Consider the following 72,089-nt stretch of genomic DNA (forward strand, 5'->3'; position numbering starts at 1 on the left):
TATAATAATCTTTGATCCAAATTTTGCATATTATTTAAAAATGAAGATTACAGGGTTTATAAAATCACTGAGGATGGTGACTACAGTCATGAAATGAAAAGATGCTTGTTCTTTGGAAGAAAAGCTATGACAAACCTAGACAGCATATTATAAAGCATGGACATCACATTATCAACAAAGGTCCACATAGTCAAACTGTGATTTTTCCAGTAGTCATGTGTGGATGTGAGAGTTGGACCATAAAGGCTGAGTACTGAAGAATTGTGCTTTTGGATTGTGGTGGTGGACAAGACTTATGAGAGTCCCTTGGACTGCAAGGAGATCAAGCCAGTCGATCCTACAGGAAATCAACTTTGAATATTTATTGGAAGGACTGATGCTGAAGTTCCAGTACTCTGGCCACCTGATGCGAAGAGCAACTCGTTGACAAAGACCGTGATGCTGGGAAAGACTGATGGTGGGAGACATGGGGTGACAGAGGATGGGATGGTTGGATGGCATCACCAACTCAATGGACATGAGTTTGAGCAAACTCCAAGAGATAGTGAAGGACAGGGAAGCCAAGCTTACTACAGTCCATGGGGTCGCAAACAGTCGGATGTGGCCTAGTGACTGAACAACATCGGAGTTTACAGAAACTGCTGAGATCATGAAATTAGTCTATTCCTGTTCAGTAACCTCAGATCCAAGACCAAACGATAACTCTGGCATTCCCTGGTTTTCATCTGGTGGGACTTACTGTATCCCAGAGACCGTTGCGAGGTATAAACTTACAGAGGCTGTCACATGAAGTTCCCCTGTGAGGAGCTGAGGATGTTATACATATACAACAATTCTCTTTCTTCTCTTCCTTCTTCCCCCAGAAGATTTTGTTTGCTTTTGTTTTTAATTTTTCTGTTGGTTGACTTTGCAATTTATGCAATCATGACTATATTTTTAAATAATGAGTATGTTTTCCTGGGTATATACCAGTGTTTGTGTGCCTGTCTATGTATGTATATATAAGGGGGTCTCAACCTTATGAAAATTGGAAGCAGACTTCCAAGGTGTTTTATATCCTCAGATGTTAGGAAATGAAGTAATTTATAGGGAGTTGTAAACATCAGCAATGTCAAGCAGCAGAATATCTGACTGGAAAGAGAAGGCAGCTTTGAAACCTTTTCTGGTGGGAAGAAGTTGAATACACACAGCTCATTCTGTTGTGCAATATAAGTTGAGTCCATAATGCCTTTTCTTGTTTTTCTAGTAAGACTGAAGGCAGCTTTTCCATATATGAAGAGCAAGAAAATGGACAGTGTGAAGAAGGCACCTTTAGCACTCTCACGCTAGTAAGAGGCGGACAGGGGAAGACAATTAAGGTTTTCACCCTAGCGATAATCTGTACATTAAGGGTTTACCACCATGTTTCCCAGAATCATCAGATTTTACCCTACAATATGATAGTAACAGAGAAGGCAATGGCACCCCACTGCAGTACTCTTGCCTGGAAAATCCCATGGATGGAGGAGCCTGGTAGGCTGCAGTCCATGGGGTCGCTAGGAGTCGGACACGACTGAGCGACTTCACTTTCACTTTTCACTTTCATGCACTGGAGAAGGAAATGGTAACCCACTCCAGTGATCTTGCCTGGTGAATCCCAGGGACAGGGGAGCCTGGTGGGCTGCCTTCTATGGGGTCACACAGAGTCGGACACGACTGAAGCAGCTTGGCGGCAGCAGCAGCATGATGATACTAGAATGCTATATATTAAATTTGTAACTATTTGGAAAAAATAATCTTCTTATTGAGTAAAAACCATTTATTTGACAAATTTAACTTTTCCACAATTTGAGGTGTAAATATTTCAAAGAGGATAAAAATGAATTAGGTTAAAAAATTAAAAGTAACACTTTAGATCAGACTCTGAAAAAAAGTCCATATTATCAAACTGGAATAACCCTTGAGTGCCACCACCTCTGACCAAGAATTAACTCAATGTTATGTGGCTTACCTACAGAAGAGATGCATCTCATCAATGGAATGAGACATCAATCCATTATGCGGTATAAATAAAACCCAGAATATACGCTTTACATAAGCCCAATGTCCATAAATATGCCTTCATTTTTCCAGATGAAAAATCTATGGGAAAATGGTAGCTCTGTCAAATTAGCAAGCGAACAAGACCATTACATCAAAATAGATTTTGCTCATTTACTCTGACAAGTGTAGCAATATAAATTATTTATAGTTCTATTCTGAATGGTTTTACAAATGCCCTGTAGCGCATTTTGTAAATTCAGTGGAGTCTTAGTAACTTCTTTATTAATTACATTTATAAATTACAATCCTTGAGAAAGCCCTGAGACTCATAATTGATACATTAAATATTTACCAACTCAGTAGATACTGCATTTTATATATAAATAAATTTAACTAAAAATATAGATTCTTCCTTTTGGTGAAAGAGTAATAATATATTATTAGGAAAGGATTTATAAAAATAAAGTAATACCTTGAAAGTTCTCCCAATTGTGGTAAATGTTAGTTATACCTCCTAAGGCTTTCTCATCTTCCATCAGAAAAGATGGGATTACAGACACAGTGAACACAATGATCAATACTTTGTCAACTTCTGCAAATATCTACTTCTAATTATACTGAGAAATTATCTCACATTACTACATATCATTAGTGTAATAGTTAACATTCATGGAGACCCACACATCCATTCATGAAGAAGATAGGAAAAAATGTTGACATGGGTTATCATAAAGTAGGAATCCTAGCAATATATTAAAAAAAAAACAAAACTCAGTCTCTGCTTATACTTGAGTCCTAATTAACACAAAGAGGAAAAAAATTCTGACCAGCCGATGTTAATTTTTATCTTATTTAACCTCTACTTTTCTCAGTATCTTTCATGCCACATGCAGTTAAAAGAGTCTGACTCCCTGCACTGCACATAGACCTGAGATGGAAGGCAATGAATGGAAAGGGATCTGATGTGTTTGGGCATCAGATCTGCTGTACGCAGTGGAGAGGCAAGGTGAGTACTGGGATCAGTGTACTCTAGAGTGCTTAGCTTCTCAGAAATCACTCCCAGGTAAATAAAAATTGCAAACCATTGTTATTTTGTGAAATAATTTTGTTGCCTGTTCAGAGGGACAGACAATGAGAGTGGGAGATAATTCAGACCCACTTCAATAGAGTCAACAGCTAAAACACCAGCATTTTGACCAGGCTCTATATAGCAGATTTCACTTGAATGTGGGATTGGACGGAGAGATCATGCAGAACCAATGGAAGTGATCAAGAAATAACTGAAGTAGGTACATTGTGTAGGTTCTCAGTCACCAAGTTCAGATAAAGTGCTCCTAGTTTTAATTACTATTACTTTTAAATTCTACAACCTTCATGTCTTACTTTTAAAAATGTAAAGCATGACCATTATTTTAAAATAAGACTATACTTTTTGTTATGCTTCAACTATGCCCTATAAACTATTGTAAATGCTCTTAAACAGATCTCAAATAAAGAAAACGTCCAAGTGGAATAAGAGGCAGGACTATGTAATGAAAAGAGCAAGTGCTTTGGAGTCAGGCAGTCGTGGATTGAAATTCTGACCTGGTCTCTAATTCAAAGGGTGTTTTTGACAAGATATCTTTATATGGTATGAGTTTCAATTTCCATATCTATGAAATGGAAATAATAATATCTAGTTCATAGGGTTTCTTATTGTGGAGTTAAATAGGCTATAACAAAGAGAATACAATTAAGAGTTAATTAAATACCTGATATAAAAGCATATACTATATATAGTATGCTATAGAAATATACACATTATTTTCTTTGTCACTGCCTTTGATAACCTTTGGAGCTAGAGCTAAAATGTGAGCTTGTAAAAACAGGAGTTAGGCTTGGGGGGAATTTGATGGATGAAGGAGTTTTAAAAAGATAAACAGACTGTTTATGAGTTATCTACTTGCTAGTTTCTCCTTCATATGCTCAGTAGTCATGTTGCAGTAAGTGTAGAGACTGTTAGTGATTTCTTAGAGTTGTATTCATGATCTCTCACCTTGCAAGGTAAGGAAAGCTGAACAAGCACAGCCTACCTGTCCATACTTATAAAGTGACTAAATAGATGAAGACATTTAGAATCAGCCCATTTTGGGGGGCACAGAATGGTTTCATGACCTATTACAAAGGAGAGAGCTGTTTTCAGATAATAACTGCTTTAGAAATTATAGATCATTATTGACTGTAACTTTAAGCTGTAATAGTATTGATTTTCGGTTTACTTTACTCCTTCTTTCCTAAAACATAGTGAAGCATCTCCATCTGACCTGCATCTAGCCTGTGGATAGAGAAGGTGTTACAAATCTTTCCTGCCTTTGGCTATGAAAAGTTGTGAGTGCACTCAGCCGCTGCTATCCAAGAATGTTAATGTGACAAGATCTATACACCAATATCTCTTTCCATCTCACAATACCGTAATTCTTTCCATCTGACAGTCATTTGATGAAAAATAGAAATAAAACTTAGTGAGATCAGGAATTTATCCAATAGTGGGAAGGGGGAAATTTTGAAGAATAAATTTTTCCTCTCCAACAGATTCTCCAGATCATAAACCCTTACCCCAAATCACCTCCTCTGGTGCTAAAGCCCTGAGTTTATTTGCCTGTGCACATAGGCAGTGACAAGGGACGCGCCACAGGAGTGTAGAGAGTTACAGATATATTTCATGGAAAGATGAGAGATGAGACACTGACGGAGTGAAAATTCGTGCAGAATGTGGACTCAGAACTGGAGAGAGTATATGCTGTGGAAACGGAAGTAAATAAATCTCAAGACCAGCAGCTGGGATGACACCTAGAGTGTTGCTTTCCTCAACACTCCTGAGCCCCCAAAGAAAACTAGAACTAAGCCTATAAAAATAGAAACACACAGAATCTCTACTAAGCTTGGAGTTGTAACCTTGAAAAGGAAAAAAAAAAAATGATAACAACTTATAGCATTTCCCCTTGTCCAGAGCAAAGCGGCAGTAGGCTGTGGGCCCGTGTCAGAAAGAAATGGACTATTGATCCAGTTTTGTGAGCCCTCTAAGCGCGAGGATTAGATCACCACACCAATGATTGTGAAGATGGCTTTCCTGGAGACCCAACCTGTAGCACAAATATTGGGGACGGGATCCGTAAGATGAAGAAAATGATGACCGTGAACGGAAAATGAAAGGGAGGTAAAGAATGAATAATGTTCAGGATAGGCTATTAATGTATATCTTATGTGGAGCCGAAGGCCTGCTCTTTGTTAAACTGACTGTAAAAAGCATGCACGTTGGGAAGTTTTCTGACTTCAAGGTACAAACTATTGCATCAGCTTCCTGTGCCTGGCTCATACACACGATTTAACACACAGCAGAAGATTAATTTCTGGGGGCAATTCCGAATGAATTTCATTTCTTGGCAGAAAATGAACCCTAAGCCAGCAAGCACTAGAAGGCCGAGACTGGTGTCTGTTTATAGTCAGCTCCTGGGATTGGTATTGCCTAATGCACATTTTCAACCGAAGGCTGACTTATTTCCACCTCAACTGTTTACTTCTCAGGCGAGTTTCTGTACAACCACTCTGTGTTAGGAAAATCTTTATACTGTGAGTCATCAGTCATTCTGATTCCTGCCAAGTATCCCCATTACCCTAAAGTAAACAAAAATAATAGATTGCACATGGCAAATTCAGATTTGAACTAGCTCAAAGAGTTTCTGCCATTGTTCAGTTCACCTGTGGATATTTACGTCAAGTTTGCACTTTTCTTAAGTGAAGTATATAAACCACCCTATTTGAGATACAGATTCATTTACATCAAATAGACAGTAATTTTGCAAAAAATGATTATTTTTACTATTTAGATACTACAATGTTTTCCACTAATTTTAAGCATGATGGTCTTATCTATGTTATTTACAGGAAAAAAGAAAAGGAAATGATTATATTTGTTTCATTAAAGTCCCAATGAGGCAGATTCATTTACTTGAAAATCGAGTGTTTATAGTAAGTTAGTAACTATAGAATTGAACTAAGTAACTATAGTGTATACAAAGGAATTACACAATTCCTGCACCTTAATATGTTTACCATATATGAAGATCCTCACTTTTCATAATCAGCTTCTACTGAGCTCATGAAACTCTGGGAAACCTGGGTTTTGCAAATCATGCTTCCATGTAATTTCCTTTATAGAAAAACGCTAGTAAATTCACACAAAAAAAGATTATTGTTAAGCAGGTCAGAATACATATATTAGTTGCTCACTGTATTAGCATCCCAGGTAGGAAAAGCTGCTTGAAAATCACTTTAAAAATAAAAAAAACTTTTTTTTTTCACTTGGTGAGTGTGTTATGAGAGATGAATGATTCTACAGTGCATTGCAAGAAGGCATGGCTTCTTGGCCAGTCACCTTTCTCTAAAGGAATATACTCACCAGGACAAGAGGCAGATTAATATTTATCAATATGAAAAGTACCTTCCTGTAAAATGCATTAAAGACACCATGACAGTATTCTTTGTTTTCCCACTTATTCTAATTTTGGAGAGAGTGCTCCATTTTATGGCCTTTGTCCCTTTTTAGCATTTAACATTACTTCTCCTTTTTTTTCAAATTTCAATATTCTTTTATAACATGCCATATTTTCCCACAACATATTATGTTTTGCATTGATTATATTTCAGGATGACTGCTTCTCAATAGCATTTTGGAGAAGAGACAGGGCAACTGATTCATAAAAAAAAATTAAACGTGTTCTCACATGTCTTTCTGTTGGAAAGCATTCTGGCTAATATGATATAACTGTCATTGTAAACCATCAGTGGTGTCTGTTTACTGAACTTTGTTTCTTGCCTTTTTCTCTTTGCTTTTGCAAGTGCTTTCTTGCCTCTCTGCCTTAGCTCATTCCATTTTCTCTATCCTCGTCCCTCTTATTTAACTCATTTTAAAAAGTGAACTCAAGCACAGTATATTTATACAGCTTTACATATTTTGGAACTTGTATATTCTCGTTATCAAATATTTGGCCCCTAAAATGTTTTTTATTTGCTTTCCTTGTTTATGGACCTAGATGTGATTATAGTCACAGTCATAATTAATCCCTGATTTCTGATGCTCTGCTTCCGCTTAAGACATTTCAGCTGCACATCCATACAGCCTGTCACTGTGTGCTGGTGGTGCCCAGGGCCATAAACGCTCACTTCTGTCTCACCTGGATTGCCAGAAAGTGTGACGGGAGGAAGGCAGTGTTCTCACCTACATCTGCTCTTGTTGTTCAGTTGCTAAGCTATGTCTGACTCTTCACGACCCCGTGGACTGCAGCACGCCAGGCTTCCCTGTCCTTTACCACCTCACACAGCGTGCTCAAACTCATGTCTATTCAGTCAGGGATGCCATCCAGCCATCTCATCTTCTGTTGCCCCCTTCTCCTCCTGCCTTCAATCTTTCCCAGCATCAGGGTCTTTTCCAATGAGTCGGCGCTTTGCATCAGGTAGCCAAAGGATTTGAGCTTCAGCGTCAGTCCTTCCAATGAATATTGAGAGTTAATTTCCTTTAGGATCGACTGGCTGGATCTCCTTGCTCTCCAAGGGACTCCCAAGAGTCTTCTCCAGCACCACAATTTGAAAGCATCAGTTATTTGGCACTCAGCCTTCTTTATGGTCCAACACTCACATCCGTACATGACTATTAGAAAAAAACCATCACTTTGCCTATACAGACCTTTGTCAGCATAGTGATGGCTTTGCTTTTTAATATACTGTCTAGATTTGTCAGAGCTTTTCTTCCAAGGAGCAGGTGTCTTTTAATTCTGTGGTGCAGTCACCATCTGCAATGATTTTGGAGCCCAAGAAAATAAAATCTGTCCCTGTTTCCACTTTTTCCCTATCTATTTGCCATAAAGTGACGGGACTATATGCCTTGATCTTAGTTTTTAGAATGTTGAGTTTTAAGCTAGCTTTTTCACACTTCGTTCACTGTCATTAAGATGCTCTTAATTCTTTTTCACTTTCTACCATTAGAGTGGTATCATCTGCATATCTGCTCTTATTGATATTTCTCCTGGCAGGCTTTATTCCAGCTTGAGATTCATCCAGTCCAACATTTAGCATGATGTACTCTGCATAAAATTTAAATAAGCAGGGTGACAATGTACAACTTTGACATACTCCTTCCCCAGTTTTGAACCAGTCCATTCTTAACATGTCCTGTTCTAACTGTTGCTTCTTGACCTGCATACAGGTTTCTCAGGAGGCAGGTAAAGTTGCCTGGCATTCCTATCTCTTTCTGAATTTTCCATAGTATATTGTGACTCACACAGTCAAAGGCTTTACCATAGTTAACGAAGCAGACATATATGTTTTTATGAAATTCCTTAATTTTTCTATGATCCAACAGATGTTGGCAGTTTGATCCCTGCTTCTTATGTCTTTTCTATATCCAGTTTGTATATCTGGAAGTTCTCTGTTTACATATTGTTGAAACCTGAAATGAAATGAAGTTTCTCAGTTGTGTCCGACTCTTTGCGACCCCGTAGACTGTATAGCCTTCCAGGTGCCTCCATCCATGGGCTTTTCCAGGCAAGAGTACTGGAATGGGTTGCCATTTCCTTCTCAGAAGGGGATCTTCCCAACCCAGGGATTTAACCTGGGTCTCCCCCACTGCAGGCAGACTCTTTACTGTCCGAGCTACCAGGTTGAAGCCTAGCCTGAAGGATTTTGAGAATTACCTTGCTAGCATGTGAAATTAGTAACATTGTACAATAGGTTGAATGTTCTTTGGCATTGTCTTTCTTTGGGATTGGAATGAAAACTGACCTGTCCCAGTCCTGTGGCCACTGCTGAGTGGCCGAATGTGTTGGCATACTGAGTGCAGCACTTTCACAGCATCATCTTTCAGGATTGAAATTCCATCATTTTAGGATTGAATTCCATCGCTTCCACTAGCTTTGTCCATAGTAACGCTTCCTAAGCCCCACTTGAATTCACACTCCAGGATGTCTGGTTCTAGGTGAGTGATCACATCATTGTGGTTATCAAGGTCATTAAGAACTTTTTATATAGTTCTTCTGTGTATTCTTGCCACCTCTTCTTAAATCTTCTGCTTCTGTTAGGTCCATACCATTTCTGTCCTTTATTGTGCCCATCGTTGCATGAAATGTTACCTTGGTATCTCCATTTACTTGAAAAGATGTTTAGTCTTTCCAATTCTATTGTTTTTCTCTATTTCTTTACATGCTTCACTTAACAAGTGATTAGTGGACTTGATAAACTGGTCTGAAATCTATGTATGAAAGTTTCAGAATATACACAATTTGGAAGACAGATGATAAAATATGAATCATTGTTCTGAATTGTTAGAAACCTAACCAACCCTTTCAGATTAAGGATTTCAAGCTAAATTTCACAAAAAAAAAAAAGGACATTTCCCTGGATACATAGCCATGCATTTGCTTCCCACAAGGGGACTAATTTGTCTGGATTAGTTGGAAGCTGGAAGTCTTCATCTAAGGTTCATGTTTTGAAGTCCTGTGTGGTCTCAGGCAGTCATCAGAGGGTAATAACCGTGTCTGTACATATATATGTACTTTATCTCCTGAGAAGAGAATGCCTCTAATCAGAATATTTACACAGCTAAAGGTAAGAAGCCTTGTTTAGAGCTTCTGCCTATCCAACACAGTTCAGTTCAGTCCAGTCGCTCAGTCATATCTGACTCTTTGCGACTCCATGAATCGCAGCACACCAGGCCTCCCTGTCCATCAGCAACTCCCGGAGTTCACTCAGACTCACGTCCATCCAGTCGGTGATGCCATCCAGCCATCTCATCCTCTGTTGTCCCCTTCTCCTCCTGCCCCCAATCCCTCCCAGCATCAGAGTCTTTTCCAATGAGTCAACTCTTCGCATGAGGTGGCCAAAGTACTGCAGTTTCAGCTTTAGCATCATTCCTTCCAAAGAAATCCCAGGGCTGATCTCCTTCAGAATGGACTGGGTGGATCTCCTTGCAGTCCAAGGGATTCTCAAGAGTCTTCTCCAACACCACAGTTCAAAAGCATCAATTCTTTGGTGTTCAACCTTCTTCACAGTCCAACTCTCACATCCATGAATGACCACCAGAAAAACCATAGCCTTGACTAGATGGACCTTAGTCGGTAAAGTAATGTCTATGCTTTTGAATATGCTATCTAGGTTGGTCATAACTTTTCTTCCCAGGAGTAAGCGTCTTTTAATTTCATGGCTGCAATCACCATCTGCAGTGATTTTGGAGCCCCCAAAATAAAGTCTGACACTGTTTCCCCATCTATTTCCCATAAAGTGATGGGACCGGATGCCATGATCTTCGTTTTCTGAATGTTGAGCTTGAAGCCAACTTTTTCACTCTCCTCTTTCACTTTCATCAGGAGGCTTTTTAGTTCCTCTTCACTTTCTGCCATAAGGGTAGTGTCATCTGCATATCTGAGGTGATTGATATTTCTCCCGGCAATCTTGATTCCAGCTTGTGTATAAGATACTGCTAATAAGCTAACCTCAAATTGGGTCAGAAGAAGGCTCTTCAAGTCATTGCACAAATAGAACACTCACTCTGCACACACCAGTTGTAAAGCACACCTGCTTTGTTCAGGAGGAAGGCGACAGTGAGGTCAGGACTTTTACCTCAACACAATTCCTATCAGCATGAAAGCAGATGAGCCTCAAAAGGTTGGACCTAAGAGGAGACTCATACTAATGGAGCTTATTCTTGGAATCAAGAACGACCAGGGGGATATTTCAAATCATTGAAATCTTTAGACCTTTATGCTACGTCCATTTAGTTAATCCCATTTGACTCTTTCTTAATTCAAATGCCAACTTTGTCAGTGAGAATAGTCTTGATTACCTCATGTTTTCTACCAAGAAATAAGAGTTTGATACCCTCAGAATGGTAACCTAACAATGAGTCCTTGCATTCCCACTGGAATAAGGTCTGGGAGTTAATATAGCCCACCATACTTGGTAATGTGCCTTTATTTTGTTATAGCTTCCAGATCTCTAGAGATACTACAGAATCATGACCTTGTAATCAACAGAATATGGTCTATCTTGATGGTCAGCATCTGTAGCCCTTTTTCATGACTTGATAAGCACCTAACTCTGAATTAAGTCCTTTTCGTATGAAAGATTGGAAGTTGTTTTTGTTTTCTATTTCCTGAATTGAAACTTGACTGATGGAGGATTCTAAACTGAATCAACTTACCTGTGTATCTAACTGCTCCTTATGCAAAGATCCTCCAGGGCTGCCTACCTGAGCAGATGGCACTGCCATTCATTTAGCTGCACAACCTAGAAATCAAGGATCATTATCTACTCTTTTTTCAAACCATCTTCTTCTTCAAATGAGCCAAATACTAAGTCCGTATCATTGTCTTCTCTAATCTTTATGAGAAAACATTAAACTGTATGTAATGCTACTTCATTGGTCTAGGTCTTAATCATTGTGCTGGTGTTGATTCCATTCTGAGCACTTTTTTTTTTTTTTTCTTTATTTTTGTTGTTGCCACAAGATGGCTGTCAGGAGTTTCAGAAACTATAAACTTCTACAGTAAACTCCAGTAAGAAACACACACACACACACACACACACACACACACACACATGCACATTAAATAGATAAAGGCCCAGAATACAGTTTCCTTTATTTGACTGCTCTGACCTGGGCCATGTGCTTACTTATAAAATAATATAATTCAGGAGGATGGAATGTGATGCTTGGTTATAACTAGTCAGCCTTTAATCAAAGATGTGATCAATGCAAGCCAAAGTATAGAATCTGGGATACTTTTCAAAACAGTTAATGAGGGAAAAGTTTTCCAATGTAGATTTTTCATTTGGTTTCCTTAATATTATCCCAGTGATGTTTACAAGAAGAAAATAAGAACATGTCACTCCCTTTCTTAATTCTGTTAAGACCTGCACATTTCCCTAAGAATTATGTGCCAAATGGCAACCCACTCCAATATTCTTGCCTGAAAAATCCCATGGGCAGAGGAGCCTGGCAGATTCCAGTCCATGGGGTCACAAAGAGTAGGACACGACTGAGCGACTAACACTATTCTGGCAATAGCGTTATTCTGGCAATAGTCTGGCAGTGCTGGCCCCTGCCTACTTGTGGCTCACATATCTTTGTGACCCTATGGACTATACAGTCCATGGAATCCTCCAGGCCTGAATACTGGAGAGCATAGCCTTTCCCTTCTCCAGGGGATCTTCCCAACCCAGGGACTGAATCCAGGTTTCCACCATTGCAGGTAGATTCTTTACCAGCTGAGCCACAGGGAAGCCCAAGAATACTGGAGTGGGTAGCCTATTCCTTCTCCAGGGGATCTTCCCAACCAAAGAATTGAACCAGCGTCTTCTGTATTTCAGGCGGATTCTTTACCAGCTGAGCTATCAGGGTCGCCCCTATCAATTATCTAATAATGACTAATTATTAAATTAATGAAAATAGCTGCCACTTTATTGAGTTTATTACACCTGTCAGCAAGTAGGATGAATACTAGGCATGCATAGTCACATTTACCCTTCCCCACAGGGCTCCCCTGATAGCTCATTGTTGAAGAATCCACCTGCCGGTGTGGGAGACACGGGCTTGATCCCTGAAGATCCCACATATGCCTGGAGCAGCTAAGTCCACGTACCACAAGTACTGAGCCTGGGCCCTAGAGCTCGGGAGCTGCACCTACTGAGTCCAAGTGCTGCAACTACCAAAGTCCACGGGCCCTAGAACCTGTGCTCCACAGCAAGAGAAGCCCCCACGTTGAAAAGCCTGTACGCTGCAGCTAGTCACAGCTGGAGAAAGTCCCAAGCAGCAACGAAGACCCAGCACACCCCAAAATAATAAATAATAAATAAAATTTTAAAAAAGCCTTGCCCACAGAATTCATGTTCATTATTTGCAAATGGGGACCCCGACATTAAGAGACATGAGGCAGTTGGGTCAATATCACAGAGACAAATGGCACAGCCAACCCTGGCTGTCTCACTCTATTCATCTCGAAAGTTGCTTCCACCTAGCAGAGAATGGGGAAAAAAAAGGGGGGGGGAGTGGGCAGGGAAAGACCTTAGAAATAACCTATTTCTTTTTTTTTACAATTTTATATGAGAAAATTAGTTTAGAAATGTCATTTGGTCTAGAAAATAGCCTTATAATTTAGAGTGTGTAGAACATGATTATATCTTCATTGATGGTCTTAAACATGGAAACAAGTGTCCATAACTGAATTTTTTTGTAGCTAAAACAAAGTAGTGTACATAATTATTAAATGGTTAATGAAAACAAGAGACAGCAAACTAGAGTGCTCAGGACCATGCCAAACCTAGGAGATGTTTAATGAGTTACCGTAAGTATTACAGCTTGAATCAGACAAATGTAATTGTGTATCCCTGCTTGTTGCTGTTCAGTTGCTGTGCCATGTCTGACTCTTTGCTATTGCATGGACTGCAGCACACCAGACTTCTCTGTTGTCCACTATCTCCTGGAGTTTGTTCAAATTCATGTCCATTGAGTCAAGGATGCTACCTAACTATCTCATTCTTTGCCACCCTCTTCTTTTGCCTTTAATCTTTCCTAGCATCATGGACTTTTCCAACAAGTTGGTTCTTCATATCAGGTAGCCAAAGTATTGAAACATCAGCCACAGTCCTTCCAGTGAATATTTAGGGGTGATTTCCTTTAGAATTGACTAGTTCAGTCTCCTTGCAGTACCTTGTAGTCCAAGGTACTTTCAAGAGCCTTCTCTAGCACTTCAGTTTGAAAGTACCAATTCTTCAGTGCTCAGCCCTTTTTATGGTCCAACTCACATCTGTACATGACTACTGGAAAAACCATAGCTTTAACTACACAGACCTTGTTGGCAAAGCGAGGTCTCTGCTTTTTAATATGCTGTTTGGGATTGTCATAGCTTTCCTTCCAAGAAACAAGCATCTTTTAATTTCATGACTGCAGTCACCGTCTGCAATGATTTTGAGCCCAAGAAAACAAAATATGTTACTGCTTCCAATGTTACCCTTCCTATTTACCATTAAGTGATGGGACCAGATGCCATGATCTTCATTTTCTAGATGTTGAGTTTCAAACCAGCTTTTTCACTTTCCTAGTGAACACAGTCAACAAAAAATCTGAAAGGCAAAACATGGATGCAGTCTCAAAAATGACAAAATGATCTCCATTCATTTCCAAGGCAAACCATTCAACATCACTGTAATCCAAAGTCTATGCCCCAACCACTAATGCTGAAGAACCTGAAATTGAACAATACTATGAAGACCTATAAGAAGTTCTAGAACTAGCACCATAAAAATGTCCTTTTCATTACAGGGGACTGGAATGCAGAAGTAGGAAGTCAAGAGATACCTAGAATAACAGGCAAGTTTGGCCTTGGAGTACAGAATAAAGCAGGGCAAAGGCTAAACAGTTTTGCCAAAAGAATGCACTGGTATAAAGGAAACATACTTTTCCAATGATACAAGAGGCAGCTATACACATGGATATCACCAGATGGTCAGTACCGAAATCAAATTGATTATATTCTTTGCAGCCAAGGCTCTATACTGTCAGCAGAAACAAAACCTGGAGTTGAATGTGGCTCAGATTATCAGCTCCTTTTTGCAAGACTCTGGCTCAAATTGAAGAAAGTATGGAAAACCACTAGGCCATTCAGGTAGTGGAGGTGACAAATAGATTCAAGGGATGAGATCTGGTGGATAGAGTGCCTGAAGAACTATGGACAGAGGTTCTTAACATTGTAGATGGAGTTGTTCCAAAAGTATCCCCAAGAAAAGGAAATGCAGGAAGGCAGAGTGGTTGTCTGAGGAGGACTTACAAGTAGCTGAGCAAAGAAGAGAAGCAAAATGCAAAAGAGAATAGGAAAGTTATATCCAACTGAATGCAGAATTCCAGAATATAGCAAGGGGAAATAAGAAAGCTTTAAGTGAACAATGCAAAGAAATAGAGAAAAACAATAGAATGGGAAAGACTAGATATCATGTCAAAAAAATTGGAGACTGGGGAGCCCCTAACACTTTAAAAATGAACCTTGGAGATGTAATGTAAATATAAACTTGGAAAGCAACTAAAAAAAAAGAAAGAAAGAAAGAAAGAAAATTGGAGACACCAAAGGAACATTTCATGCAATGACGGGCACAATAAAGGACAGAAATGGTATGGACCTAACAGAAGAAGAAGAGATTAAGAAGAGGTGGCAAGAATACACAGAAAAATTATACAAAGAAGTTATTAATGATGCTGATAACCATGATGGTGTGGTCACTCACTGAGAGGGACATGCTGGAGTGTGAATTCAAGTGGGCCTTAGGAAGCATGACTACAAACAAAGCTAGTGAAGGTGATGGAATTCCAGCTGAGCTACTTCAAAGCCTCAAAGTTGATGCTGTTAAAGTGCTGCACTCAATGTGCCAGCAAATTTGGAAAACTCACCAATGTCCACAGCCCTGAAAAAGGTCACGTTTCATCCAATCCCAAAGAAAGACAATACCAGAGAATGTCCAAGTCACTTTACAGTTGCGCTCATTCCACATGCTAGCAAGATTATGTTCAAAATCCTTCCAACAGTATGTGAATCCTACAGCAGTAGTGAACTTAGAATCTAGATGTGGATTTAGAAAAGGCAGAGGCCAGAGATCAAATCGCCAACATCTGTTGGATCATCGAGAAAGCAAGGGAATTCCAGAAAAACGTCTACTTCTGCCTCATTGACTATGCTAAAGCCTTTGACTGTGTGGATCACAACAGACTGTGAAAAATTCTTAAAGAGATTGGAAAACCCAGCCACCTGACCTGCCTCTTGAGAAACCTGTATGCAGGACAGGAAGGGACAGTTAGTACTGGCTGTGGAACAATGGACTGGTTCCAAATTGGGAAAGGAGTCCATCAAGGCTGTATGTTGTCACCCTGCTTATCTGATTTATATGCAGAGTACAGCATGTGGATTGCCGGGCTGGATGCATCACAGTTTGGAATCAATATTGCCAGGAGAAATATTAAGAACCTCAGATATTCAGAAGATACCACTTTAATGGCAGAAAGTTAAGAGGAACTAAAGCGCCTCTAAATGAAGGTGAAAGAGGAGAGTGAAAAACCTAGCATAAAACTCAACATTCAAAACAAGATCATGGCATCTGGTCCCATCTCTTCATGGCATGTAAATAGGGAAAAATTGGAAATAGTGACACATTTCATATTCTTGGCCTTCAAAATCACTGCAGACAGTGGCTGCAGCCATGAAATTAAAATAAGTTTGCTTCTTGGAAGAAAAGCTATGACAAATCTAAACAGCAATTAAAAAGCAGAGCATATTAAAAAGTGATTAAAAATCACATTATCAACATGTTCTGTAGAGTCAAAGCTATGGCTTTTCCAGTAGTCATGTAGGGATGTGAGTGTTGGATCATAAGGAGGCTTAGTGTGGAAGAACTGATGCTTTTAAACCGTGGTGCTGGAGAAGACTTTTGAGAGTCCCTTGGACAGCAAGGAGATCAAACCAGTCAGTCCTAAAGGAGATCAACCCTGAATATTCATTGGAAGCACTGTCCTGAAGGTGAAGCTCTAATACTTTGGCCACCTGATGCAAAAAGGCAGTTCACTGGGAAAGACTCTCATGCTAGGAAAGACTGAGGGCAAGAGGAGAGGAGAGAGACAGAGAATGAGATGTTTGGATGGCGTCAGTGACTCAATGGACATGAGTCTGAGCAAATTCAGGGAGTTAGTGTAGGTCAGGAAACCCTGGAGTGCTGCAGCTCATGGGGTCACAGAAAGTCGGGCAGGGCTCGGTGACTGAACAACAAGTGCATTATTATATTCACAACCAAAATACTAATTCCACAGATGAAGACTTCCTAAGGTTTTATGTCCAATTACTTCTACTAAACACCTTTCTTGAACTGCGCGCGTGTGCGTGCTCAGTCACTCAGTCATATTCAACTCTTGGCAACCCCATGGACTGTAGCCTGCCTGGTTCCTAAGTCCATGGGGTTTTCCAGGCTAGAACACAGAAGTGACTTGCCATTTCCTCCTCCAGGGGATCTTTCCCACTCGGGGACTGAACCCGTGTCTTCTGTGTCTCCTGCCTTGGCAGGCAGGTTCTTTCCCACTGAACCACATCGGATGCCTCTTAAATCGCAGATAAATATACTGAAAAATTTAAATCAGGAGATCATCATGATTTACATGGATTTAGTAAAATGCATTCTTGTTAGTATTAAAATCTTACAGGAAGGAATATATTCTGTCTGAGTAATTCCTTGAATTCAGTTCAAATAAAATTTTGAGTTTCTCACAAAATGTTTTCTGATCATCTGGTAATGTGAAGATGTCTGGTTATTTCTCTTCTGGTTGTTTGGAGTTATATTTGAAGGCTATTTTCATGAAAGATGCTATTTTTCCTTACTTTCCTAAATAAGATGAAAAGAACAGACGTGGCTTTCCCCAGAGGTGTTTTTAATCATGAATTTCAATTCAGAATCTTGGGTAGTCCCAGAGCAGAAGGTTCTGTGGCAGGTGTCCAGCTTTGATTCTATGAAGCTAACTTCCCAAAATTATTGTGTTTTCTTGTTTGTAAAGCCATTAATCTCTTAAGGGGAGCAAACTTTCCCAGCAATAAGGAAGAAAATATACATATCACATTAAATTTCATTTCTTCAGTAACACTTTAAATATTGTTTACAAATATTCATTTTCTTTTTTGGCTCATATTGCATAGTCCAATGCCAATTTAGGATAAAAATGAGAAATCATAATTGTACTCTCTGGCATACTAAATAACTGTTTGAATATACTTAGGAGAATGGTATAAAAATAAAATTATAATTTATTGCAATTATGCCAGTACTTTTTTTAAGTGATAATAATCTATCCTGTTCCTTAACAAATTTAAAATCCTTTCAAAAGGGTTAACTACTACATATTTAAATCACTACACTTGCTGTAACATTAAGGAACTCTTGCAGAAATACATGTCTTATGTATGCTTATATAATTACAAGATTCAGGAACTAAGGTACATATAATAATTTGAATCAAATAGAATTTTAAAATTTCTTACATGAAAAGGATAATTCAAAAGTGATGGCCAAGTCTATGTCTCAGATCTTAAAATATTTTCTCCCTACACACAATATCATACAAAATAAAGCAAAAACAATGCTGTTACATAAATTACCCAAACTATATTGGAATGTCTTTTAGAGGATTTCTAATACAGGAATCATCCTTCGGAGATACAGGCAAATTCTCACTCTAGAGCAAAGGGAAAACTTGTCTACTGTCCATTATAAAAGCTTTGGTGGGAACTTCCTGTTGGTCCAGTGGTGGGGACTCTGCACTTTCATTGCCAGAGATGCAGGTGAAAAAATAAAATACAAGCTTTGAGATCTCTAAAGGCAGGTTTCCTCTCCTGCAGGAGTAAGTGCAGAGGTCCCTGGCTCTCTTTGAATTACCCTTGAGAACTAGGATTTGGGAAAATAATGAATTAGCATGTTATTATTCTGTCTACTGTTATTATCGCAAATAATGTAGTCCTTTCTCTTTGATCCTTGATGGTCTTCTACCAGAATCCATGAAATGTGGCAGGCTAACTCGTTAGCATGCAAAGAGAGTGATATTTCAGACTCATCACAGTTTTTGACAACTCGTATTAATAATTGTGTGCGTGTGTCTATATGTGTGGGTGTCAGTCACTTAGTCGTGTCTTACTTTTTCAGACCCTGTGGACTGTAGCCTGCCAGGCTCCACCGTCCATGGGATTTCCCCCTGGAGGGGGTTGCCATTTCCTCCTCCAGAGGATCTTCTCAACCGAGGGATCGAACTTGCATCTCCTATCAGTAGGTGGATTCTTTACCACTGAGTAGCTTTGGAAGCCCCATATGTATACACACACACACATATATACATACATATGAAATCCAGTGCAGCCATAGATTATGCTAATATTCTGGGGAAGGAAGGGTAAAAAAGGTAATGGGATCAAGGGAAATTATAAGTGAGGCTCTCCAGTAGTAGCTGTAATGCTTTATCTCTTTTAAAATGATCTGAATAAAATGGTTGGGGCATAGGCTTGGATCCTGGTGATATTGAATCGTTTGCCTTGAAAACGAACAGAGATCATCCTGTCGTTTTAGAGATTGCATCCAAGTACTGCATTTCGGACTCTTTCATTGACTATGATGGCTACTCCATTTCTTCTAAAGGATTCCTGCCCACAGTAGTAGATATAATGGTCATCTGAGTTAAATTCACCCATTCCAGTCCATTTTAGTTCGCTGATTCCTAGAATGTCGACGTTCACCCTTGCCATCTCCTGTTTGACCACTTCTAATTTGCCTTGATTCATGGACCTAACATTCCAGGTTCCTATGCAATATTGCTCTTTACAGCATCGGACCTTGCTTCTATCACCAGTCACATCCACAACTGGGTATTGTTTTTGCTTTGGCTCCATCCCTTCGTTCTTTCTGGAATTATTTCTCCACTGATCTCCAGTAGCATATTGGGCACCTACTGACCTGGGGAGTTCCTCTTTCAGTATGCTATCATATTGCATCAACGATTCGATGGACATGAGTCTGAGTGAACTCTGGGAGCTGGTGATGGACAGGGAGGCCTGGCGTGCTGCGATTCATGGGGTCGCAAAGAGTTGGGCACGATTGAGTGACTGAACTGAACTGAACTGAATAAAATGGTATATTCTTACATTGGGTAAGTGCTGCTTTGTTGTATTCTCTATCTTTTTGCATATATTTTAAATATATTTTCATAATGAAAACTAGGAAATGTGATGGAATCTCATATAACTATTGAATTCCATGATTGAGCGGAAGGATCTAGTTACCTAGTAATGCAGTTACTTGCTATTTTATTCTCTTTTTCTAAGATAGCCCTTCCAAGGGCCCATCAGACTTATAATTAAACAACTAGAATTACAAAAGCCTTTTTATTTTTCTGGGAAAATGCACTTTATCTTTAGGAAATAGTCATCACTGTTGGAAAGACCCTCTTTAATTTTACCCCAAATCTTGCATTTTCTGATAGGGGGCATCTGGAGTGTCACACACACATGCACAGAGACACATACACACATGTAGAATCTGGAATCAGATCTCAGTTCAGACTTAGAGCTTGCCACTTCGATCATTGTGTCCCAGTGCCAAAGGACCAGAACCCTTTGGCCTTTAATTCCTTCTCATATAGGGCTTTCCCTGATGGCTCAGTGGTCAAGAATCCGCCCGTCAGTGCCAGAGATGCGGGCTCAGTCCCTGGCTCAGGAAGATCCTCTGGAGAAGGAGATGGGAATCCATTCCAGCATTCTTGTCTGGGAAATCTCACGTACAGAAGAGCCTGGTGGGCTACAGTCCATGGGATTGCAGAGTCAGACGTGACGGAGCATGCGCACTTCACCTATAATACTGGAATGACAATATCTGTCCTTTCCTAACTCCTGCACTTGTTTTGAGGATTGACTTAGGGTATGTGAAGATTCTTTGTGAGTGTTGTGAAATACAGTGCTTTTAAAGATGGTAGTCATGCTCTCTTGCTTTTATCATCTTCTCAATTTTGTTTTATTCCAGGCAAACAAATTCCATTTCACTAACCATTCAGTGTAAAGGCTGCTTCAGTAACCTCCCACCATCTTGATCTTTCTCCCCTGAAGGTCCTGAGCACAGGACTGCCTCCTCCCTAAAACTACTTAAAATACAAACTTAAAATAATCCAAGGACAAAAAAGGCAATATAGTATGCATAACTACATTTAAATCTAAGATAATCAATCATAAGAGGACAAATGCATTTCCAGCTACTTTTCTAATTACAAAGAATACAATGTTGTTTTAAAACATATCAAAGTGGTTTTAGTCTTGAGGTAAAGCCAAAAATTTAAGAAATGTATTTTTAGGAGAAAGATAAGATGTAAAGCATGAACATAAATGTAAGTCAGCAAAAATAGAGTACAGCTGAGATTCATGGCTGTAAAATCAAATCTGGTTCAAATTCTGACTTAAGCTTTAACCAGTCTAAATCTTGCTTTTCTTCTATATGAGGAAATGTTATGAATATTACCATAGTCATACTGTAATAATTACAATATTGCAGTGTTTCAAATTATTAAGCCCAATGATTTCCATGTAAGCAGTCAAGAAATAATAATATTATTATAACCTAATTCACACGATGCAGTTATGTAGACATATTTCAACATTGTACAACATGTGGGTATCCTTACATCAATGGATTAATTCTCTATCTTGACATTGAAAAATTATGGAGAATTTTACAATTTATTCACAATTTCTGAGAATTAGGTTTTCAACACTTTCTCATTTTCCTTCCATTTTATTTTGAACAGTTGTAAAACTGTGCTTCAAAGTTTCTAGTGTTTAGAAGATTTAGTTTCTTCTTTCTATAGAAATTCTTTTCCTTCTTAATACCAAATAATCAGTTATCTGATGAACCCTCAGCCTCTAGGCTATAATTTAGCAGGCAATTTAATACTGAATTAGAGTTTTTAAAATGTGAGCAAAATTTCAGGTTTCAGTTTTGATAACATTTTCATGATGTTTTAGAGGTATTGAAGTCTGAGATATATACCATTTCTCTACATAATTTCCAGAAAGCCCCTTTCCATTAATATTCTGAAATATATTCTATGCGCTACACAGGTTTCAAACATAATAACTCCATCAGCGACAATCAGTCTTATAGTTCTGCACATTAATGAACACTGCATTTCTATCTCCTATCTTAGGTTAAAAGTAATCTAGGTTTAAAAATTCTTAAGTTCACTTCTTTAAAACATTTTTTTATCATGTTATCCATTTTCCCCTTCTTCCCTTTGAGATCAGGTAATTTTGAGTTCTTTTTGGAGAGCAGGCACAGGAGACCTATGCAATGATAAAAGTTCCTGCTCTCTAAAAATCTAAATTGTCTGATAGGGTTAGAAGGAAAACCCATTGAACATTATTCTCTATCATAAAACCTGGTAAGATGTTGATGCACATCAGTAAGTTTTCAGAGTAATTAGGCCTGGATCCTGATCTTGGGTAAGCTACATCTTTTTTCAAGGACTTTGATTTCCCCTGTGTGAAATAAAGATGTTGGACTATATCGGTGCTGCCCAAAAATGAGTTACTCATGTACTGCCCTTATAATTTTTGGACATCCACAGATATTTTGTTATCTTATTTAATTTAAATAATTCACTTGAATCACATATGTGCCTATAATATTCTATTATACCATAAGTGGAAACTGTAATATTCTGTCATCAATGAAAGCCTGTGCTACATTTTATTAATTGAAGGTAATCATAAAATTGTAATTAAAATAGAGCTGAATAGTCTTACCCAGGCAAAACTCATTCTGTTGTTTGATTTCTCTTTGGGGAAAAGGAAGATTAGCTCCTGTTAGAGCAATGTCAAAGACAACTTGACTCAAATTATCTCTTTCCCAAACATAATCCAAATACTCAAAAGGGAGTTAAAAGGGGAATAAACCTCTTTTGTGTTTATTTAATGCAGCATCTATCAGCTGTAAGTATCTCACCAGGCTCAATGATGTCTCATGTGTTCTCTCCTTAATGGCCAATGCTCCTATGATTTTTAATTGCAGAGAAAATTTAGGTGTACTAATTATAATGATGTTAGTACTGATAATTACTTAGCTAAATGTATTGAGCTCTTATTGCATGTCAGGTAATGATCAAAGGACCTCATATGTTTTTCCTGCTTACTCCTTACAACAACTCTCTGAGATCAGTGGCATTACAATCTGTATAATTACAGAAAGGAAGACAACCTAGGATCATATCCGTCACCAGTGAATGGGCGGGAGGTTTAATGGAAATGAAATTGAAGACAATAGAGTCTGAAAAATATAATGCGCTGAGAAAACTACACATGAATCTGGAATCAAAGAAATTTCTGATCATGTTTCTCAAATGACCTTGGAATTATTTTGTATTTTTTTTGAGGACATGAAAAGGCACAAACATCACAATATCACCAGTGCCTAGCATAACGCATGGCATCATTGGAAAGCGGGTAGGTAGAAAGGAAGGAGAGAATTAAGAAAGCAAAAACAGCAACAACAAGAAAACAGGACAAAGGGCTAAGTAGATCTGAAAAACTTTACAAGGAATATCAGGACATTTAGGGCCTGGAATTAATCCTGGTAACATCTGGACTATGCTAAATACGCTAAGGCCTTGGACAATCAGCTTCCCAAGACTTTTAAAATCTTTCCCCCAAGTGTTGGGTCTGCCAAGCCAAGGGGAGTTCTTTATATCAGTGATACGGGGGGAGAATTCTGGATGGTTCTGGAGAGGTACGCACAAACCTGTAGTCTACAAGAATATTTTATTTTAGATTACATGTCTACTATTATCCTTATATTGAGCCAAATAATACTTGAATTTATACACTGTAGGTGAATTGTTAACACGAGCATGAGATGAAATTGATTTAATTTGCCTGGAATAAGAATGCTATAACAACAATGGAAATAGGGTTTCTGGATCTTAGCCAGACAATAAAACAAACTGATGGAAATTTATTTTTCATTATGTTTTGGATTCATTTATATTGACATGACTATAGATATAGATCTCTGTGAATAGACGAACCACAATTTAGTGAAAGGCTATTTGGTTGAAATAAAAAACAAAAATTAAAATACAGATGAGCTCTGGAATCCTCAATTGCTTTCTATCTGAAGATTTTAGAACTCTTTTTTAGTTTTGCAACTAAAATATAGGATGGAATTGTTTGTAAAATTTTGTATGTTGAGTAAAAAAGGGAAACTATGAGGTTTCTTTCATTTCTAAACTATCAATCATTACATCCAGGAATAAAATGCACTTCTGTAATTTTAATTAACTTGGATTTCTTGCCAAGCTATGCTAATTATTATTGCTTTAAAACCAGTGAGACAGTTTTTCTAGATATCACTTATCTGTCATTAAATATCTGGAATTTAGACAAAAACCCAGAGATAAGAAACAAAGTTTCTCATGAACTAGAAAGGAAGTAGGAAATGAAATCACTAAAAGCCCTACATATTATTCACAAAACACTCTAAAGTTTCTCCTTATTTCAGTCTATTTTTTTTTCTTATTTTAGACATGAATCTAATGAGACTGTTGAATTGGTTTCTTAAGCCACAACAAAAACAGAAAATTAGAAGAAGGTAATTTTCTAAGAAGCTGGCAAACTGACAGTTCTAAGACTGGGCAGCTAAAAAATTAGAAGAGACATTTTAAGAAAAGAAATACTGCTCAGAGTAGGGAGAAGATGTTAGAACATGACTGTCCAGGTATTTATTGAACAGGTATTCTTGGGATCTTGCTAAAATCAAGAGAGGGTACAGATCCCAATTAATCACAGCAGAAGTCTATAACACCAAGAGCCAACGTGTTTCATATTCCCTATGCATTCCCAGGTAATTATAGTAACTAAATTGAAAGCAGTGCTTATCCTGAGGCAGTGACTGGTGAGATTGCTTTTGAAGAAAAATCTGAACAGATCTAGAACATTCGTTTTGGGGTAACAATTTGTGACAGACAGAAGGTCATTGCAGCCACAAAATTAAAAGACACTTGCTCCTTGGAAGAAAAGCTATGACAAACCTAGACAGCATATTAGAAAGAAGAGACATCACTTTGCTGACAAAGGTCCTTATAGTAAAAGCTATGATTTTCCAGTAGTTACGTACAGAGGTGGGAGCTGGACCATGAAGGAGGCTGAGCACTGAAGAACTGATGCTTTCTAATTGTGGTGCTAGAGAAGACTCTTGAGAATCCCTTGGACAGCAGAGAGATCCAACCAGTCCATCCTGAATGATCCAACCAGTCCTGAATGTTCATTGAAAGGACTGATGTTGAAACTGAAGTTCCACTACTTTGGCCACCTGATGCGAAGAGCTGACTCTTTGGAAAAGACTCTGATGCTGGGAAAGATTGAGGGCTGGAGAAGAACAGGGAGACAGAAGATGAGATGGTTGAATGGCATCAGTGACTCAATGCACATGAGTTTGAGCAAACTCCAGGACAGTGAAGGACAGGGAAGCCTGGTGTGCTACAGTCCATGGGGTCGCAAAGAGTCAGACACAACTTAGCAACTGAACAATCTCAAGAAGGTCACAACCAGAAGGCCACTTCAAAGGGGTAGAAGCCTATTCTTATGACTTTACCTGAGGCATATTCACAACAAATACTAATTTTATTACCTTATTTGAGGCATAGTCCGAGGGAAAGCGCCTTTAAGTAGTATCAATGGTACACCCAGTTGTCCAAGGATCAGGTTTGAATTGTTATAAACGGTATACATTGTTTTGGTAAAATCTTGCTATATAAATTGCAATCCTTGTATCAGGTGGTTCAACTTCAACTGAATGTTTGAAAAGCAGAATCCTAGTCCATAGCTCAAATTTCCTGAACCAGAATCATTTAGCAACATTTAACAAGCTCCCAGATGATTTACATCTGTGTTAGCATTAGAGAGGCACTGTCAAAAATAGTGGCATACTGATTTTGTGATAATTTGATTAAAAGTTACTGTTTATTTCAATAATTTCCTAAGAGGTTAATTGTATGGCACATCCTTGAAAACTTTAGGACTGCGGAGCAGAACTTTACAATGAATGTATGGAAGCAAAAGCTTGTCTTCATGATTTAAGGGATATCATTCTTTCACAGAGGCTATGTTGAGTAATGTGAGTAAATCTTAGTTAAATTATATTAACTGAATTTAACATGGTTTAAACGTTTATACTGAAATCAGTTCAGTTCAGTTCAGTCGCTCAGTCGTGTCCTACTCTTTGAGACCCCATGAATCGCAGCACGCCAGGCCTCCCTGTCCATCACCAACTCTTGGAGTTCACTCAGACTCACGTCCATCGAGTCAGTGTTCTATTTAAAATGGTTAAAATAATCATCTTTGTATCCATGTTGTATTTTACTTTGCTTTCTAACTTGCTAAATAATCAATGTGATACTCTGTGTCATGCAGGTTTTGAGCACCAAAAAGAAGAGATGTATTTTTTCATTCTCAAATACCTAGCAAGGTTCAGTTTAGTTGCTCAGTCATGTCTGACTCTTGGCGAGCCCATGGACTGCAGCACGTCAGGCTTCTGTGTCCATCTCCATCTCCCAGAGCTTGCTCAAAACCCATGTCCATCGAGTCGGTGATGCCATCCAACCATCTCATCCTCTGTTGTCCCCTTCTCCTCCCACCTTCAATCTTTCTCAGCATCAGGGTCTTTTCCAGTGAGTCAGTTCTTCCCATCAGATGGCCAAAGTATTGGAGTTTCAGCTTCAGCATCAGTCCTTCCGATGAACATTCAGGAGTGATTTCCTCTAGGATGGACTGGTTGGATCTCCTTGGAGTCCAAGAGACTCTCAAGAGTCTTCTCCAACACCACAGCTCAAAAGCACCAAATCTTCTGTGCTCAGCCTTCTTTATAGTCCAACTCTCACATCCATACATGACTACTGGAAAAACTATAGCTTTGAATAGACAGATATTTGTTGGCAAAATAACGTCTCTGCTTTTTAATATGTTGTCTAGATTTCTCATAGCTTTTCTTCCAAGAAGTACGTGTCTTTTAATTTCATGGCTGAAGTCACCATCTGCAGTGTTTTTGGAGCCCAAGAAAATAAAGTCTCTCACTGTTAAAGTTTACCCATCTCAAAACATTATTTATTTCTCCGGATATGACATGGACCATTAACTTTCTAAGTTGAAGATACACTGGAGAAAATAAAGCAAAGGGGAAGGAAGAGGGAGCCACTAGAATAGGGTTCTTGAGAAATCTATCACGTTCTCACGAATCTGGAAACTGAACCTTGACAGATCTACATTCATTCTTTTCCTGATTCTTGTAAATACCACAATTGGGTGTTTTAACACCAGAATAATGTGATGCATATATTTAAGTATCTATATTTTATGCATGTATCTGCATTCGTTTTAGTTGCTTAGTCATGTCCGACTCTTGCGACCCCATGGACTGCAGCCTGTCAGGCTCCTCTGTTCATGGGATTCTCTAGGCAAATAATACTGGAGTGGGTAGCCATTTCCTTCTCTAGGGGATTCTCCCTAACCAGTAACCAAACCCAAGTCTCCTGCATTGCAGGAAGATTCTTTGCTAACTGAGCTATAGGGAAGCTCATTTCTACATAGAATAATTATTTAATATTGTAGAAAGCTACTTCGAAGGATGCAGTCATAGCATTATCAGAGGATTATATATCAATGCTTTTTCATTTGATTTAAGACATGTGTGTTAGTTGCTCAGTCATATTCAATTCTTTGCAATCCCATAGACTGTAGCCCACCAGTTTCCTTTGTCCATGGAATTCTCCAGGCAAAAATACTAGATTGGGTTGCCATTCCCGTCTCCCAGAGATATTCCTCATTCAGGGATCAAACCTGGGTCTTTTGCATTGCAGGAGAATTACTGTCTGAGCCACCAGGGAAGCCCATGACTTTAAATATAGTAGTTTACATTTCTTTACCATATCTCTGAGGCTCTGTGAACATGCAGAATCAAATGATCAGCAAGTTATTTAACAGGTACTTAAATTACCTGTTAAACATCCAGCTAATATTCTGCTGTATACTAAACAACTTGGTAAAGTTTATAAGACATATATTTTGATTTTTATGTTCTTTCTTATTAGGTACTGTAGGACCTATTTTCAATTCTGAAAGCAGGGATAAGTTTATTTGCCAATAAAATGACATTAATGTTATACAAAGTAATAGATTAATGGAAGGTTAACTTGCAAAGGAACTAAATTTTTTTACTATATCATTAAGAACTTAATGATACTTCAATAAAATCCATTCACATCTTGGTAAGTACAAGATTAACAATGTACAAGAACAGAAGAAAGGAAAAGATGTATTTAGTCAGCAAAAGATTATTATATACAAGTAGTTTGCAAGTTTGTATACAGCTATTACATTTCAACTCACCATTAATCCTAATCTATTAAAATTTTTACCATAAATATCAACACTTAAGACCTCTAGTATGATACTATATACTATTTTAAGTTCTTTGGCTCTCAATTAGAAAGCATTTTTTTGCAATTAACTTCCACGAATGGTCAAATTGTAATTATTAAATGGCACTTCTCATTAAGAGTGTACTAATTTCCAAGGAGATGTAGTTTAGATTTGGTTTCACTTGATAAGATTTAATTCAAAAACACTGATTGGTAATTAAAGACATTGCTCTCTATATGGAGCGGAACACTGGAGCTGAAGCTCTTCTGTCTTCTTTCACTTTCTAATTTCCTTTCCCTCTCCTTAGAGGGAAGTATTCCTTTCCCTCTCCTTAGAGGGAAGTATTCCTTTCCCTCTCCTTAGAGGGAAGTATTCCTTTCCCTCTCCTTAGAGGGAAGTGTTGGGTTTTTTTTTTTTCCCCCCTCTATTTAAAACAGATCCACATAAAAATGCTTGTAGATATTGATGGAAACCAAATCATACTATATGGAAAACAAACGTGTTGGGCAATGTTTGCAACACATCTGAAATATACCTCTTTTTTTCGTGAATTAGTATTTGCTTTGGTCCTTATTGAAACACTATAATTTTGACCATGAAGTGCCCAGGTGTTTAAAAAACATTATTTGAATGAATATAAAAGAGTTAAAAAGCCTATTCCAGCACTGATTTGAACTTTATAACTTTTTCATTTTTGCAAAGGTAGTTGGGGAAAGGGAGTTAAAGTGGTTTTAGCTAGGCACTGGAGTCATTCACTGAATCATAGTTTACAATTTTCAAGAGCGTACTTAAATCCCTAAAGTAGCTCATGGCATGTACAGTCTAGAGAATGGCTCTGCATATTAAGTGATCATTATCTGAACAGCAAATAAATAGCTGGTGTACTTAAATGAAATCACAATATCATTGAAATATACATTCCCTAAATGTATTTACCAATTGTAGGAAAGTAGCATTATAAAAATTGAATTTAGGTAAAAATGGTGTTTTGGGAGCAAACCACATGTTTTCTCATATACATTTAATATGCAATATCTGACATTATATCTTGAAGAGAATGCTATTTTGTTTGCATATTTGAAACCTGTTTCAGATGTTAACTCAAAGATCACCTAGGTGGGAGCTGCTCTGATCATATTATTTAAAACTGCAGAGGACTGACATTACCAATGTGCTGGATAAGCCCTGGAGTCTTCCCTCCCTACAACATTCCCAACACATCAATTCAAAAGCAACACACAGATCAGTGCCCTCTGTGAGATATGCAGAAACTAGCCAAGGGGAGTACTCCAGAGGAATGTGTAAACAGCAACAATGAAAGGGCAGGCAACAGGGAGTCACTCACTCACCAAAAGCTGAACCCTGGCATGGTGCCGTGTGATTGGCAGGGAACCATCAGCCCCTAGCTTCCATCAACACCCCAACTGCATTCTTTATGAAAATAGAAAAAGCAATTCTGAAATTCATACAGAACCAGAAAGGACCTCAAATAGCCAAAACTATCTTGAAAAAGAGCTAAGCTTGAATTGAACATGACTTAGTAAATAAACCACTAAGCTTATTTCTTTATTACAAAATACATGACAAAGCCATAGCAACTTAAAAAGTATGGTATTGGCATAATGAGAGGTATATGTATCAATGTAACACAGCAAGAAATCCAGAAATAAATCCATGCAAATAAGGTCAACTGATTGATAAGGTACCAGGAATACGCAATGGGGAAAGAATAATATCTTTAACAAATACTGCAAAAGAATGAAACTGGATCCTTATCTTTCACCATATACCAAAGTCTATGCAAATGGATTAAAGACCATAAAACAATGGAATAGATCATAAAATCTGAAACTGTACAACTCCTAGAAGAAATAGTAGAGGAAAACTCCATGACATTACTCTTAGTAATTATATCATGGATATTAAACCCAAAGCACAGGCAACAAAAGCAAAAATAAACAAGTGGGAGTATATAAAACTAAACAGCTTCTACACTGAAAAGAAAATAGTGCAAATAGTGAAAAGATAATCTTCAGAATGAAATAAAATATTTACAAACTATATATTTGACAAGAGGGTCATTTACAAAATATATAAAAACTTCTACAACTTAATAGCAGTATAATAATGATAAATCTGATTTTAAAATGAGCTAAGGACTTGAATGGCTCAGTGGGTAAAGAATCACCCTGCAACGCAGAGATGAAGGAGATGTGGGTTCAGTCCCTGGGTCGGAAAGATCCCGTGGAGGAGGAAATGGCATCGCATCCAGTATTCTTACCTGGGAAATCCCGTGGACAGAAGAGCCTGGAAGGCCACAGTCCATGAGATCCCAAAGAGTCCAACATGCTGAGCAACTAATCACTTTCACACTATGCCTACAGTGGCCAACAGGTATGTGAAAAGTTGCTAAACACTGAAAAATGCTAAATGTTACTAATCATCACGTCAATATCCCGCCATACCATTTAGGATGTCTGTTACTAAAAAAAAAAAAAAAAAGACACCTAGTGTTGGCAAGTTTGTGGCAAAGTTTGAGCCCTTAAACATACAGAGGAGAGGAGGTGATATGAAGATAAAGCAGAAATTGGAGTTGTGTGACCACAAGCCAAGGAATGTTAAGAATTGCCAGCAGTCACAGCAACTAGCAGATGTGGAGTAGATTCTTCCTGACCATGTCAACACCCGAGGTTTGAACTTCTGACCTCCAGAAAGAGCAGAAATAAAGTTCTGTTGTTCTAAGCTATCAGCTCTGTGGTAATGTTATGGCAGTCTTAGATACATCTTTTTGACATGGGAGAAATTTTTAATAACAGTAGAAGTTATCCACAAAGTTCAAAATCTTTAAAATGCGGCTATTCATTTTTTTACAGTCAATATTAAAGACTTTATTGCTTTGTTACTTAATAAGTATGATCTAATAGTGACCAGAACTGAGCAGTAACAACAATTTGACAGTCAAAAATGTCGCCTTCAAGTGTTGAAGAAAAAAATACGTTACCTCCTTCTGAAGTTGATGTCTATACAGTGACAGCTGGCACAGAGGAAAATGGTTTCTTATTGTGTGCGTGTGTGTGCGTGCATGTCTGTGTGTAAACAAGATATTTAGTAACTCCATAAATGTATATGGAGTTTATTAGGGATTATCTGCAGGGCTGTTTTCCACCTTTCTCTCTAAGTTCCTTGACTGAGAACGTTAGCAGAAGATGTAAAAATTTATTTATTTTTTGTTGTGTAAAATGACTTCTTCCTCAGAGCTCCTATAGCACTTATGCTTTATCTAGAAATGCATGCCAACTTTTCTTATGCCAACCACTCATTTATTTCCATAAATGGCTATACAGATGTTTTATTAGTATTTAATATCTCTCAATATACAGCCTTGATGTACTCCTTTTCTTATTTGGAACCAGTCTGTCATTCCATGTCCAGTTCTAACTGTTGCTTCCTGACCTGCATATAGGTTTCTCAAGAGGCAGGTCAGGTGGTCTAGTATTCCCATCTCTTTCAGAATTTTCCACAATTTATTGTGATCCACACAGTCAAAGCTTTGGCATAGTCAATAAAGCAGAAGTAGATGTTTTTCTGGAACTCTCTTGCTTTTGTGATGATCCAGCGGATGTTTGCAATTTGATATCTGGTTCCTCTGCCTTTTCTAAAACCAGCTTGAACATCTGGAAGCTCACGGTTCATGTATTGCTGAAGCCTGGCTTGGAGAATTTTGAGCATTACTTTACTAGCGTGTGAGATGAGTACGATTGTGTGGTAGTTTGAGCATTCTCTGGCATTGCCTTTCTTAGGGATTGGAATGAAAACTGACCTTTTCCAGTTCTGTGGTCACTGCTGAGTTTTCCAAATGTGCTGGCATATTGAGTGCAGCACTTTCACAGCATCACCTTTCAGGATTTGAAATAGTTCAACTGGAATTTCATCACCTCCACTTGGAACAACAGACTGGCTCCAAATAGGAAAAGGAGTACGTCAAGGCTGTATATTGTCACCCTGCTTATTTAACTTCTATGCAGAGTACATCATGAGAAACTCTTGGCTGGAAGAACCACAGGCTAGAATCAAGATTGCCAGGAGAAATACCAGTAACCTCAGATATGCAGATGACACCACCCTTATGGCAGAAAGTGAACAGGAACTAAAAATCTCTTGATGAAAGTGAAAGAAGAGAGTGACAAAGTTGGCTTCAAGCTCAACATTCAGAAAACGAAGATCATGGCATCCGGTCTCATCACTTCATGGGAAATAGATGGGATAAGAGTGGAAACAGTGTCAGACTTAATTTTGGGGGGCTCCAAAATCACTGCAGATGGTAATTGCAGCCATGATATTAAAAGACATTTACTCCTTGGAAGAAAAGTTATGACCAACCTAGATAGTATATTCAAAAGCAGAGACATTACTTTGCTGACTAAGGTCCGTCTAGTCAAGGCTATGGTTTTCCCTGTGGTCATGTATGGATGTGAGAGTTGGATTGTGAAGAAGGCTGAGCGCAAAAGAATTGATGCTTTTGAACTTTGGTGTTGGAGAAGACTCTTGAGAGTCCCTGGGACTGCAAGGAGATCCAACCAGTCCATTCTGAAGGAGATCAACCCTGGGATTTCTTTGGAAGGAATGCTGCTGAAGCTGAAACTCCAGTACTTTGGCCACCTCATGCGAAGAGTTGACTCATTGGAAAAGACTCTGATGCTGGGAGGGATTGGAGGCAGGAGGAGAAGGGGACGACCGAGGATGAGCTGGCTGGATGGCATCACAGACTCGATGGACATGAGTCTGAGTAAACTCCGGGAGTTGGTGATGTACAGGGAGGCCTGGCGTGCTGCGATTCATGGGGTCGCAAAGAGTCGGACATGACTGAGAGACTGAACTGAACTGAACTGAACTGAATCTCTCTCAAATATATACAATTTTCTCTCAAACAAAGCACATTCTTGGATGCAAAGGCCCTGTTTTTCACAGCACATAGCAAACTGTTTTGTATAAACAAAGTGCTGAAACCAGGGTTGGTTTGCTTTTATTAAAAAGGAATTTTGAGCTCTTATTTGCACAACAAAAGTATTTTTTTGTAGCAACATTCTCCATGACTGACCCTGTGTTAATTATTTTCTTCTATTATTTTTTTTTTTCACTTTCTTTTTTTTTTTATTTTATTTATTTTTTTTTTAGTTTTTTATTTTTTACATTTTAAAATCTTTAATTCTTACATGCATTCCCAAACATGAACCCCCCTCCCACCTCCCTCCCCATAACATCTTTCTGGGTCATCCCCATGCACCAGCCCCAAGCATGCTGCATCCTGCGTCAGACATCGACTGGCGATTCAATTCACATGATAGTATACATGTTAGAATGTCATTCTCCCAAATCATCCCACCCTCTCCCTCTCCCTCTGAGTCCAAAAGTCCGTTATACACATCTGTGTCTCTTTCCCTGTCTTGCATACAGGGTCGTCATTGCCATCTTCCTAAATTCCATATATATGTGTTAGTATACTGTATTGGTGTTTTTCTTTCTGGCTTACTTCACTCTGTATAATCGGCTCCAGTTTCATCCATCTCATCAGAACTGATTCAAATGAATTCTTTTTAACGGCTGAGTAATACTCCATTGTGTATATGTACCACAGCTTTCTTATCCATTCATCTGCTGATGGACATCTAGGTTGTTTCCATGTCCTGGCTATTATAAACAGTGCTGCGATGAACATTGGGGTACATGTGTCTCTTTCAATTCTGGTTTCCTCGGTGTGTATGCCCAGAAGTGGGATTGCTGGGTCATAAGGTAGTTCTATTTGCAATTTTTTAAGGAATCTCCACACTGTTCTCCATAGTGGCTGTACTAGTTTGCATTCCCACCAACAGTGTAGGAGGGTTCCCTTTTCTCCACACCCTCTCCAGCATTTATTGCTTGCAGATTTTTGGATCGCAGCCATTCTGACTGGTGTGAAGTGGTACCTCATTGTGGTTTTGATTTGCATTTCTCTAATAATGAGTGATGTTGAGCATACTCTTACGTCTGCCTTGTATCTCTGCAGGGTGTTAGATTCGTTTGGAAAACTGGAATTTCAAGAAGTGAGAAGGGAGAGTTCAAGAATTAGAGCTGCAAAATAAGGTACTCTAGTTTTATTTCTGGACATAGAGAAGATTATCGCTGCAAATATGAAAAACCAGGCTGCTTGCTATGCATGAGGGCTCATTCCTCTTACATACTCCAGAACTCCCTCTAGCAATTCTTTCACCACCCAAATATAAATAATAAAATCATGAAACAGAGAAACAAATGTACACACAGACGACAGTAGAAATCTGTTTTTGCTGACTTTACATATATCTCTTAAGGAAATCCCATTGGCTCAAAATTCAAAATACAACCAGAACTGGATCTTTCCTTATCACTATACCATTACCACTTAAGCTGAACATTCAGAAAACAAAGATCGTGGCATCCGGTCCCATCACTTCATGGGAAATAGACGGGAAACAGTGTCAGACTTAATTTTGGGGGGCTCCAAAATCACTGCAGATGGTGACTGCAGCCATGAAATTAAAAGACACTTACTCCTTGGAAGAAAAGTTATGACCAACCTAGATAGTATATCCAAAAGCAGAGACATTACTTTGCTGACTAAGGTCCATCTAGTCAAGGCTATGGTTTTTTCTGTGGTCATGTATGGATGTGAGAGTTGGAATGTGAAGAAGGCTGAGCGCCGAAGAATTGATGCTTTTGAACTGTGGTGTTGGAGAAGACTCTTGAGAGTCCCTTCAACTGCAAGGAGATCCAACCAGTCCATTCTGAAAGAGATCAACCCTGGGATTTCTTTGGAAGGAATGATGCTAAAGCTGAAACTCCAGTACTTTGGCCACCTCATGTGAAGAGTTGACTCATTGGAAAAGACTCTGATGGTGGGAGGGATTGGGGTCAGGAGGAGAAGGGGATGACCAAGGATGAGACGGCTGGATGGCATCACGGACTTGATGGACGTGAGTCTGAGTGAACTCTGGGAGGTGATGATAGACAGGGAGGCCTGGCGTCCTGCGATTTATGGGGTCGCAAAGAGTCGGACACGACTGAGCGACTGTACTGAACTGGCTGATAGCATTACCACACTGGTCTGAACACCATTGTTTCTTGACGAGATATTTGCCTCCAATGATGCTTCCTCAACATGGTAGCCAAGATGATCCTTTTAAAAAAAATACTGTGGAATCATATTACTCTTTTATCATGGGCCTTCCTTTTCCTCTGAGTAAAACTCTATGCCTTTACAGTATGAAAGTCCTATAGTAGGAAATGTAAGCATTTTATTCCAAGGGTGCTTTCTGAAGTCTGATTAAGCCTATGAACTTTGCTTCAAATTAATATTTCCAAATGCAAACTATTTCAAGATTGCAAAGGAACTCAACTATATTGAAGTGTTGCTATCAAAATATTCAGTATATGAAGAAATTTATGGTGTGGCAATGACAGGCTTTTTCAGTAAGGTATCACATAAAGTTGGTTTTCCCTAGTGCTGGACCTGGTAACTGCTGCAGTTTTGAAGTGATCATGGCCATAAAAAAATAGTTTTAGAAACTTTCATAAACTGAAATACTTTCATGTGACATAAAAATATCCATAATTTATTTTCATGATAAAGTCACATATACTATTAATTCTCCTAAATTAACGGATAATACATTTCAGTTAGAAATGTATGTGTTCATGCTGGGTCATGTTTGATTCTTTGTGATCCCTTGGACAGTAGCCTGCCAGGTTCTTCAGTCCAGGGGATTTTCCAGACAAGAATACTGGAGTGGGTTGCCATTTCCTCCTCCAGAGGATCTACCCAACCCAAGGAGGCAACCTGCGTTCTTCTCTGTCTCCTGCTTGGCAGGATTCTTTATCATTGAGCCACCTGGGAAGCCTGTTAAGCTACTTAATTTGTGCTAATTTGTTACAGCAACAGTAGAAAATACTATACCTTTCTATGGCTTCCCTGGTGGCACAGACAGTAAGGAATCTGCCTGCAATGTGGGAGACCTGGGCTTGATCCCTGGGTTGGGAACATTCCCCTGGAGGTTGGCATGGCAGCTCACTCCAGTGTTCTTGCTTGGAGAATCCTATGGACTGAGGAGTCTGGTGGGCTACAGTTGACGGGGTCATGAAGAGTTGGACATGACTTAGAGACTGAAAAGAGACAACAAAATCAAGATGTTGGGGGGGCTTTGCTTCTTTTGGAGGCCCTAGGGGAGGATCTCTTTCCTTGCCTTTTCAGCATCTAGAGGTCACATACGTTCCTTGGCTAGTGGCCCTTCCTTCATCTTCAAAGCATTTCTCTCCTATTTCTGCTCCTTCCTCTAATTTTCTTTCTCGAGCTCTGATGCTTCTGCCTCCCTCTCAAATAGACCCCTGTGATTACACTGAACTCACCAGGCAGTCAAGGATAATCCCCATGTCGGGATCCTTAACAACATTTGTAAAGCAGTTGCCATGTTGTAAGATAAAACATCCATAAAGGTTATGGAGATTAGGATTAGGATGCACATATCTTGAGGGGAGTGGTCCTCTCTTCAGCCCACCACAGTGAGATTGAAAATAATATTTTCCATCACAATTCATGAATACTCTGTTTCATTACATTCCAGGATGAAGAAATCTTGCCCTTTAAAGCCTTTGCAACTAATATCTCTTTGTCTTCATCTTCTATTACCTTCCTTCTTTGACAACACTGCCAAAATGATAGTGACAGTCACTCATGTTTGACTCTTTGTGACCCCCATGGACTATACAGTCCATGGAATTCTCCAGGCCAGAATACTGGAGTGGGTAGCCTTTCCTTTCTCCAGGGGATCTTCTCAACCCAGGAATCGAACCCAGATCTCCCCACATTGCAGGCAGATTCTTTTACCAGCTGAGCCCCCAGGGAAGCCCAAGAATACTGGACTGGGTAGCCCATCCTTTCTCCAGGGGATCTTCCCAACACAGGAATCAAAGTGGGGTCCCTCCATTGCAAGCGGATTCTTTACCAGTTGAGTTACCAGGGAATCCCCTGACAATACTGCCAGGGTGCAACCAATATTTTGTTATGTTCTAATTTTTCCCATCCCAGGTATCACTCTCTAGCATACAATTTGATTCACTTATTTTTTTATTGTGTGTCCCACATGCTTACACCCCAACTCCCTCTGAAATAAAGCTTGGCAATAACAGGAGTCTTAGTTTTAGTCACTTATTTATTCCAAATTTCTTGGCAGGATCCCGGCACTTAACAGATACTCAATAAGTATGTCCTGAAACCATCCAAACTAACCATAGACTCTCACAAAGCTGAGGACACTATTATATAAGAAAATGCTACACTTTCACCTCTATTTCTAGCTTTATTTCTTCAGTGAATAAATATGCATGAGATGAGAGGCACAGAAAACAATAAGATACACTGGAAAACGTCAATCATAACAACAACTAAAAAAAGTTGACTAGAAAAAGCGTTAGAGTGGGAAAAGCCATTGCCCTCTCCTGCATGCTGCCTTTGTTTCAAAAATATAGTGTCAGTCTGCTCAGGCTACCACGACGCAGCATCGTAGAGAGAGTGACTTAAACAGTGGAAATTTACTTTCTCAGAGTCCAGGAATCTGAAACCCTAAGAATGGGAGGACGGCGTCGCTGGGTCCTGGGGAGGACTCTACAGTGGGCCACTGCTTGTCACTGGTGCTCACGTGGCCTTTCCTCAGTGTCTGCACGCGCAGAAAGATCGCGCTCTGCTCTCTTCTTTTCCTATACAGGAGACTTCTCTGGGATCCAGGCCCTACACCTATGACTATACTAACCTTAATCACTTCCATAAGGGCCCTATATTCAGAAACAGTTGCACTGGAAGGGTGGAGCTTCAGCACGTTAACTTGAAGAGGCAGCACAAACATTCAGCCCATACATTTGGTGTAACCAGTATGTTAGCAGAAAGAGCACGTGAGTGCTTCATATTGATCATTCTACCATCCAACACAAATCAGGCTTTCAAGTGGAAGATGGATCCTTTTATGTTAAATATGAATTATTCTCAGAGGAATAAAAGGTGGTGGTAGAGGGGGGACAAAGCTATTAATAATTGTAGAAACGTTAGCGAGAATTTCAGATGCCTCCGTCAATAACAATGACAGCATGGCTCCTGTCAAGAGAAAACTGTGCCTGACAAATCTATTGGCTTTCTTTGCAGGATAAATATTCTTGGATAATGAGGAAAACACAGAATACAATCTCTTTAAGCTTTTAAAATGCCTTGAATGAGTTTTCATACCTAAAGGTACACAAAAATTACAGGAACAGTAAAATGCAAGGTTACTGGCTTGTCATAAATAGGAAACTAGCTTAGAGACAAGAAACAAAGATGAGTAAGTATTGGGAAAGTCCGATTCAACACTTTAATGAATTATTTAGATGGTGGACTACACAGTGAACAGCAAAGCAAGAATAAAAAATTGAATATTTTCTTGGAATACAGAGAGGCATTTCATAGACTCTTAAATATAACAAATGCAATATAATAATTTAATAGAAAATGATGCATATTTTATTTAGACAAACTGAGTTGAACATTAAAACTCAAGACTTGCCTTACTCATTAGGTGAGCTGTTACCCAAAACCAGTATCATTGTGAAGTTACTTTTAGCACTCTCCTCTCTGGATCCTTCTTAAATTAGGGCAAGAATGTGTGTGTTAGTTGCCCAGTCATTTCTGACTCTTTGCAACCTCATGGACTGTAGTCCACCAGGCTCCTCTGTCCATGGAATTCTTCAGCAGGAATACTGGAGTGGGCTGCCATTTCTTTCTCCAGGGGATCTTCCCGACCCAGGGATCGAACCCAGGTCTGCATTGCAGGCAGATGCTTTACCATCTGAGTTACCTGGGATGCCCAAATTAGGGCAAGAGGGAATGTAAAATAAAACTTTAACAATAGTTTCATATAATAAAATTCTAAAAAGCATATCAAGTGGAATAGCATGTAAACTTTTGAATATAGAAAATAGGTGTGTTTATAAAAAACACCAACTGGTTCATTTTCTGTGACTTGACATTTGAAAAATGAGTGCATTAAGATTGCTATTTTTGCAGATGATAGTAGCATTTCAGCTTGTGTAACAATCATCTTTCTAACAATTTAAAGAGGAATTATTAACTCATCTAACTAAGAATCCAGGGGATTCCTTTCTTCTCTGATTAGATGGTTAAAATTCCCTGTATTAGGAAATATACTTCTATCAGCCTCCAGACCCACAGCTTTGAATTGGCCAGAAACAGCCCGTCCTTCTTTGTATCATGGGCATGTATTGGGTGATGGGCCCAACACCACACCAGTCACCTAGATGATCCAATTATCTAGAGCATTCTGTTTAGCTGGGCCCAGGTCTCCTTGCCACTTCTCCTTTCCACATTCTGGAAAGGGATCAATCCCACCCAAACTGCATATAATTGTTTCCCCTCTGAGAGAAGCATCCATTTGTTACCAGAGTAAAGGGTGGTAGTGAGAACTTTCCAAATAAACAAACAAAACAAGTAGTGAATCATTAGAATGAAATTGGCAATGTGAGCAAGGGGGACAAGCAGTAGAGGGCGGGCAGTCCTGAAGTAAAGGAATGCCTCCCGCACTTTACAAGGGCTTTGCAAATGGAAAACGTGATCTGAAGCCAATCACGTAAGAGAATGTGGCCCAGGAGGCCTTAAAGAGGGAAAATGCTGCAAACTGCTTTCTCTGCAATTATGGATGCTCCAGACGGGGGGTGGGCAATGCCCTCCTTGGCCACATTTTTATATGACTTTCCAGAGATCAGCTTATTTATCACCTTCTCAAAAATTTTTGTTTCTTGACACCCCAAATATTTCTATAGCTGTTTAATATCATATATTCCTATTATTTAATTATCTCAATAAGTAAAAAAAAATGTTTCTTCAATTACCATCTGCTCTCAGTTTAAATATACAAGCATAATACAGTTAGGGACCTTCTCCTCTTGCTTTTTACTTTCTTTCCAGAACTGAACAACATGGTTGAAAAACACTAGGTGGAAAAAGTTTGCATCCATATGCACCAGAGAAGCCAAGCTTCAATGTGCTCAGTACCGCAGAGCCTCACAAGTCTTCAGTGACAGCAGCTCCTTCTTGTATGTTGAATAGCTTTGATTTAATGTGGAGGTTAGAGTTGGACCATAGTCTTTAAAAGGCAACATCAGTAAGTTATTTACAGACACCTGGTGTTGGAATTGCACTTCCAAGGAACCTTAGAGGTGCATTCCCAGAACAACAAGATCCTCGTATACATCACCTGAGCTGAGAATCAGAACTCTCATCCTTGTTGAAGAAGAATCTCCAGAAGCCCCAGTACAGAATGTTCACAATGCTTCACCTATTATAAAGCATTGCTTGAGGAATTATGATTTACTAAATGATGTGCTTAAAACAATGATCTTCCCATCTGGTTCATATTTATACTCATGATATTTCATAGAGACAGTCCATGTGCTACAGACATCATCCTCACATCTAAACCGCATACAGGTGGAGAACACTTCTGCACAAAGTTGATTTTTACTTGAATATCAGTTTCCTTAGATTTGCTTAAAGCTAGAGTAATTCAGTTAGGACAGTGTGAACAGCAATTTTTAGGGATGCCAACTTTGGAATACATATTAAAATGACATATAGTTGCACAATTTACCTGGGAGATGATATAGAGAAGAGTTTACAGACCCACCTACCCATCAGAATAGAGGAAAGGAGAGAAAGAACGAGGGAGAAAGAAAAAGAAAATTAGGGGAAGAGAGTGGGGGAGGGAGGGGAAAGAGAGCATGTGTATATCCTAACGTCCCACTGAATACCTGCTGAGCCTATCTGGGCATAATACAAGAAATAAATATTGTTATAAAGCTCCCTGAGTTATTGTGATAAAGCCACGTAGCCAGTTTGGCAGCACTTCATGAAGTGTTGTTAGCATACTAGAGATGGAGACATTCATTCATTAAAACTGACACAGGGGAAAAAAAAAAAAAAAAAAAAACCTGACACTGAACACAACGTAATACACACATCAAATGAAATTACCCAAGATAAAAAGTATCCCTAAGCCTGTCATCCTCTCATCCTCATTGCTGACCGCAGTAAGCTTGCCTGCCAGAATCACTCTTTCAAACATCCAACTGGATGAATGGCAATCAAGGGCAGGTAACGGTTGCTTTATGTTTCATATATGTGTTGACAAAAACAGCTATCTTAATACTATTTGGATGAAAAAAAAAATACTGAAGTAAAAAAGTCATTCACAAATAAAGCAGGTCTAAGTCATTAACTCGTTTATCATTTGCCTTTCAGTCTGTTCAATTCAGTTCAGTCGCTCAGTCATGTCTGACTCTTTGCGACCCCATGAATCACAGCACGCCAGGCTTCCCTGTCCATAACCAACTCTCGGAGTTCAGCCAAACTCATGTCCATAGAATTGGTGATGCCATCCAGCCATCTCATCCTCATTCCCTTCTCCTCCTGCCCCCAGTCCCTCCCACCATCAGTCTTTTCCAATGAGTCAACTTTTCATATGAGGTGGCCAAAGTATTGGAGTTTCAGCTTCAGCATCAGTCCTTCAAATGAACACCCAGGACTGATCTCCTTTAGGATGGACTGGTTGGATCTCCTTGCAGTTCAAGGGATTCTCAAGAGTCTCCTCCAACACCACAGTTCAAAAGCATCAATTCTTTGGTGCTCAGCTTTCTTCACAGTCCAACTCTCACATCCATACATGACCACTGGAAAAACCATAGCCTTGACTAGATGGACATTTGTTGGCAAAGTAATGTCCCTGCTTTTCAATATGCTATCTGGGTTGGTCATAACTTTCCTTCCAAGGTGTAAGCGTCTTTTAATTTCATGGCTGCAATTACCATCTGCACTGATTTTGGAGCCCCCCAAAATAAAGCCTGGCACTATTTCCACTGTTTCCCCATCTCTTTCCCATGAAGTGATGAACCGGATGCCATGATCTTCGTTTTTTGAATGTTGAGCTTTAAGCCAACTTTTTCACTGTCCTCTTTCACTTTGATGAAGAGGCTTTTTAGCTCCCCTTCACTTTCTGCCATAAGGGTGGTGTCATCTGCATACTGCTGCTGCTGCTAAGTCGCTTCAGTCATGTCCAAGTCTGTGCGACCCCATAGACGACAGCCCACCAGGCTCCGCCGTCCCTGGGAATATCTGAGGTTATTGATATTTCTCCCGGCAATCTTGATTCCAGCTTGTGCTTCTTCCAGCCCAGCGTTTCTCATGATGTACTCTTATTAGAAGTTAAATAAGCAGGGTGACAATATACAGTCTTGACGTACTCCTTTTCCTGTTTGGAACCAGTCATTTGCCTTTATGTGTGAATTATAACTAAAACCCATTGCTTTTTTTTTTAATCATTATTATGCAAAGCTCCTGAGAAGCAAGCTTTCTATTCTTTGTCTGCAAGACTCATGAAGAGCAGCATGTCGCCAAGCCACTAAGCGGGCCCAGCCTGTACTGGGGCATCTACTTCTGTCCCCTCTCAACCTTGCTCACCACCCTCTAACTCACTGTGGTAATTTTCAATATCCAGTTAGAAGCAATGAGAATAACAACAGAAGAATAACGCCCCAAACATTTTCTCTGTTTGAAAAAGTAAAGTTTTTAAAGGATGGAAATTTGCATTTTGAAGTCTCCAAAATTTCAGGGTATATTACATGGACTGAGAATCTAATCTATGGTCATTAAATAGGATAGACCTCAGCTGATAATACATGTTTGGTAAAAATGTATACTAATTTTTATCATAAAGTATGAAAGTGAACGCCACTCAGTGATGTCCAACTCTTTGACACCCCATGGACTAAGTTCATGGGATTCTCCAGGCAAGAATATTGCAGTGAGTATCCTTTCTCTTCTCCAGGGGATCTTCCCAACGCAGGGATCGAACCCAGGCCTCCCACATTGCAGGCAGATTCTTTACCACCTAAGCCACTTATAGCCCAGTTTGTAAAGAATCATAAAGTATAGGGTTTTATAATAAATGTAAGCTCAGTTCAATTCAGTCACTCAGTTGTATCCGACTTTTTGCGACCCCATGAATCGCAGCACGCCAGGCCTCCCTGTACATCACCAACTCCCGGAGTCCACTCAGACTCACGTCCATCAAGTCGGTGATGCCATCCAGCCATCTCATCCTCTGTTGTCCCCTTCTCCTCCTGCCCCCAATCCCTCCCACCATCAGAGTCTTTTCCAATGAGTCAACTTCTCATATGAGGTGGCCAAAGTATTGGAGTTTCAGCTTCAGCATCAGTCCTTCAAATGAACACCCAGGACTGATCTCCTTTAGGATGGACTGGTTGGATCTCCTTGCAGTCCAAGGGACTCTCAAGAGTCTCCTCCAACACCACAGTTCAAAAGCATCAATTCTTCAGTGCTCAGCTTTCTTCACAGTCCAACTCTCACATCCATACATGACTACTGGAAAAACCATAGCCTTGACTAGATGGACTTTGTTGGCAAAGTAATGTCTCTGCTTTTCAATATGCTATCTAGGTTGGTCATAACCTTTCTTTCAAGGAGTAAATGTCTTTTAATTTCATAGCTGCAATTACCATCTGCAGTGCTTTTGCAGCTTCCAAAAAATAAAGTCTGACACTGTTTCCACTGTTTCCCCATCTATTTCCCATGAAGTGATGGGACCAGATGCCATGATCTTTGTTTTCTGAATGGTGAGCTTTAAGCCAACTTTTTCACTCTCCTCTTTCACTTTCATCAAGAGGCTTTTTAGCTCCTCTTCACTTTCTGCCAGAAGGGTGGTGTTATCTGCATATCTGAGGTTATTGATATTTCTCCCCAGCAAACTTGACTCCAGCTGTGCTTCTTTCAGCCCAGTGTTTCTCATGATGTACTCTGCAGAGAAGTTAAAAAAGCAGGGTAACGTAAGCTCAGGACCTGGTTTATATCTTCTGCTCTGGGGATTGATATTAAACTAGGGAGCTTAAGGACAGGAGAGATTTAGTTAGTGTTGAGTCACATGTTTACTCCTACAGTGGAGGTGGCTAAGAAAATAAATATTTAGCTCTTTTAGTCCTTGGATTGGAAAAGACATGGAAACCTGCAGTGAGCTAGGTCTTGAGTCATACTGACTGAAGGTAGGTATATATGACATAAAGCTTATAAAAATCCTTAATATGTTCCTTCTGTTCTTGAAAGACTGTGAAGAAAAACAATGTAAGAGAGAGAAAATCAGGTAAGTTGATAACAGGGCCTAAACACTGGTAGGTGAAAAAGTACTTTAGATATAATATATGGAGAAATTAAAGACTTTAGGCTAATGACTTTCTGTCTTGGGCTTGACTTGAGAAAGATATATGAGCTTAGGAGAATTTGAAACATAGGCTTGGCATCATGTCCAAATTATGTGGAAGGAAGAATGCACCGGTGGCGGGAAAGAGATAGAAAGAAGATGATTAAGGTGGTGTTCTTGACTCCCAGTATCTTTTTTAGGATACTGTGAATATCGTGGGTGCAGAAGCTTGTGAATGAATATGAATGTGATTGTGTAATGTCACTCACATTGTGTAATGAATGGGAATGCTAATAGAAAAACTGAATGCCACAGATGGGAACATTGAGACCAGGCAAACTGTTGGGGCCAGCTGGTCCAGTGATGAGACCAGTCACACCTGAATGGACACCAGCAACAGTCAATTAAAAACCAAAAAGTATAGGGTTCCCTCTCTTCTCTTCTTGAAAACACAGTAAGTCTGCCCCTCTTCCTTATGCTCAGATACCACTTTAGTGGGAAAAAAGAAATGAAGTCTAATATACTATGCTATTCAAAGGAGCCTAAACCAACTTTGATGGTAAGTTCAGTCTGAAATTGATAGAATTGTTTTTTTTTTCTGTTTTGTTTTTTAAACTGTGGAAGTATAATAACACATTTACAGACTTAAAAAATACAGAACAAAGATACATATAGTTCCATTATATATTACAATTATTATTTTTTTTAAGTAGGCAAATCAAGATTTTTATTTTGGAGTTTCAACATCCAGCTCTCAAAAATGAATAGACAAAAAAATAGAAGGACGTAGTAGATTTGAAAAGCACTACGAATGAAATTAACAGAAATTTTAAATTGAAAAGACATTGTTTAAACCTAAGAATGGAAAACAATTTTAATTGGAAAAGCTTAGTGTATTAGCTTCAGAACAACAGAACCTTAAGTAATCGGGTCGGTTAGAGGCAAATAAACTATTTTCTCTACTCACCAAAGTACAGGGTGAATGAATGTATTACTTCAATATCCTCATCTATCTTTTTCCTCTCTTGTTCATTCAAGCTGTGCTCTCCTTTTGCTGAAATCAGCACAATGATATGTGCTGTTAACCCTAACATATTTATACAGCATTTCTGCCCACCATCCTCTGCTGCCCTCTCCGCGGAAGAGCTGTTCACAACTTATCTGCACTTTGTGAATCCAACACTTCACTTCCCGTTTGCTCTGCAAACCATTCCATCAATGGACCTAGCTTCCTCTCTAGAACTTTGATGAAACTGCTCTTGCCAAAGTCACAAAGACCTCAGTGCCAAATTCTCAGGAACCTGCATTCCTATCAGTTTTTTCAGAACAGGGCGGGAGAGAGAGAGAGAGCCCAAGGGGCGGGGTTGGGGAGAGGGAAAGAGGAAGAGGAAGAAAGAGTAGGGGAGGTGGGGAGCTAGGGGGGAGAGTTTAGCACTGGGGCAATTCCACTGTTCTTAAACTTCTCTCTTTTCTGAGCTCCTTTGATAATGTACTTTCTCACGTGATTGATTGTTTTAGGCAGCACTCCATAAACCTGATCATTATACATGAAATGGCTTGGGGCTATACGAGAGAGACTAGATGCTCTTTCATTTTTCTATTCCTTTCCATCAGTTTCAACGGCATTCAGTCCCAAGTGTCTTCTGCATCAGATTCTAGACTTACATTTCTAACTGCTTACACGTCCCTTGAGTGGGCTGTTCTCCATGTCTACCGGCAAGTGCTCCAGACTGTATATTCCCCTACTGCTCTAGGTCTTGCACTTTCACTGCAACAGGTTAAACTGGACCTTGTCCACCTTTAATTATCACCTATTTTCTCAAGATTCTCTGGTAAGTTTCCCTTAAAAGCCCAGGCAGATCTTCTCCCACCATCCCTTAAGCATCAGTATCATACAATACCTCCATATGCCTACCCCAAAATTCAAATGTACCAGAACAAAATGATTTAAATATCTTCAAAGATAATATTTGTTAGTAATTAACTATAATAGAAAAATGACCTTCTTTTTTGTTTAGGAAGACATTTCTATCTTAATGCATTCCTGGCTACTATTTTTAAACCAATAATAAAAACTATTTTAAAATTGCAACATCCCAACATAAAACACTAAAACAACTAAGATTAAGAAAGCAGTTTTTAGCTAAAATGAAACGTTAAAGGAAAAATATCACAACAAAATTTTGCAATTTAACTTCATTCTATAAATGAAACATCATTGGATGCTTACTAAGGGCCATGTATCTATAGTTTTGTAAGTGTTTTATATGAATCTAATTTAATCTTCACAACAATGCTATTAAAACTGTTGAATGTTTATTGTTATTTTACAAGTTAAGACATTGAAGTACAGGGTAAAATAAACTGCTCACATGTGAACAACTAGTAAGTGGTGGAATTGAATTTGAAAACCAGGATTTTTTAATGCAGGACACACACTTAATTTTTTTTTTTCAAAATGCTATATTGATTGTAAGATTATTATATTTGTAATTTTTATTTTTAATATAATATTAATTTTTTTACATATTTTATCATTTAAACATGTCTTTTTAACATTGCTTACCACATATTTAGCTTTCTTAAGTAATTGTTTTATAATTTACTCAGGAGAAATATTAAAATTGTTCACACAAGACAGAAGTTTATTACTCTCTCACATAAAATAAGCTGAGGTACGAGGTCCTGAGCTTGAAAGAAGCTGCATACCTATTAAGAGACCTAGATTTCTTCCCAACTTCTGCTCCACCATCTCGGAGCACAGAGGTCAACTCAGCTTGGAGAGTAACTATCAGATCTCCAGTTCCAAACCTCAGGTGAGAGGGGATAGAAGTGCAAAGGGGCAGAGTCTTAGCAGAATAATTTTCACAAATTTCTATCATCTATCATTTTCACAAATTTCTATCATCTCACTGGGGACAAATCAGGTTGGGAAATTCACTTTTCATGTAAGTATGCTGTCATCCAGAAGTCAAGAGATGCCTGGAGTAATAGACACATTTGGCTTTGGAGTAGAGAATGAAGCAGATCAAAGGCTAATGGAGTTTTGCCAAGAGAACGCACTGGTCATAGCAAACACCCTCTTTCAACAGCACAGAGATGATCTACTCATGGGCATCACCAAAGAGTCAATACTGAAATGATTGATTATATTTTTTGCAGCCAAAGATGGAGAAACTCTAGACAGCCAGCAAAAACAAGACTGGGAGCTGACTGTGGCTCAGATCATGAGCTTCTAATAGCAAAACTCAGATTTCAACTGAAGAAAGTAGCTAAGACCACTAGACCATTCAGGTATGACCTAAATCAAATCCCTTATGATTATAGAGTGGAAGTGACAAATAGATTCGAGGGATTAGACCTGGTAAACAGACTGCCTGAAGAGCTACAGACGGAGGTTCCTAACATTGTACAGGAGATACTGACTGAAATCACCTCAAAGAAAGAGAAACGCAAGAAGGCAACATGCTTATCTGAGGGGCCTTACAAATACCTTAGAAAATAAGAGAAGTGAAAGGAAAAGGAGACAGAGAAATATATATACACCTGAATGCAGAATTCCAAAGAATAGCAAGGAGAGATAAGAAAGCCTTCTTAAATGAACAATGCAAAGAAATAGAGAAAAACAATAGAATGGGATATGCAGATGACACCACCCTTATGGCAGAAAGTGAAGAGGAACTAAAAAGCCTCTTGATCAAAGTGAAAGAGGAGAGTGAAAAAGTTGGCTGAAAGCTTACCATTCAGAAAACGAAGATCATGGCATCCAGTCCCATCACTTCATGGGAAATAGATGGGGAAACAGTGGAAACAGTGTCAGACTTTATTTTTTTGGCCTCCAAAATCACTGCAGATAGTAATTGCAGCCATGAAGTTAAAAGATGCTTACGCCTTGAAAGGAAAATTATGACCAACCTAGAGAGCATATTGAAAAGCAGAGATATTACTTTGCCAACAAAGGTCCGTCTAGTCAAGGCTATGGTTTTTCCAGTGGTCATGTATAGATGTGAGAGTTGGACTGTGAAGAAAGCTGAGCGCCAAAGAATTGATGCTTTTGAACTGTGGTGTTGGAGAAGACTCTTGAGAGTCCCTTGGACTGCAAAGAGATCCAACCAGTCCATTCTGAAGGAAATCAGCCCTGGGATTTCTTTGGAGGGAATGATGCTGAAGCTGAAACTCCAATACTTTGGCCACCTCATGTGAAGAGTTGACTCATTGGAAAAGACTCTGATGGTGGGAGGGATTGGGGGCAGGAGGAGAAGGGGACGACAGAGGATGAGATGGCTGGATGGCATCACCGACTCGATGGACATGACTTTGGGTGAACTCTGGGAGTTGGTGATGTACAGGGAGGCCTGGCGTGCTGCGATTCATGGGGTCGCAAAGAATTGGACATGACTACTGAACTGAACTGAAGAGCTCTCTTAAATAAACTTAGAGATACCAAGGGAACATATCATGCAAGGATGGGCACAATGAAAGGCAGAAACAGAAAGAGCCTAGAAGAAGCAGAAGAGATTAATGACTGGCAAGAATACTCAGAAGGACTATACGAAAAAGGCCTTAATGACTCAGATAAACCACAGTGGTGTGATCACTCATCTGGAGCCAGACATCCTGGAGTGCGAGGTCAACTGGGCCTGAGGAAGCATCACTATTTTTAGGTAGTTAGAATAGGAAACAGGAGTCCAAAATGGCAGTGGCTAAAAGACAAGGAAGGGAAAAGCCCATGAAAATAGAACAAAGGAAGGTCAAAGGACGGTCCGAGGACCGGATTGAGAACCTCAGGTAGAAGAAACAGCACTCCTGGCTATCCCAGTTTGCATAGGGCAGGCCCAGGGGGAGGAAAAGTCATACGGAAAGAGGAGCCAAAGGGCCCTCGTTCTCTCTCTCTCTCTCTCCCTCCCACTGACACGCTCCCCCACTCTCTTCTCATCGCGTCTTTGGGTCAGCATGCCCTCATGCCTCGAGAATGTATTCTCCTGCTATTTTCTAAATAAAATAGAGCTGTAACATGGAGCTGTAACACTGATTTGTCTAAAAGCTATAACACAGTCTGTCCAAGACTCAAGAGCTGTGATCCACCAAAGGCTTTAATGTCCGTCACTCCAAATCTTTGTTATCAGGCGAGTGCATTCTCCTCGGTTCTGTCTCTATGAACAAAGTTAGTGGAGGTGATGGACATCCAGCCGCTCTAATTCAAACTCTAAAAGATTATGCTGTTAAAGTGCAGCACTAAATATGCCAACAAGTTTGGAAGACTCAACAGTGGCCACAGGACTGGAAAAGGTCAGTTTTCATTCCAATCCCAAAGAAAGGCAATGCCAAAGAATGTTCAAACTACAGCACAATTGCGCTCATTTCACCTGCTAGCAAGGTAATGCTCAAAATCTTTCAAGCTAGACTCCAACTGTATGTGAACTGAGAGCTTCCAGAGATACAAGTTGGATTTAGAAAAGGCAGAGGAACCAGAAGTCAAATTGCCAATATACATTGGAGCATAGAAAAGGCAAGAGAATTCCTAAAAAAAAAAAATAATAATAATCTACCTCTGCTTCTTGACTACACTAAGAATTTGACTGTGGACAACAACAAACTGGAAAATTCTTAAAGAAATGGGAATACTAGACTACCTTACAAGCCTCCTGAGAAACCTGTATGCAGGTCAAGAAGCAACAGTTAGAACTGGACATGGAACAATGGGCTGCTTCAAAATTAAGGATGGAGTATGTCAAAGCAGTATATTGTCACCCTGCTTATTTAACTTACACTCATGCATGCTAAGTTATCTTAGTCATGTGTGACTCTTTGTGACCTTAGGGACTGGAGCCCACCAGATTCCTCTGTCCATGGGATTCTCCAGGTAAGAATTTTGGAATGGGTTGTCATGCCCTCCTCCAGGGGATCTTTCTGACCCAGGGATTAAACCCCTGAATCTTGTGTCTCCTGAATTGGCAGGGGGGTTCTTTATCACTGGCTTACATGCAGAGTACATTATGTGAAATGCCAGGCTATATAAATCAAGCTGAAATCAAGACTGTCAATATCTGCTGGGTCACAGAAAAAGCAAGAGATTTCCAGAAAAATGTCTACTTCTGCTTTATTGACTACACCAAAGCCTTTGACTGTGGATCACAACAAACTGAGGAAAATTCTTCAAGAGATGGGAATACCAGGCCACCTGACTTGCCTCCTGAGAAATCTGTATGCAGGTCAAGAAGCAACAGTTAGAACTGGATGTGGACAGTGGACTGGTTCCAAATTGTGAAAGGAGTATGTCAAGGATGTATATTGTCACCCTGCTTGTCACGGTCTTTATAGACCAGGAGCTGTAGACTGGAGTCAATGAGAAGAGGGACTCAGGGGACCCAAGTCTCGAGTGAAACAAGAGTGCTTTGTTTGCAGAGATGCATATTTATATATCTTCATACAAGACAGCTTTAGGCAGTAAAAAATAATTGAGCATCCGAAGGCTGTCTTTTCACCTTGCTTATATTTTCCTTTGTTGTGCAGAAGCTTTTAATTTTAATTAGATCCCATTTGTTTATTTTTGCTTTTATTTCCAGCATTCTGGGAGGTGGATCATAGAGGATCCTGCTGTGATTTATGTCTGAGAGTGTTTCGCCTATGTTCTCCTCTAGGAGTTTTATAGTTTCTGATCTTACATTTAGATCTTTAATCCATTTTGAGTTTATTTTTGTGTGCGGTGTTAGAAAGTGATCTAGTTTCATTCTTTTACAAGTGGTTGACCAGTTTTCCCAGCACCACTTGTTAAAGAGATTGTCTTTACTCCATTGTATATTCTTGCCTCCTTTGTCAAAGATAAGGTGTCCATATGTGTGTGGATTTATCTCTGGGCTTTCTATTTTGTTCCATTGATCTATATGTCTGTCTATAAGCAAGGTGAAAAGACAGCCTTCGGAATGGGAGAAAATAATAGCAAATGAAGCAACTGACAAACAACTAATCTCAAAAATATACAAGCAACTTATGCAGCTCAACTCCAGAAAAATAAACGACCCAATCAAAAAATGGGCCAAAGAACTAAATAGACATTTCTCCAAAGAAGACATACGGATGGCTAACAAACACATGAAAAGATGCTCAACATCACTCATTATTAGAGAAATGCAAATCAAAACCACAATGAGGTACCACTTCACACCAGTCAGAATGGCTGCGATCCAAAAATCTGCAAGCAATAAATGCTGGAGAGGGTGTGGAGAAAAGGGAACCCTCCTACACTGTTGGTGGGAATGCAAACTAGTACAGCCACTATGGAGAACAGTGTGGAGATTCCTTAAAAAATTGCAAATAGAACTACCTTATGACCCAGCAATCCCACTTCTGGGCATACACACCGAGGAAACCAGAATTGAAAGAGACACATGTACCCCAATGTTCATCGCAGCACTGTTTATAATAGCCAGGACATGGAAACAACCTAGATGTCCATCAGCAGATGAATGGATAAGAAAGCTGTGGTACATATACACAATGGAGTATTACTCAGCCGTTAAAAAGAATTCATTTGAATCAGTTCTGATGAGATGGATGAAACTGGAGCCGATTATACAGAGTGAAGTAAGCCAGAAAGAAAAACACCAATACAGTATACTAACACATATATATGGAATTTAGGAAGATGGCAATGACGACCCTGTATGCAAGACAGGGAAAGAGACACAGATGTGTATAACGGACTTTTGGACTCAGAGGGAGAGGGAGAGGGTGGGATGATTTGGGAGAATGACATTCTAACATGTATACTATCATGTGAATTGAATCGCCAGTCGATGTCTGACGCAGGATGCAGCATGCTTGGGGCTGGTGCATGGGGATGACCCAGAAAGATGTTATGGGGAGGGAGGTGGGAGGGGGGTTCATGTTTGGGAATGCATGTAAGAATTAAAGATTTTAAAATTAAAAAAAAAAATAATTGAGCAAAAACAAAGCCAAGCAGATAACAATCTTCAAAGGGCCAGAAAGCATTCAATATTCTGAATAAGAGGGGTATAACTGAGAAGGTCACTGAAGGGAGCCACTGAAAGGAATCCAAGCAGGTGCTCTTTCTCATGATCTCAATCCTAAGAACTGCGTGTAGCTCTGCTCATCCCTATTTTCCAGGAACTGATAAAGAATAGAGAGTCCTTGAAAAACAGCACACAAAAGAAGAATATATTTGATCCCTTAAAGTTGAACGTCCTCAACACCTGCTTATTTAGCTTATATGCAGAGCATGTCATGTTAAATGCTGGACTGGATGAAGGACAAGCTGCAATCATGAGTGCCAGGAGAAATAACAATGATCTCAGATGTGCAGATGACACCACCCTTAAGGCAGAAAGCAAAGAAGAGCTAAAGAGCCTCTTGATGAATGTGAAAGAGGAGAGCGAAAAAGCTGGCTTAAAGCTCAACATTCAGAAAACTAAGATCATAGCATCATTTCATGGCAAATAGATGGGGAAACAGTGCAGACTGCATTTTCTTGGGCTCAAATACCACTGCAGGTGACTGTAGCCATGAAATTAAAAGACACCTGCTCCTTGGGAGAAAATCTATGACAACCATAGATAGCATGATAAAAAGCAGAGACATCACTTTCCTGTCAAAAGTCATTATAGTCAAAGCTATGGTTTTTCCAGAAGTCATGTGTGGATGTAAGAGTTGAACCATAAAGAAGACTGAGTACTGAAGAATTGATGCTTTTAGACTGTGGTGCTGGAGAAGATTCAAGAGTCCCTTGAAAAGCAAGTCAGTAGAAATGAAAAAGAAATTGCTGAGATACTGTCAATACGTCTGGATCAAGAATAAGTTGATTTGATTATTCTCCTGCTTTTCAGCTGAGTTAATATTCACTGTTGCAGAAGTGTTTGATTTCCTATAGTTACAAAAATAATGTTGAATGTCAGTTATATAACAATTGTGTTAAATTATTATGCATAACCTATTTGTTAATTCCTAATAAATTTTACCATATTGCAATAGTCTTAGGGCATGATTAGATAAATATCAATCTCTGGTGTAAAATATATTTTCTGAGGCAATGTACTCTTTGGAATATAGTTTTGAATCTTTGAAAAACTGTATTATTTTTCCTTTTCTCTGTAATGATCGATCCTTAAGGAAAACAGACTTATAATTTCAGCTAAGGAACTATTAATACTTTATAACAGTTTAATCATGAATTATACCCAACATCCCCTTGAAACACATAAAACAATTCTAGTTTTACAAATGAGACTGCTGAAGTAAAGTAAGGACCCATTCCTTGCTGGAAAATTCACTCCACTATTATTAATCCTGAAAATGTTCTTGTTAGTAGATGAACTGCATAAGAGACTTTCTAATTACCCTAAGTTCCATTAAAGTATCTTAATGCTTCATTAAAGCTGATGGATGGTACACACCTTTGATTATTCAGGTGCTGATTACTTGTGAAAAACACTTACACCACCAAAGTGTCAGCTAAATAGAGTTCACATCTTATGATATGTTAAGGCTGTGCCTGCAAGGAATAGATAAAGTCAGTCTTAGGAGCTCTCTCGGGAATTATTTAAGAACTATTTTTATCATCATATTTTGTTTTAGTATTTCCATTAACGTCTGGAAGTTTAAACTAGTTAAACTGTAAAAAGGCAGACTTTAAACTTGCCAAATGTGTGAATAATAATAAAAAAGATTAAAAACAATGAAACAGAAGATCATCGGGTTATTTCTCTATCCATTATAACATTCTAAAATATGCATTTGGCATGTCTTGACCAGAACATTGATTTCACTTTTAAGAGAAAATAACTCCTTATGTGAATCGGGAACATGACCAAAATAAAACAGAGGAAGGAAGAATATCACAATTGTGAAGTCTGTTTATAATAGCAAAATCTTTTCATAATTATTTTCTCCGGGGTCTGATAATTTGAAACTCTATGCCGACTAGCAATCAATGAATTATATACAATCAAAAATCAGCTTTTGAAATATCTCTAGTTTCAATGTGCAGTGGGCTTCCCTACTGTTTCTCTCTTCTTGAAATACATGGGCGACTCCTTTGCCTTTGTTGTATTTTATCTGTTGGATAATTCAAATATTGATCGTTTTTTTTTTTTCAAAATGTAGCTTTAAATAGCTTTAAATGTTCAAAAATAGATTAATGTTTTAAGAAAGGAGTATATTCCACCCTTATGGCAGAAAGTGAAGAGGAACTAAAAAGCCTCTTGATGAAAGTGAAAGAGGAGAGTGAAAAAGTTGGCTTAAAGCTCAACATTCAGAAAATGAAGAGCATGGCATCCGGTCTCATCACTTCATGGGAAATAGATGGGCAAACAGTGTCAGACTTTATTTTGGGGGGCTCCAAAATCACGATGACTGCAGGCATGAAATTAAAAGACACTTACTCCTTGGAAGGAAAGTTATGACCAACCTAGATAGCATATTCACAAGCAGAGACATTACTGTGCCGACTAAGGTCCGTCTAGTTAAGGCTATGGTTTTTCCTGTGGTCATGTATGGATGTGAAAGTTGGACTATGAAGAAGGCTGAGTGCCGAAGAATTGATGCTTCTGAACTGTGGTGTTGGAGAAGACTCTTGAGAGTCCCTTGGACTGCAAGGAGACCCAACCAATCCATTCTAAAGGAGATCAGTCCTGGGATTTCTTTGGAAAGAATGATGCTAAAGCTGAAACTCCAGTACTTTGGCCACCTCATGCGAAGAGTTGACTCATTGGAAAAGACTCTGATGCTGGGAGGGATTGGGGGCAGGAGGAGAAGGGGACGACAGAGGATGAGATGGCTGGATGGCATCACTGACTCGATGGATGTGAATCTGAGTGAACTCCCGGAGTTGGTGATATACAGGGATACCTGGCATGCTGCGATTCATGAGGTTGCAAAGAGTCGGACAAAACTGAGTGACTGAATTTGAACTTGATATTATCACTTTAGGGAGGACCTTGTGTCAGAATGGGTCAAAATGTCTTGTAGACATTAAGGATTTTGATAATCGTCTCTTCTCTTTTTGATTTCAGGAAGAGCTTAATGTCTCTGCATTGTTCATGAAGTTTGCTTCATTGAAAGGATTTCTTAAATTGCTCATTTATTGCGGCTTATTGTAGCATATTGGGAGCTGACTGAGATAAGTTCCTCATGACGTGATATTTACAAACCGTTGCAGCTCAAACAATCCTTTAATTGATTTGTAACCAACAGAAGAAGGGATGTCCCTAAACTATATATTTCTATGGTAGCCTGGAATTTAATTAATGTCCTTACTTTACCCTATAAGCATAATATGCTGTAAAACCATTAAGATGTAATTTGAGAGAACAGTTTCTGTCAGAAAGAATTAGTGGTTTATTAGAGTATAGATTCTGGATCCAGGCTTTCTAGGTTTGAAACCCAGCTCCAGCTTTTATTAGGTTTGCAAAATGTCTTTTTTATTCAGCTTTATTATGGTGTAATTGGAAAAAAAATGTAATGTATTTGAAGCATTCAATGTGATGATTTGATATATGTATATACTGTGAAAGGATTTCCCTCATCCAGTTAAATATTAATAACATTTGTCACCTCACTTATTCTTTCTTTTCCTTCCAGTGAGTACATTTAAGTTCCACTCTCTTTCAACAGATTTCAGTTATACAATACATTGTTATCAACCATATTCTCCAGAGATATACGTTAGATCCTCAGACCTTACTCATAGCAAGTTTGAACCCTTTACCGACTTCTTTTTCCATCACCTACCACTCCCTGGAAAGCACCAGTCTACTCCTTTCTGTGAATTTGTCTTTCCCCCTGTCCCCCAGATTTCAGATATAAATGATAATACAGGGGATGCTTGTCATTGTCTGACTTATGTCACCTGGCGCAATGCCATCTTCATTTACGGTGTCACAAATAACATGGTTTCTTTTCTTTCTAAGGCAGAATAATATTCCTGTGTGTGTGTGTGCGCGTGTGTGCGTGTGTGTGCGTGTGTGTGTGTCCACTAAAAGTTTCCATGATTTGGCTACTGTGAATAATGCTTCAATAAATATCAGAGTTCAGACATCTCTTCAAGATAATGGTTTAGTTTCCTTTGGATATACATCTAGAAGTGAGATTATTGGATCATATGGTAGTTCTATTTTAAATTTTTAAAAAATATACATTTATTTATTTTAATTGGAGGTTAGTTACTTTGCAATATTGTATTTGTTTTGCCATACATCAACATGAATCCACCACAGGTATGTGATTTGCTGATTTGTTGAACACTCAATGGTGTATTTCCTGACAGATTACTTTCCTAACCCTGTCCATGCATTTTAAGTCACTATTCTTGAAATTTTAAAAAGTGCTTCCTCTTTGAAATACCTACAATGCTTTTGTTTTCCTAACTGAATTCCACTCAAAAGTCATAATGTACAATGCTAAGAATATGGACAAAAGTATATGGATGTAAAATACTATAATGTGTTGGAGACATCTGAAACTTGACTGGCAAAAGTGACATTTCATAGTCAAATAAAATTCTAAAGAGCACGCTCCACTATTCATAAAAGAGAAATTTGTGTTGACATTTCTAGTTATTCAACATTTTATGATATATAGAAAATTGATACCTAAAATGAGATCAGAAAAGATATTCTACTGTAGCCAATGTTAATTTATAGCATATTTTCGAAATAATTCATATCTGAATTAAATTTAAGATGCTATCTGGGTTTCTTCTTTGGAGCTAAACGCTCATCAGGTGGCCAACTCACCACCAAAATATAGGTGATATATAAGGAAGATATTTCACCTCAACCACTGGAACCATAATTTGTCTAAGGAAAATAAACTGCATATGTGTATGAATATATATATATATGCATACATAAGTATGTATTAAAATACATACATAAATATATGCACAGATAAATTATTATGTATGTACACATATACTGCTTCATATAATTGCTGTTCACTAATATAACATATAAATGTTTATCCATTCAATACATGTAATACGGAAGATGAAAACTCTGACCATAATCCAAAATAGGTTGGTCTGTAAGAGAATGGAATCTAGGGGGACAAATTAAGATGAGGGAAAAGAAAAAGAGAGGAGGTGCCCAGCTGTGTGTAGTATGAATCATAAGTGTAATCTATAAAGGTTCATCTTATTTTATACCAGAATGCTTGATGTGATTGGAGTGTGTGTGCTTTGTATATGCCAAAGAACAGCAGAAGGGAACTTTGCTTGCAGGACGATGTAGGCAAAAAAGAGTTAGTTTGTGAGAACACAGATGCCATGAGCAAACAATAGTTTGAAAATATGCCCTTGGCAATTTTCAAATACTTGAGAATGCTTTGGACTTTGCCAGAAACCAATACAATATTGTAAAGTAATTAGCCTCCAATTAAAATAAATAAATTAAAAATGAATAAATAAAGCATTAAAAAATAAAACCTTTATCTTATATACAAATATATATAAAAAAATAAAGTTTGAGATCAGTTTTACCTGAACTTTTGAGATGAATGTTTTACAAATGTCTTGGCTACACATCTCCAAGCTAATCCTAAAAGTTGTCAGAAGGGCACAAGATCAAGCAACAATAAATATTTTTCCACCTGCATCATCTTAGTTAGCATAAATGTTGCTGCTGTTGTTCTTTTAAATCATTATAGAAACATCAATAGTAATTTGAACACTGATCTTAATAGCTTATGACTAGATTTCATATATTTTCCCTTTAAGTTACTTAATAATTCTATGATAAAGTTTAACCTCATTACTTTATTTTTAAAGGAATTATGCAGTGTTTTAATTGTTAAACTGCCTGCTTCAGGTTAAAAATATTAAGAGTAGGAGAACTGGAATTAGCATGCTCTTTTTATCACAACTCTCTAAGTGAGTCATTGTTCTGGATTAAGAAAGGGAAGAATTGACGGATTTTTTACTTCTAAAAAGTATAGTGGATGTAAATACACAATTTATGTTTCACTCTGCTGTCAAAAATGACTCTTTGATGGGAATCATTTAAGTCACTGATAACCAGGTTATTTTTGCTTTATTGTATTTCATGGTCACTTATTATTAAAATTGTTTCTGAAAACAAGGTTTTTAATATAATTCCATTTTTTTTTTTGTCTCATGCAACAAATATTCCATCTCAAAATCTGACACTAACATTTCTCTTTTCAAAAGACTGGAAAATCAAACCCCAGAACCTAATATCAAGTACGCAGCCTGATTTTTGAAATTTGTAAGTGGTTGGTTGAATACTTTCTGTTCTGATTTTTTTTTTTTTTTAGGCTTTTTGAGGAAATATTCCTGCAAGGCTATTTTTTAAATGAATTCATAACTGCTACTTTATATTTGCTCTTACCCCAAATGAAGGTATTTTAGTCAGAAGACTTGTACTTTTGCAAATAGTGCTTTTAACTTGTAAATTAACAAAGACGATTCAGTATTAAGACAGTCAGCTCTGATAGTTGTTGACTTTTAGTTTTCTATTTAAAAATAATTTTTTATTGAAAGAATTGCTCATAGAGTTTACATCATACAATTTTACCCATCTTCATATGTTAATAACTTACATAGCCATAATATAATAATTAAAATCTGTGAGTTTGTTTCTCTTGATACTAGAGAAATATAAAGGCACTCTAAATTTTAAGTGAATATGAACCTTGGAAACTTATTAGATATAATAACAGAAAAATAATGAAGTTTAAATCAAGTTGTTTATTTGGTTGTTTTTCTTTTAATCTTTGACTTATGACTAATTTATTTAGAGCACAACATCTGATGGGAAACAGAATAAGGATGAAGATATGAATTTATCTTTTTGTGCAAAATTAAAAAAATATTTCATATTCTCTTAATTTAAGATGTTATTAAAATATTTAACATAATTTGGACAAGGAGATAATTTAAGTGTTCTGCTCTTTTTGGTCATCTGATTCTCTTGGATTAGACACATTTGTATAATTTCTTCTGAAGAATCCCCAAAGGTGCATGAGCACTATCAAAGTCTTTGAAGCAATGAAAAGACTTACTTTGTGTGGGATCATTTTCCTTCACTGTGTGAAGTTTATCAGTTCATCAGTAAACATAGACTCTGAATATCCTTGCCCAATAAAGCATCGTAAACAAATATGATGACCATGCTGAATAATTATAATACAAGTTAAACTCATCGTAATTTCATTTTGAATTTGGTCCACACATTGCCTGAGTGCCGTGGAAAAGCTGTTGGCAATATTCATTCATTCGAGTCACTGCGTTGTTACCTGTTACCCTCCATGTGCTCCTCTAGACCCCCTCCTAAAAGTCCCCTCCTACCACGTGACTCAATGGGTTAGGTCATTGGGATCTGTAGCTCTGTCGTTTCTGGGTGCTGGGAGCTAGCCAGTGGGGAGCACAGGCAGGAAATGAGAGTTAGATAGGAAAGTATGAGCAAAGGAGTCATTCCCTTGACTTCTTCTGTGAAGGGCCACTACGAACCGGCTCCTTTTATCTGAAGGGTGGCCCTGACTCAGCTCTCTCTCTCCAGCTGCAAGTAACCAGCATTGCTGTCTCCTACCTCTGTTCGGGCTTGAGATGTCAAGGCTGCCCATTCATAGTAACCCTGTGACTCTGCACTGTTCTTGAGATTCACCTATACTTTGTGCTTTGTGTATGTGTGTGTATCGGTAGGGGGAGAGAGAGAGAGAGAGAGAGAGAGAGAGAGAGGGAGAGAGAGAGGGAACAGAGACAGAGAGAGAGAGAGACAAGACAGAGGCATAAACATACAAGAGGAATTCAAGATAGAGAGACAAAGGGACATAGAAAGATTTCAGAAATCAAAGCTCTAAGTTTCATGACTTTTGATAATGCAAATAAAATAATATATACAAAATAGACCAAGAAAGGAAGAAAGTATGATCAAATCCAGAGGCTCCTGAACTAATTTAACATTGTAACAATAAAGAAAGATGCACAGACCAGGTAGAGGACCTGGAAAAATAGGTTAATTTAATGATGCTAATTTTTGATTCCTGCCTCTGATTCCTTGTTTTGGTATACATCCTTCAGACCAGACCCCATTCCCCTCACTTCCCTCTACCTCCAGGAATACAGGACTCGCCACATGAGGGGGTACCATTCCAAAAAGTAACCTGGGTAAATCCTATTCTCAGCATTCCCATGCTTTCCCAAGTTAAATTATTCATTTCTTATCAGTATTTGTCAATATAACAAAATTTTCACTTTTATTTCCAAGTTTAAGAACATATTGTGGCAGTTTGACCTGAAGCTAAAATTATCTTGCGTTAGTATGCTTAGTGCCTAAGATATCAATAATTTAAACACTCCAATTAATATGGTTATACTTCAATAATAATTTTCTATAGGCCTTAAATCATGGATGATGAAAATATCAGATCTTTGGTATGAATTAACTGGAATGATTGAGGGAGCAGAGTTCTATAATCAAAACGGAAATGGTCTAGGGTACAAAGTCCTGTGTGTGTATCCTCACTGGGTGTGTATCCTGGATAAACCCTCCCCTATTTGATAAAAGGAAATATTCTCTAGTTACCATGGCCTTATTAAATTCTATGCAGATTGTTCTGTCATTCTTTAAATCACCCATCTGCTCCCTTAATATCACATCTGTCCTTGAGAATCTCTGCCCCAGATGATTCAGTATATGGAGAATAATTCTTCATGTGAAAAAATGATGATAACGCTGAAAGTTATGTAACTAAAAGAAGACACGTAAACTCAGGTTAAAAAATACATGTCAGTAAAAATTTCCAGGTAGCTCAGTGGTAAACAATCTGCCTGCCAACAGAGAAGCCACAGGAGACATGGGTTCTATCTCTGGGTTGGGAAGATCCTCTGGAGGAGGAAATCACAACCCTCTCTAGTATTCTTGACAGGAGAATCCCATGAACAGAGGATTCTGGCAGATACAGTCCACGGGGTTGCAAAGACTTGGACGTGACTGAGTGTCAGAGAAAGTACACATGCAAAACTACCCAAGAGAATAAACCAATAATAGCAGTTAATAGTGAATGTTCAGGATATGACGTCTAGACAGTTCAGGCATGATTTGAATCATTATGGTGATTACAGCCATGAAATTAAAAGATGCTTACTCCTTGGAAGGAACGTTATGACCAACCTAGATAGCATATTCAAAAGCAGAGACATTACTTTGCCAACAAAGGTCCGTCTAGTCAAGGCTATGGTTTTGCCAGTGGTCATCTATGGATGTGAGAGTTGGACTGTGAAGAAAGCTGAGTGCCGAAGAACTGATGTTTTTGAACTGTGGTGTTGGAGAAGACTCTTGAGAGTCCCTTGGACTGCAAGGAGATCCAACCAGTCCATTGTAAAGGAGATCAGTCCTGGGTGTTCTTTGGAAGGAATGATGCTACAGCTGAAACTCCAGTACTTTGGCCACCTCATGCGAAGAGTTGACTCATTGGAAAAGACTCTGATGCTGGGAGGAATTGGGGGCAGGAGGAGAAGGGTTCGACCGAGGATGAGATGGCTGGATGGCATCACTGACTCATTGGACATGAGTCTGAGTGAACTCCGGGAGTCGGTGATGGACAGGGAGGCCTGGCGTGCTGCGATTCATGGGGTCGCAAAGAGTCGGACACGACTGTGCGACTAAACCGAACTGAAGTGATACAGTAAATACTTAATAAACATTGGTTGAATAGATTGAGAAGCATAATGGGGACCTGTAACATGCAAGTGATAATCCTTGTGGTCCCATCATGGTATAATCTAGAGTAGTATATTGAGAAAACCTATTTTCATATCTGGCTTGAATATTTATCACTTGGGATTGTCAATGCCAACACTGGTCTATCTCTTCCTTGAAGAGGGGAACTTTCACAGTCTGTTATTCCAAGAAAATAACTGAGTTCTCTTTCTTGCCTGTTTATTTTATCTGCTAGAGGATATGTGCTTACAAAAGAGTTCACCTTGTTCCCAAGAACCAGTCTATCTCTCGTGCTGCTTTTCTGAGTTTCTTGCTTCTTGACTGAAAGAAAGGAGTCAACACTCAAGATGTGTTGGTAGAAACCACCTCTCCTTTCTTCATGTCTGCCTATCACGTGCCTTACAAGAAAAGCACCATCTAAATACCTACATATATATTTTGGACTGTAAGGAGATCAAACCAGTCCATCCTAAAAGGAATCAACCCTGAATACTCATTGGAAGGACTGATGCTGAAGCTCCAATATTTTGGCCACCAGATGTGAAGATCCAACTCAGTGGAAAAGACCCTGATTCTGGGAAAGAGTTGGGGCAGGAGGAGAAGGGGGTTTCAAAGGATGAGATGGTTGGATGGCATCACCAACTCAATGGACACAAGTTTGAGTAAACTCCGGGAGACAGTGTAGGACAGGGAAATCCTGCGTTCTCTAGTCAATGGGGTTGCAAAGAGCTGGACATGACTTAGTCAACAACAACAACAGACAACAATGTGTCTAAATACACTGCACACTCCCCTCCCTAATCTACTCTCACATAAATTTACTTTCCTCTTCACTGCAAATCAATGCACGATTCAGAAGTATGGTGATTTGTCTAATGCTGTTTCCAACTAGCAGATATGGAGCTAAGATTTAAATTTAGATTCTTCACAGCACATTAGTAATAGGAAATTAGAATACAAATTGCGTGTTCTTAACCTAACACACAGCTTTCTTTCTTTCTTTTTTTTACCACTTTCTTTTTAATAAGCTATGCTTCTCATACGTGTGTGCTCAACTGCTCAGTCATGCCAGACTCTTTGGGACCCCGTGGACTGGAGCTCATATGTTTAGCAGTATCTATAATTTTCTTATTGACACTTTTATTTATTTCAGCCATTCAACATAGGTCCTACTATTACATTCCACACTAAAGGTTTTTTTTTTTTTTAAAATTAATCCATGTGTTCAGATCTGGATAAAGCTGAAAAGAAAAAAAAAATATAGATTTGTGGATAGAATACAGGCTGAACATTTGCATGAGGTAGTTAGAAAGACAAATGGCCCAATGTTAAGTTCTACTGGAAAAAAAAGGAAAAGGAGGAAAGATGGAAGGGACCAACTCAGTGTGAATATGTGAGCCTGCTGGTCTAGCTGGCAGAATATCCAAGTGTGGGCAGTTCTTATAGCTTAAAAGCATTAATTTACTCCAGGTAATAAGTACTTAATCATACATTTGCTTTACTTTAAAAGTTCAATATTTTTAATTCTCAATGAGTTTCAAAAATGTAATCCTTAACATAAATCAACATTTTGACTGGAAAAATCTGTAAAATGCTTTTCTCACCATGCTGAAGATGATTTCATTTATAAAATAAATGACATGCCATCAATAAGGAGGGTTGAGCTGACAAAGACAAGCCTTACTCTCTATAAATTATATATATAGAGATAGATAGATATGCAGCTTCTTTATTGCACAATTCATCAAAATGAATTGATTTTAATTTTTGTCTCCAATCATTGCCTTCTATTACGCTTCCTTGCGTCCTTTTCTTTCCCTTAATTACATGTTTTACAGCTTCTGTTACTTTGTGTTCATGTTCAAGTAGGTAAGATGCTCAGTCAAATTAAAAGAATCTCCTCCACATTCACTTACTGTGAGCTGTTCCCTCTCCCATCAGTGCTGGTTAGCCTTCAGGAGGAGGGACTCGGGGGGAAAAAAGCAGACTGTATTCTTTTCCTGAAATGGCTCCCTCTCTCACTCTTCTTTGTCCCACTCCCCCACCTTCTGTTCTTTTTTGGGGGGGTTCCCATTCCCCTGTCAAGTTCATGTGGAAAGAGCAACAGTTCTGAGATGCAAGTACCTTGTGCGTACGTAGTTGCTCACCATTGCAGACCCTTGTTTGCTCCTGTTTCTTTTCTGGATAAGACAGAGTGTGTGTGTTCTCTGTGAGAGAGGGAACAAAAAGTTGTTTATCAAGAGGATGACATGTCTGAGTGAAATGCGAGGGAGCCCTGCAGGGGAAGAACCTTCCACACAATTTCCCAGGGTAAGAAATTTAATAAATAAATAAATTTAAATTAAAAAAATAATAAAAAAATAAATGTAATAAAGCATGGGCCACAACGATCTACAGGACAGCATCTTTGTTCAGCTTCCAGCCTCCTAAGTGGTGAGTCTCAAGTGGCCTCAAAGCGGAGTCTCTGCACAGGGTGCACTCGACCCCTCGTACATTTCCTTATCTTCAGCATCCTAAGAAAGTGCGGCGCTGGCTGTTCCCATGGCTTTCTCGCCTCTACATTCTCCTTTTCAATGATACTCTCTTTTCCAGGTTCAAATAAGAAGCCCAGGAGATACATCCGTCAGTGAGTGCATAAGTAGATATCTAATCAGGGAAAGATGCCAGTCAACACAATTGCTTCAGTCCTTGTTTAAAACACAGAATGATGATTGTATATTCTTGGGGTCGCAAAGAGTCAGACACGACTGAGCAACTGAACTGAACTGAACTGATTCATCTCCAGCTGTAAGCTCTAGTAGCCAATTTCAGAATAATAAGAAAAGTACCAGTTAACATGACAAAAAACATAAAAGGAAATAAAATCGCACTTTAAAGAGATAAAAGTACTTATTGATTCTGGAAACCAAGTGAAACAAAAAAGTTGCATTATATAGATGTGTTTAAATTTTGTGGTCTATGGAGACATGATTAGAAACCTACAGGTCAGGGTTTTAAGTGCTACCTGGAAGAGAAGATATGCATTAGGTTTAGTAGAAACAGGCAGCTAGAAAAAAGGCCAGCTTTGCTCACAGATTAGAAAACTGAGACCATCTGATCCACTCGTGAAGTCAAGGGAAGAGAGTTAGTCATGAGAAATTGGAAACAGAGTCTCTGTCAGTCATGGATGTGAGATCTGGAGTCTAATTGCAATCTGGAAATAGAAACCAACTCCAAAATTAGATAATGGCCAACAACATGTTAAAATTCAGTTGCTACCTTAGAATAATATAAGCCAAAGTGACAAAATGATTTTGAAGGAAATATTTTTAGAACAAACTCATATGGAACTCACTACAGGGGGGAGAAAAGGTATCACTCCTCAAAGATGAACCAAAAATTGACAAAGCCATCTCTTAAGCCAATAAACTATCATGAAGGAGAGTCAGTTCTATAAACAGGAGGTTTAGCAGTCCCAGGAAATAGCAAAAATCTAAAGAGATTATAAAAGCATTACAAAAATTATGAAGATTATTTAAAGACATAGAATGATAAGTGCTGCTTATTCACTCATAGGTAGTACAAAATATTTGAAAAATAACTCAATATAACTTCTAAAATTAACAATATAGTAATTAAATCTTAAATAGCATTTAAAAGATATATAGTATTCTATAATAGATTGCAATAATAAATGAGGTAATGTAGTATAGGAATTTTGAAAGGTGGAAAATACTGAAGAGATGTTAAAAGTGTTAAGGATACACTTAGAAAATCCAGATGGAGGAAAAAAAACAGAAGTGCAAGCAATACCGCAAGATAATATTCAGTGTTTTCTAGGTGCAGAGAGATTACTGAATTCTTACACTGACTGTACATCAATTTCAAACATAAAAATCTAACACTTACCCCATATACATCACAGAGAGAATGCAGAACATTCAATTTAGAGAAAATCAAAAACACTTCAACAGACTGACAGAATACTTCTCATTAATAAGAATAGATGCCTGAAGACAAATGATTAACATGTTTAAATAGCTAAGGGAACATCTAGCTGTCACTAGACTTCTATGTCCATTTAGATTATCATACAATAATAAGAAGAAAATAAATAGCTTTTAGATTACATTCAGAATTTCATAAATAAAAAAATACTAACAATGAATTTCACAGGAATAAAAAATGAAGAAGCTATATACAAGAGAAAGAAACAGTAAATCAAGGAATCAGTAAATATATTAGCTAACTTATTACTCATTTGTTGAAACATTTCAGATAATTTAAAACAGGTCAGAAATAATATTAATACTATGTAAAAATAATATGAAATGCCAAAGGAGAATATCTGAGATAAAACATTTTATGGTTTCTGTACTGTGTGCTGACTAAGTTCCATTTTTTCATAGTCAAGTATGCATATTAATAATTCATAAAGAGAAATAAAATTCAAACTACAGTGTCTTTAAAAAGAGTAATTAAGAAAACACGGTGCATCCAGAGGGAAAGCAAGATTGGAAAAAAATAAACTAAAATAGTATGCAAAGAAACAAAATAACATAGAAAATGTCCAAATATATCAGAAATAACAACACGTACATGACTTGTGGGCTTCCCTTGTGGCTCAGCTGGTAAAGAAACTGCCTGCAAGGCAGGAGACCTGAGTTCAATCCCTAGGTTGGGAAGATCCTCTGGAGAAGGGAAGGGCTACTCACTCCAGTATTTAGACTTCCCTGGTGGCTCAGATGGTGAAGCGTCTGCCTACAATGTGGGAGACCCAGAGGGATCTCTGGGTTGAGAAGATCCTCTGGAGAAGGAAATGGCAACCCACTCCAGTATTCTTGCCTGGAAAATCCCATGGACAGAGGAGCCGGCTAGGCTATGGTCCATGGGGTTGCAAAGAGTTGGACACGACTGAGTAACTAAGCTTTCAACGTTCATCAGACTTAAGGGCTTCTCTTGTGGTTCAGCTGGTAAAGAAACTGCCTGAAATGCAAGAAACCTGAGTTGGATCCCTGGGTTGGGAAGATCCCCTGGAGAAGGGAAAGGCTACCCACTCGAGTATTCCTGGTAGGCACTGGAGCAGTGGCTTCACGGGGCTCCAGCGACTGTGGGGAGATATGCCACGTCCAAGAACAAAACAGAAGTTGCAGCAAGATGGCAGGAGGGGTGAAATCACATTAAAAATCAAACGCCATTCCCGCCAGAGACGCTCAGAGGGCTCAGACAAACCTTGTGCGCACCAAGACCCAGAGACCCCACAGAGACTGAGCCAGAACTGTGCTTGAGTGTCTCCTGTGGAGGCACAGGTCACCAGTGAGCTGCCACAGGGGCAGGGGCTCTGGGTGCAGCAGACCTGGGCATGACATGCACCCTCTTGGAGGAGGTTGCTATTACCCACCATCAGTTCAGTTCAGTCTCAGTTGTGTCTGACTCTCTGTGACCCCATGGACTGCAGCACATCAGGCCTCCCTGTCCATCACCCTGGGAGTTTACTCAAACTCATGGCCATTGAGTTGATGATGCCATCCAACCATCTCAACATTTGTTGTCCCCTTCTCCTCCCACCTTCAGTCATTCCCAGCATCAGTTCAGTTCAGTTCAGTTGCTCAGTCATGTCCAACTGTTTGCGACCCCATGAACCACAGCATGCCAGGCCTCCCTGAGTCAGCTGTTTGCATCAGGTGGCTGAGCCACAAAACTTACACATTCTTGGAGGGCACAAAGAGAACCTTGTGTGCACCAGGACCCAGGAGAAAGGAGCAGCAACATCACAAGAGACTGACCCAGACTTGCCCGTAAACATCCAGGAGCCTCCAGCAGAGGCGTGGGTCAGCAGTGGACTGCCGCAGGGCTGGGGCACTGAATGACCCAGACTTGCCCGTAAGCGTCCAGGAGCCTCCAGCAGAGGCATGGGTCAACAGTGGACTGCCGCAGGGCTGGGGGCACTGAGTACAGCAGTCCATGCATGGGAACATTTGAAGGAGGTTGGGATAATCTTCATTACCTCCACTATAGTTTGGCCCCAGGTAAATAACAGGAAGGGAACACAGCCTCATCCATCAACAGAAAATTGGATGACCCAATTTCCCTCTTGGTCAGTCTCTCCCATCAGGAAGATTCCATAAGCCCCTTATCTTCTCCAACAGAGGGCAGACAGAATGAAGGCCACAATCACAGGAAACTAACCAATCTGATCACATGGACCACAGCCTTTTCTAACTCAATGAAACTATGAGCTGTGCTGTGTAGGGCCACCCAAGACAGAAGGGTGATAGTGGAGAGGTCTGACAAAATGTGGTCCACTGGAGAAGGGAATGGAAAACCACTTCAGTGTTCTTGCCTTGAGAACCCCATGAACAGTATGAGAGGCAAAAAGATAGGACACTGAAAGGTGAACTGCCCAGGTCAGTAGGTGCCCAATATGCTACTGAGAAATAACTCCAGAAAGAATGAAGGGATGGGGCCAAAGCAAAAACAACACCCAGTTGTGGATGTGACTGGTGACGGAAGTAAAGTCCGATGCTGTAAAGGGCAATATTGCATAGGAACCTGGAATGTTAAGTCAACAAATCAAGGCAAATTGGAACTGATCAAACAGGAGATGGCAAGAGTGAACATCGACATTTTAGGAATCAGCAAACTAAAATGGACTGGAATGTGTGAATTTAACACAGACCACCATTATATCTATCTTGAGGGTGAGAATCCTTTAGAAGAAATGGAGTAGCCATCATAGTCAACAAAAGAGTCTGAAATGCAGTACTTGGATGCAGTCTCAAAAATGACAGAATGATTTCCATTCATTTCCAAGGCAAATCATCCACTATCACAGCAATCCAATTCTATGCCCTGACCAGTAACTCTGAAGAAGCTGAAGTTGAATGATTCTATGAAGACTTACAAGACCGTCTAGAATTAACACCCCCCAAAATGTCCTTTTCATTATAGGGGACTGTAATGCAAAATAGGAAGTCAAGAAATACTTGGACTAACAGGCAAATTTGGCCTTGGAGTACAGAATGAAGCAGGGCAAAAGTTAATATAACTTAGCCAAGAAAACACACTGGTCATAGCAAACACCCTCTTCCAACAACTCAAGAGAAGACTCTACACATGGACATCACCAGATGGTTAATATCAAAATCAGGTTGATTATATTCTTTGCAGCCAAAGATGGACAAGCTCTATACAGTCAACAAAAACAAGACCAGGAGCTGACTGTGGCTCAGATCATGAACTCCTTATTGCCAAATTCAGATTTAAATTGAAGAAAGTGGGGAAAACCGCTAGACCATTCAGGTATGACCTAAATCAAATCCCTTACAATTATACAGTGGAAGCAACAAATAGATTCAAGGGATTTGACCTGAGAGACAAAGTGCCTGAAGAACTATGGACAAGGTTCATGACGTTGTACATAAGGCAGGGATCAGGAACACCCCTGGGGAAAAGAAATGCAAAAAAGCAAGATGGTTGTTGAGGAGGCCTTACAAAAAGCTGTGAATAGAAGAGAAGCAAAAAACAAAAGAGAAAAGGAAATGTATACCCACTTGAATGGTGAGTTTCAAAGAATAGCAAGCAGAGATAAAGCCTTCCTCAGTGATTGATGCAAATAAATAGAGGAAAACAATAGAATGGGAAAGTCTAGAGATCTCTTTAAGACAATTAGAGATAGCAAGGGAACATTTCATGCAAAGATGGGCACAATAGAGGACATAAATGGTATGGACCTAACAGAAGCAGAAGATATTAAGAAGAGGTGGCAAGGATACAAAGGAGAACTATACAAAAAAGATCCTCACAACCTAGAGAATCACGATGGTATAATCACCAGCCCAGAGCTAGATAACCTGCAGTGCAAAGTCAAGTTGGCCTTAGGAAACATCACTACAAACAAAGCTAGTGGAGGTGATGGAATTCCAGATGAGCTATTTCAAATGCTAAAAGATGATGCTGTGAAATTCTACATGCAATATGCCGGCAAATTGGAAAACTCAGCAGTGGCCACAGGACTGGAAAAGGTCAGTTTTCATTCCAATCTTAAAGAAAGGCAATGCCAAAGAATGCTCAAACCATCTCACATTTGCACTCATCTCACACACTAGCAAAGTAATGCTCAAAATTCTCCAAGCCAGGCTTTAACAGTTGATGAGCAGTGAACTTCTAGGTGTTCAAGCTGGATTTAGAAAAGGCAGAGGAACCAGAGAACAAATTGTCAACATCCGTTGGGTATTGAAAAAGCCAGACAGTTCCAGGAAAAAAAAAAAAATTCTTTATTGACTATGCCAAAGCTTTTGACTGTGTAGACTACAACAAACTGTGGAAAATGCTGGGGTCCAGCCCTGGTGGATCCAGGATAGGGGGATGGTGTGGCAAGGAAAAACTTACTTATTTAGAAATATAAAGAGATTGGGAAAGAATATTGTAGTAGGAAAATTAGTGGAGTAAAGAGGCTGAATAACTTGGTTTACACAGAGAACTAATAAAACCTCAGGACAAGAGGTTTGCACCATCTATGTTAGGCCATCGGTGCCCATTTGAATAGTGGAGGGTGCCCCACCTTGGGCTCCCTCTCGCATGGGTCTTAGAAGCCAAGGCAAGTAAGTAGACCTGGTGAGCCTCTGCACTCCAGATGAGAATTCAGCCTGAAAAGGAGAGGAAGGGAGAGGCAGAAAGAGAGAGATTTGACACGGGGGAAACCAGTCTTTCCAGTGACTGGCCCATCCTTTATTGTTCAGGAATGCTTTTATACTTTTGGTTGTACATAGAGATCAATGGATAATACAAAATTATGCAACGTCAGCAGCCTTGACTCTCATCAAGACCAGGCTTTCTCTCTGCATACCTAGTTGTATAAACTGGTCTTAGGTGATATACATCATCTTCTGGCCAGAAGGCCAATTAACATTTTACGGCCCTTTTCTGATAAGGGTCTGTCAACCAGAGAACTTATTTGGCTTAATAGTGTTGTTCTTCCCAAAGTCTGGTACTACTCTCAGAAAGCACTAAATAAACTTACATTCTTACATAGCAAGGACACAATAATTTATAACAAAGAAAGAGGAGTACAGTAATTTATAACAAAGAGAAAATTCATTAACTCAAAAGTCTAGTGTTGCTAACATCAAAACTACTATATTCCTTTTTCTATATCCCAATCACATTGATTAATATCCTCCAGGTGTCTAAAAGATACAGAATACGGAGGCCTGGCAGCAGTCATTGACTCAACAGTGAAAACCCTCTACCAATATAATTCTTAGCTCTTTAAAAAAGGCTCTGTATCTTTAGGATGTTTTAAGCTTCGTGCCTCTCTTGGTTGGGGGGGCTGTAAACAATTCACAAGTTGTAAAAGTCTGGGCAGACCGGTCAGGTAAGTTAGAAAGCCATCAAAGGGGTTTAAACCGAGACATTCTTTTTATATGCAGGAGATCGTTAACTGGAGCTCTGAGTTAACTCTTTCCAGAGAAAGGTGGTCGGGAATAGCCCCCTGTAATGTCAGAAGAGTATAGTATAGCAGACAGTAAACAGACAGATTTTGGTTTCGGGGCAGATGCTCAGGCAGAGGACCCCTTGAGACCTGACTCACCTTGCCTGCCAGGTCTCTCCACATGACCTTGTCATGGGTGGGATCTCCTGTGCTGGCTCCCAGCATCAAAATTCTGAAAGACTTAGGAATACCAGACCACCTAACCTGCCTCTTGAGAAATCTGTATGCAGGTCAGGAAGCAACAGTTAGAACTGGGCATGGAACAACAGACACGTTCCAAATATGCAATGGAGTATGTCCAGACTGTATATTTCCACCTTGCTTATTTAATGTATATGCAGAGTACATCAGGAGAAATGCTGGGTTGGGTGAAACACTAGCTGGAATCAAGATTGCCAAGAGAAATATCAATAACCTCAGATGTGCAGATGACACCACCCTTATGGTAGAAAGCAAAGAAGAACTAAAGAGCCTCTTGATGAATGTGAAAGAGGAGAGCGAAAAAGCTGACTTAAAACTCAACATTCAGAAAACT

The sequence above is a fragment of the Ovis canadensis genome, chromosome 5 (genome assembly GCF_042477335.2).
Source record: "Ovis canadensis isolate MfBH-ARS-UI-01 breed Bighorn chromosome 5, ARS-UI_OviCan_v2, whole genome shotgun sequence".
NCBI classification, from domain to species: domain Eukaryota; kingdom Metazoa; phylum Chordata; class Mammalia; order Artiodactyla; family Bovidae; genus Ovis; species Ovis canadensis.